A 72,089-nucleotide genomic window follows, 5' to 3' on the forward strand; every position below is an offset into this window, starting at 1 on the left:
TCAAGGCCAGCGTAGGCCTCGCAAAAAGCGTCTGGTCGCACAGACTTTTGGCAACACACCATCCGATGCTACGCTGGAATTTCTGATACTAGGTATGTAGGAGTTGGCTGCACTGCAGACTTCTGGTAACCTCTTTCGGATATCTATGGAGCGAGCATTCGGATGCGCAGAACGAGAACTCTGTTCGCAACATCTCCTGCAACTCAAGTCACGTGATTTTAGGACAGCGCATTTAACCCGTACAGCGCTTAACTTATATAAAGAGTGTTGTTACTTCGCTGCTACAGACAGTCACCTTCGGAAGTACATTGAAACTTTGTTCAAGCGTTTTACAGACATCTTAAAAACTTGATGCCGGAAACGGAAATTGACTTAAACGTGTGAAAAGGAATGGTATTGTGCTTCTTCGCTACAGTATCAGAGCTCAGATTCCACATTATTTACATTTTTCTCAGTAAGGGGATGAGAAGTGACAGCTAATAATATCTTTTTACGTTTTCTGTTGCACTTACGCATATTGTTGAACAGCTGTGTGATTAATTATGTTACAATGACACTGTAGATGACGACGAAGAGACACGGGAAAATGACGCATTTGGTGTTGTGAAATTGTCAGAGCAAATACGGTGAGCGATTTGCACCACGTGTTTCTCCATTATTATTTTAAATTTTTCTTTATATACTAGTCTTATTTTTATAGCCATGTAAAACATCTATTATATTTTCTCGGCATCTCATTAGAAAAGCAAAATCATACACTGCTCATAAAAAATTAAAAAATACATGGTCAGTGCTCGAATGTTGGAGTGATAAAAGAACTGACAGCCAACAATATTTTTTTAGGTTTCCTATAGCACTGATTGATATTATAGAATCCGTTCTAATTAATTACGTTACAGTTACACTGAATTGGAAACTGTCTCATGCAGAAATACTTCGATAACACAATGGTTTGAAAACCTGCATAAAATTCAGTAAATTAATCAAACTGTCATGTATAAATTTTATCTGCATATGAACATAGCATCAATATGTATGTACCAAGTGGCAGTTTACTCAAAGGCGCTTGCAAATTTATCTAGCACTTTTCTGATAAACATATGGCCAAAAAATCGCAGATATCATCTGTGCAATGCTGTGTCTCCATATTTTTCAACATATTAAGTGCTTATTTCAATATGAAATTCATAATTATACATTTTTTGTAGATATCTACGAAAAATAGCTGGTTCTCGTTCCACATACTTCCCCATACACCTGTAGCAACGGAAGCTCTGCACCGTACCAGTTACTAATACTCAGATGTGGAGATATATACATAAAACAGGGCGAATATGTGTGATATTCAAATTCGCTACCGTAAATTGTAGACAAACAGCGTCGTCACAAAATCACGTGACTATCCCGGTTGATGTTGAGAACATGCGCAGTAGACTATGATCACTCCATAAATTATACATATTCCATGGAAGAATGCAGAGAAAGTTGTGTGAATTGCTTAGCTTCACATTGTGTTTGCCTTATTAAGAGCCAGTTTAGTAAGAAGGAAAAAAATCACACAACATAATGCCAGTATTCAGAAACATATTCAATACGAAACTTCGGGTTTTAGATGACAGTCTGTGTATGTTGCACATATGCAACATTGTGTGAATACTGGCACTCAGCACTGATGAGGTTATATTGCCTTGTCACAATACGTGCATAAATATTTCATTTAGTAGTGCGTTTTTTAAGTTGAATGTTATTGTTGAGAGCCGGCCTTTGTGACCGAGCGGTTCTAGGCGCTTCAGTCTGGAACCGCGCTGCTGCTACGGTCGCAGGTTCGAGTCCTGCCTCGGGCATGGATGTGTGTGATGTCTTTAGTTAGGTGTAAGTAGTTCTAAGTCTAGGAACTGATGACCTCAGATGTTAAGTCCCATAGTGCTTAGAGCCATTTGAACATTTTTTTTACTGTTGAGGGTGGTACAGTTCCTATGGTAGCCAATTACTATTTTTTAACATTTAGTTTTAGGTTATGGGTCGATTATTCAATCGCAGTGGTTGTTTGAAGAGACTAAGCTGTTGATGTGAGGCAGCTATTAAGCCGCGTCCACAACGGCCGCGCCGCTCAAAAACCAAGAAAAGATGTGTGAGCACAGTGTGGACGTCAAACCGCGCCATTCTGCGCAACAACGAAATGGTTCCTTGCTGTGTCGGTACGTCAAAGGAAATTGCCAGTTCGTGCGCGGCTCTTTTTGGACGGTGTTTGTCGTCTTGCATATTATTCATGCGGCGGTGCACATTGGAACACTCTGCTCTATTCTGCGCAGTTCTGTGCCGGACGTTGTGCTCTGCACAACACGGAGCGTCCGTCGTGGACTATGCTCACAAGCAATCGCACAAGAATGCAGATACTAAATTCATGAAAGCAACTAAAAAACCCAACCAGTGTACGTGGAAAAGAAAGAATCTCTCTCCCATAGAGAAAAATAAGAAATTTAAAGGAAACAGAATATTATGACGAAATAAAACGATTTGAGACTGTTATACCATTTACTTGATTTATCAAGCAGAAATTCTCGGATCCTGTATAAGGTAGTGCAAATGAAGAACAAACATTCTGAGCAAAACTTGAACCGAGAAGTGTTCTGGGCTGAATTGGTGCAATGTCTTCGTAACATAGGAACATGTGGACAGAAGAGGGCTATAACAAACTAGAAAATTCAGCAGAAACTAGAGCCGAGGAAGAAAAAATTTCACAGGGATGAGACTTCATGGCGGATTAAAACTGTGCTAGACCGACACTCGAACTCGGGACCTTTGCCTTCCGCGGGGAAGTGCTCTGCCATCTGAGCTACCCAAGCGCGACTCACGACCCGTCCCCACAGCTTCAATTCCGCCAGTACCTCGTCTCCTACATTCCAGACTTCACTGAAGCTCTCCCGAAAACCTTGCAGAACTAGCACTCCTGGATGAAAGGAGTGAAAATTTCATTCTGGAAACATCCCCCAGGCTGTGGAAAATCCATGTCTCCGCAATATCCTTTCCTCCAGTGGCGCTAGTTCTGCAACGTTCACAGGAGAGCTTCTGTGAAATTTGGAAGGTAGGATACTGCCGGAACTAAAGCTGTGGGTACGAGTCGTGAGTCTCGCTTTGTTACCTGAGATGGTACTTGCCTGTGAAGCGCAAAAGGTCCCGAGTTCGAGTCTCGGTCCAGCACACAGTTGTACTCTGCCAGGAAATTTCATATTAGCGAACTCTCCGCTGCAGAGTGACAATTTCATTCTGGAAACATCCCCTAGGCTGTGATAAAACCATGTCTCTGCAATATCCTTCTTCCAGTAGTGCTAGTTCTGCAAGATTCGCAGGAGAGCTTCTGTGAAGTTTAGAAGGTAGGCACTAGGTACTGGCGGAATTGAAACTGTGAGGACGGGTCGTGAGTCCCTCTTGTGTAGCTCTGGTAGTAGAGCACTTGCCTGCCAAAGGCATACGTCCGGAGTTCGAGTCTCGATCCAGCACACAATTTTAATCTGCCAGGAAGTGTCATAGCAGCGCACACTCCGCTGCAGAGTGAAAATCTCATTCTGTCATAGAGGTGTTATCCCACCACAAGACGCGCGAACTGATTGTATTGCCGCAAATGGAATGTAAAAAAAATAGATGCAAGTACCCTGGATGTCGTGGATATACATTCGTTTCTTGCATAAAACGTGATGTGTATCTTTGTTTGAACAAAGACAATAACTGCTAAACCAATTTTCAGCAGTAGTTGGTAAATTTCTCTTACTGTTCTAAAGAGCCGATGCTGGTTTGGTGCGATCTATACCACCACTCAGTGCACAAGGAAACCCCTGGAAAGGAAAAGTAAATGTCAAGCCGTTGAACCGAAGCCCTGGCAGATGTGGAGATCCCAGCCATATCGACTGTTAGACATCAGAAGAATAGTTGCAGTCAGTGTATCCAAAATATGTCATTGAGTAAGGGGGCTGACTCTTATTAAGAGAAACAGCAGACTATTCCCTGTACAAAACATTTTATTACATGAGTTACCATACACATTTGGGTTCAAGATGCGGAAATAGCAACTTAGGAAAATCCTGTTCAAACTAGGAAGACCCAATAGAAAAATAAACGTATGAAAAATATTGATTATGACCACTAGCAACTTAATACCGAAAATCTACTTAAAGAATTTCAATTGACGTTGTTATCAGATCCAAAACAGTATACTGTGAAAATATGAACTAAACTACTGTAGTCGGGCAATAATTCCTATCTGCCGGATCACTTCCGTAAATTTGAACCTCAAGATCACATGTGAATTATATGGGTGACATGGAAGCAAGGGAATGCGAATAATTACTCCAATCTGATGCAGAGCTGAAGTAAAAGCTCGCTGGTTACTTCAACATTTAACGCCTGAGTAATGTGTCATTCACCTTTCACAGAATACAGCGATAATCTCGGTGGTGGTTGGCTGTTGCATGTGTCGCCTGTCGTACCTGTCGACCTGACAAAACTATACTACCCCCTGACTGAATTTACAGTCTAAAACTTACCTACGTTTTCGTGAAGCGGCAAACTATGTGCTTCCCTAGCTAAGACAAATGGCTTTGTACACTCGCACGGGCTGTACTACGTCCACAATGTTACCCTCAGAAATCCTTGCAAGAACGTTAACTACACTACTGGCTATTAAAATTGCTACACCAAGAAGAAATGCAGATGATAAACGGGTATTCATTGGACAAATATATTATACTAGAACTGACATGTGATTACGTTTTCACGCAATTTGGGTGCATTGATCCTGAGAAATCAGTACCCAGAACAACCACCTCTGGCAGCCATGGTCTCCGAGCTGATAGTCCATGCTGCTGCAAACGTCGAACTGTTCGTGCAGATGGTTGTTGTCTTGCAAACGTCCCCATCTGTCGACTCAGGAATCGAGACGTGGCTGCACGATCCGTTACAGCCATGCGGATAAGATGCCTGTCATCTCGACTGCTAGTGATACGAGGCCGTTGGGATCCAGCAGGGCGTTTCGTATTACCTTCCTGAACCCACCGATTCCATATTCCGGTAACAGTCATTGGATCTCGACCAACGCGAGCAGCAATGTCATGACACGATAAACCGCAATCGCGATAGGCTACAATCCTACCTTTATCAAAGTCGGAAACGTGATGGTACGCATTTCTCCTCCTTACACGAGGCATCACAACAACGTTTCACCAGGCAACGCCGGTCAACTGCTGTTTGTGTATGAGAAATCGGTTGGAAACTTTGCTCATGTCAGCACGTTGTAGGTGTCGCTACCGGCGCCAAACTTGTGTGAATGCTCTGAAAAGCTAATCATTTGCGTATCACAGCATCTTCTTCCTGTCGGTTAAATTTCGCGTCTGTAGCACGTTATCTTCGTGGTGCAGCAATTTTAATGGCCAGTAGTGTATAACAGCTCTTCTCGTGTCCTACAAGAAATCCAGCAAAACTTCGGTCGATACAGAGCTTCATGAATCAAAGAAGTGTGCACAGAAAAATATCTCTCGGCGTCATCACAGAGCATTAAGTGCTCTGTGCCACACAGGAAAACTCCGGCCTCAATTATCCCTGCGTAATTATCTATATCGTCTATAACTTCCTGCACTGTATCGCAGCTTCGCTTCTTTCCACGACTGATATCGGCCAGCGGGCGTGCTTGTTAGTGTCCATCCTCACTATGAACCTCCGGAACAACGCCAGCGTTCGAGATTCTCTTCGTGCGTTAAAAGTTCCACGAGGCCAGGTGCTCAGCGTGTGCAGCACACGCACTCTCCAAGGCAGCACCACGTGATTTTACCGTCTACGGAAGACCCGTGATGCTGCATTTTGTGCTTTCGTCTCGCAAGGACCGCGTCCATTACCCGCTAACTGGCCTCTCTGGTGCGAGTGTGGCTCTGTTGTGTCTCGCTAAGTGTATTTCACTGTCACACTTCTACGTGGCCAACTGGCAAACATCTTTCATTTCAGTTCCATTTTGCTACCAAAATATTATGTGTTTATCTGCATGCTAATGAGGTAGGAATTGTTAGGACAGTGAACATGCAAGCCACGTATGAGTTTCGATCAGTGCTCTTTTTACACTTCGTTCTATGCAAATTACCTAATTGCATTCAAGCTGTGGCTTGTGACATATCAAACGAATCGGATTACCGAGTAGAATTGACCAAACGAGGAGATTGACATGTTTGGTGAAAAATTATCCTGCCACCTTACATCGTTACTAGAACACTGATCGAAATTCAGACAGAATGTTCCCATAGCAAATTGTGTTATATAGGTCTATATTCAAGAAAATGTCAGAATGACGTTAGGGTAATATATGATTTGATTTTGATAAATGTCTTAGAAAGAAAATTAATGAAGTGATGTTTTCCATACGACATTGTGTGGCTTATTGAATGGCAAACATATGTTTGCATGTGTTGTCACACATACACAACATCTAGAAAACGTGAATAAAAATCTCTCGGTGTACATGCCGCGTCAATTAAGGATAAAACTCCAAGCTTTCGACCACTCCTCCATGGTCGTCGTCAGGGCTAAAACTGACTGTCATAAACTATTTTTTTTCCTTTATTGTATTTCAATTCCCCATCGGGGCAGGCTGGCAGCAGCATATGTGCTGCTCTTCAGCCGAAAGACATAGAACAAACAATTGATGACATTTAAAAATATACAAAGGAGAAAACATGGTAAACATAGATATAAAAAAGGGGTAAAATCATGGAAGACAATAGACAAAAAAGGGGCGTCTGCAAAATGGAGATAAAAACTCTAAAAAAGTAGGGCACACAAAATACCGCACACTGGGACAATTAAAAGAACACAGGGCACAGTATGACCAGAGCATAAAATTATCAGCGGATGCTGTAGCACATAACAAACACTGGGCAGCACACAATTAAAATCACACCTCTCAACACACAGGAGAAACAGCACTCAACACTGACATAACACACTGACAATGATCAAAACGGTGGATCTGCCAGGCGCAAGGAGATGAGGGAGACCAGAAGAAGGGAAGGAGGGGAAGAGAGGGGGGAGATGGGTGGGGGGCGCGCCAAAGAGGGCCAGGTAGGGAGGGATGTGGGAAGAGGCAAGGATGGGGTGCAAGGTCTCGGGGGGGGGGGGAGGAGGAAAATCCGCTCTGGGAGAAGGAGGGGAGAGGAAAAAGGGGCCTTGGGGAGGGGGGGAACAAGGCCAGGTTATAGTTGGAAGGAAGGATATATGTCCCAGCGAAGTTTATCATCTGGGAGGGGAAGGTGCTGGAAATTGCAGAGCACATGGCGTTCGAGGATTTGGAGGGCCTTGTAATAGTGGGTGGGTGTGGAGATCCAGGCAGCGCTGGCATAACAGAGGATAGGACACATGAGGGATTTGTAGGTGTCTAGGATTGTAGAAGGATGCAATCCTCATGTCCGGCCAGACAGGAGTTTCAGGAGGTGGAGGTGGGAATGTGTTTTGTGCTGGATGGTATGGAGGTAAGCGGTCCAGGTGAGGTGATGGTCGAGGGTGAGGCCAAGGTATCTCAGGGTGGGGGTGAGCTGGATGGGACGACCATAAAGGGTGAGATAGAAATCATGGAGACGAAAGGAGCAGGGGGTGCGGCCTATGATAATTGCCTGGGTTTTTGAGGGGTTGAGATGGAGGAACCACTGGTTACACTAAGTGGTGAACTGGTTAAGGTGGGTTTGGAGGGTGCTTTGGGACCGTTGACGGGTAGGAGAGAGAGCCAGGAAGGCGGTGTCATCAGCATACTGGAGAAGGTGGACAGTTGGGGGTGGCTTGGGCACATCAGCCGTACACAAGAGATAAAGGAGAGGGGAGAGGACAGAGCCCTGGGGGACGCCAGCAGTGGGATAAAAGATATGGGAGTTGGTATTATGGAGGGTGATATAGGAAGGGAGGTGCGAGAGGAAGGAAGCGACCAGACGGACAAAATTGATAGGCATGGCGTAGGTTTGGAGTTTAAAGAGGAGACCAGGATGCCATACACGGTCATAGGCATTTTGGAAGTCAAGGGAAAAAAAAATGGCAGAGCGACGGGAGTTCAGCTGGAGGGAGAGAAGGTGAATGAGGTTAAGGAGTTGGTCTTCAGCATAGAAGGAGGGTCGGAAGCCACACTGGGTAAGTGGGAGGAGGTGGTGTTGATTAAGGTGCGGATGGATATGGCGGGAGAGGATAGATTCGAAGACCTTACTGAAGACAGAGGTGAGGCAGATGGGGCGATAGGAAGAGGCAGCAGAAAGGGGTTTGTTGGGTTTGAGGGTAGAGGCCGATAGAGAGGATGGCGTTTATAGAGATGGGCGAGGACAGTCAGGAAGGAATAGGGGCTTTCTCTAAGGTGGCGGTAGGCAACACAGTCGTGACCATGGGCCGTGTTGCGTTTGGACCAGAGGATAAGTTTAATGTCTTGTGCTGTGATGGGAGTGTTCATGTCAGAGGGGGGCAACTGCCCCAAGTACTGGAGACTAGGAGCAACTGGAGCGACCGAGGTATCGGCACGTTCCATGACCGTGGGGAAAAGAGAATAATCAAAGTGGGGATCATCGGGGATGGAGAAGACCTCGGAAAGGTGGGAAGCGAAGTGGTTGGCCTTACTGAGGTTGTCAGGAAGGGTCGATCGTTATGGAGAAGGGGGTAGTGGGGAGTGGAAAGGGAACCAGTAAGGCGATGGAAGGCGGACCAGTACTTGGAAGAGTTGATAGGGAGGGTGGCGTTGAGTCTTGTGCAGGTCTGGCGCCAGTCTCGGCGTTTCGTTGCTGTAATAAGGTTCCATACATGTCACTCTATTTGCCAGTGGCGTTGGAGTGTATCCCTGTCACGAGTGCGCAGGAAGGAGCAATAGAGGCGGCGGGATTCATGGAGGAGGAGGACAGCCCGCGGAGGGAGAGCGGGACGGTGGGGTGGATGGTTTTAGTACGAACATGGGCCTCCACGGCGTCAGTAATTACCTTCTGAAGGATTGTAAACTAGCGAGGCTCCCACTTTTATATGCAAAGGACGGCTTCTGACTGGCTGGAATATGTCATAGCAACAGCGATATGGCGCGTAGTGAAGTGGAACTTCCATAGGTGTAATTTCTATCCCGCGTTGCTTGCAGCGCCATCCCTTGAATCAGGAGGTAAAGTGCGGGAAGTTTTCCTCTGCGACTTTTCATTATCCAGTGCACTCTTCCAGGTGTTGCTAAGTGCATAGCTGTTGTCTCTTTTAAAGTTACTAACGCTATGTCTAATTTCGACTGCTTCCCGGATCACAGAATCCCAGTAATTCGATGTGTGGACTATTACTCTCGTTTCTTCAAATAAAATCTTTTGCTTGTTAAGCAGGCTATGCTCAGCCACCTCTGATTTTTCCAAATACCTTATTTCAGGTGGCGCTGGTGCTCGATGCAACGCTCGTCAACGGTTCTTACAGACTGGCCCACGTAATGCTTGCCGCATTCGCAAGGAATACTATAAATTCCCGGCACCCTTAAGCCGAGACTATATTTGACTGGTCTCAACATTTCCTTAATTTTCCTAGTGGTTGGAAAACTAAATTCCTTGCCTCTTTAGCACTCTTCCTATCTTGCTTGTTGTAGACCGCAAAATGGAAGCTATGTGTTGGTCCTCTTCTTGTTTATGGACGGCATCGTGTCTTACTTTCGACAATACTGATTTAATTTCACCGGCAGGCTAATCATTCCTCTTGAAAACAGTCGTCAAATGGTTAATCTCGGGACCGAGGTGGTCCCTGTCGGAAATAGTCCTGGTTCTGTGTACCAAAGTATTCAGCATAGCTCTCTTCTGAGACAGATGATGGAATCTGTGGCTATGCAGATATAAGTCTGTATGCGTTGGCTTCCTGTACACAGAATGGCCCAGTCGTCCATCCGGGTTTCGCTCCACCAACACATCTAAAAAAGGTAACTTCCCTTCCTTCTCTATCTCCATTGTAAATTTTATGTTTGGATGTACAGCATTCAAATGTTCGACGAACTGCTGCAGCGTGTCACTGCCATGTGGCCAGATTAAAAAAAGTGTCGTCGACGTATCTGTAGAAGCATGATGGGAAGAGGCCAGCACTGATCAACGCTCGTTCTTCAAAATCCTCCATGAAAAAATTCGCTATAGCTGGTGATAGTGGCGAACCCATGGCTGTTCCATCCGTCATTTCATAATAATTTCCACTGTATAAAAAGTAAGTGGTCGTCGTCAAGGTATGCCGGAACAACTTCAAAATTTGTGAGGAAAAATGAGCAGCCAACAGTTGTAATGTGTCATCCACAGGTACTTTGGTGAACAGAGAAAACACGTCGAGGCTGACCATGATATCATTTGGGCCTATCTTCATCTGTTTTTGATGTCAACAAACATTTTTTGAATTCTTAATGTGATGTGGGCAGTGACCAACTATAGGCGCCAATAATTTAGTTAAGTGTTTTGCAAGCCTGTACGTAGGAGAGCCAATAGCGCTAACAATCGGTCTCAACGGGACGTTCTCCTTATGAACCTTTGGCAAACCTTACAATCTGGGTGGCCTAGGTGCTCTCGGCCGTAAGTTCTTCACCAGTTCGTCGGAGAGGCCAGAGATTTTTAGTAGCTCCCTTGTCTTCCTGCTGAGCGCCAATGGGGTGCCATTGGTTACACGTCTCGGTCACCTCTTGTTCGCATTGACGGCACTTTGAACAGTGGACGTTACATTTCAGATGTGTTACGACCCGTGGCTCTACCCTTCATGCGATCCCTGCAAAACCCTACATTTCAGCAGGATAATGCACGACCGCATGTTGCAGGTCCTGTATGGGCCTTTATGGATACAGAAAATGGTCAACTGCTGCCCTGGCCAGCACATTCTCCAGATCTCTCACCAATTGAAAACGTCTGGTCAATGGTGGTCGAGCAACTGGCTCGTCACAGTACTCCAGTCACTAATCTTGATGAACTGTGGTATCGTGTTGAAGCTGCATGGGCAGCTGTACCTGTACACGCCATACAAGCTCTGTTTGACTCAATGCCCACGCATATCAAAGCCGTTATTACGGCCAGAGGTGGTTGTTCTGGGTAGTGATTTCTCAGGATCTCTGCACCCAAATTGCGTGAAAATGTAATCACATGTCAGTTCTAGTATAATATATTTGTCCAATGAATACCTGTTTATCATCTGAATTTCTTCCTGGTGTAGCAATTTCAATGGCCAGTAGTGTAAATAGGACGCTCAGCTTTATCGTCTTTGTGCCAGATCAATCTGTATTCTGAGTCCCAGTACAGTGCTTTCACATTTTCTTGGCTTCTCATCGCCCAAATACTAAATATGGAATTCGAGCTTCTTATATCGTGGTTCTAGCTCCCAATTTTTGCGATCACATGACGCTGTACACTACAGGCCTGAAACTACAAGGTGATTCAAAGAAACGTTTACTAACTTACACGACACATCGGACATACAGCAAAGATCAGTAATCAGATAGAAACCGGGGTCACAAACGACAAGAGAGGGCGCTACGGTCACGAGAGGACGTTGCTATACAAACACGAGTATTGGAACAAGGCCGGTCCCATTCCATTGCCGGTACCATTCCAAAGTACCGATATCCATGATGGCGGCCATGGCGTCAGAGACACACCCCCCAGCCTACATATACGCGCTAGGCATGAAATGTTTTCATAACACCGCCACCATTCCAAAGCACCGTTATTCAACAACAACAAGGTCGCACCCAGTGTATCCACCACGTAGTGCGTGTCTAGTCCCTATTGCCGTGGCGCGGTGCGAGAGAGAGAGAGAGAGAGATAGCTGAAGTGAAAAGAACCGCCAATGAGGCGAAATTAATTGCGCGGAGAGCCAAGAGAATAGCGAGAGAAACGAAGGAGGTCACAGAGAACAAGACCAAGGTCGGCAAAACTGTTATAAATAAGCTTCAGACACGAGTGAAAAAGATTGAAGAAACCGTGTCGAGCAGGAAGGAGGAAGCCGGAGAGGCACCACTGATGGCAGAAATTGCCGAATTTAAACGACAAATCGAGAGCAGGGTAGAGGCACTGTCAGTCGACAGAACTTCTACAAATACAGGACAAACTGGAGCCGATATTCAGACGGTATCCACGGAAGAGGTAACCTTGGAAGTACGGCAACGGGACACAGTATCTGTCACAGGAGTTGTGAACCGACGTGATAATGAAGCATGCATGCTGGAAACCAGACCGTTAGAACGTCAGGGCAGCTATGAACCGCGAGTCACACGTACGGAGGTACCGCGTGTAGTAAGTGATTTGCCGGAGGCGGAGTTCAGTAGCAGATCAACTGGCGCAAGCAATTGCTACCCGCTTAGGCGATCCACCTCGCACTTGCAAGAGCCACAGGATATCCAGGAGGCGCACACGGAGGTAGTTTATGAAAACATCGAAACGCCACCGCAGAAAGATGAAACTAGGCAGTTTCATTATAAACACTTTCTGTCGGTACACAAGTTCCAGCACTGTAAGGATGATAATAATACGTTACATCCAAAAACGTTCATTGGACAGTTTGATCTAACGTTACTACCACAGTGGCCGTTAATGTACAAACTTGACTTTGTGTGTGCGCACTTGGAAGGTGCATCAGCGGAAAGTATGCGTAGTGTTGCTAAAGGTTGCAGAACATACCAAGAGTTCCGCGATGCATTTATGAGCAGATATTGGTCAATGGAGACCCAAAACAGAATTAAACAAGAAATCCTTATGACACGCGACTTCGAGAGCTCAGGTTTCCGAAGTGTTGTGAAATTTTTATAGAACATGCTGAAAAAGAATCAGTATCTGGACGAACCGTGCAGCCCTGGGGAGATTATACGCGTATGCTATATGAAGTTGCCACTTACATATCAGCAGACGCTAGCTGGCAAATGCGGAAATGAAGTAGAAGCATTTAAGGGCATTCTTAGGGAACTGGAGTTTGCCTATAACGAGCAGTAGGTGCGTGAGAAGAAGAAGCAAAGGGAACCGCATGAGGAAGGCCAAGACGCGAATATAGAGAGAAACAGAAACCAGATGAGGAATAACTATGCCGGTAACAGTAACAATAGGGGAAACAACCCACAGTGGCGCGATAATAGAGGACAAAAATTTTCCGCCACAGGAACGTAGGTGGATGCAGGGTAATAATAACTGGAACCCAGCCAATCAAAATGGAAGGGATCAACCAGTGCAGAACTGGAGAGCGAGTGAAGACCGAAATCCAGAATCTGCACAAATAATCGAAATACGTCCGGCGAACCCTGGCCGTACGCAAACTGCGCAAAACAGACAAGAATGACTATGGCGGCACACTTGGCAGCGGAAGAACGCGGCCGGGAACAAAGTAGTGTATAATTCGATTAGATTTTTGTGATTTGTTGGCGATGTTTATTTGTATTAGTATAGGCAGTGTTTTATTTGTGTTATGTGATTATTTGTTTTATGTTGTGTTTATTTATTTTCCTATTTTTCATGTGCTTGTCTTATTTTGGTATGGATTGTATGTATATTATGTGTTTGATGTTAAATTTTGTTGTATGGGGACCACTGGGTCGCTTAGTATAGAAAATTTGCTTCAGCTATGACACAAACAATATTTAGAAGTATTAGATTAATTATAGAAGGGGTTATCTTATGTAGATAACTTCCTATACAAAATTTTATGGCAAGGCTATTGGACAGGAGAACTTTCAGGACAAAATCTGGATCTGTGGTGGATGGATTTGGGGTGTGTTGAGCGTGTTGTGATGTGGTAGGTGGATATTGCGTCCCACCGAATGTGTTGCGTTTCTTGAGACGAGTGCAGGGTATGATGTCCGACGCGGTAGTGTTCAGGACCCACCCGTTGCGTTATCGGCGTATGGCGATTGTGGGTGTTTCGGGTGATAATTATGAGGTGGTCTGTCCGACGCATTAGTGTTCGAGACGCACCTGTTATCTCAATTGTGTTGATAGTGTGAGTACAGTGATCAAAACGATTATCCGGTGGCCAGTCAATCGAAATTAGGCGATAGAGACGCACTAAACATGGATAATTCGTAATTGGTGCGATGAGGATGTTGTGTGAAAAGGCGAGTTTTGAGCCGTCATTGAAAGACGTAAATCAGGTGGCTGGTCGCACGCAATAGCGTGATCGACAGACCTTATTGATGATTTGCGCCGTAAGAGTGTTGTAGAGACGTATTAGCGACGCTAGCCGGTTCTGGGCTTAACTATTTGAGTTAAGCAGAGACGCTAAAACAACACGCCAGTCAGTTTAAAGGATGATAATGTAGGTCACCACAAAAGATAGATGCTCTCAAGTCCAGCCATGAACCTTGACCACTATCACTGATTTTTACTTGCTGTAACATGCAAAACTAACTCTTGTTTTGTTCAACAGATAAGCATGACGTTGAATTGACCCTACCGTTACAGACAGAAGCAGACTAGGAGCGGAAGACCAATGCCATAACCAGTCAAACAAGTACAACATCAAAGGGGTATCGGAGAAATTCGGAGGAACAAATGATTTTAATTGTTCACAGATAATAGCAGCAACTGAGCGACGCCAGGGAAAGGAGTTTACTATAAAAGGTCACGGTATGTAGTAGTAGCATGTTGACGTCAACTGTAGAAAGTAGAAATAGAAAAATTAGCAGTTAGAGACCATGTGGTGATGGGATGACTAAATTAATAAACGTTTATTTTATCCACAGGAACAGACCATCCTGATTGTTTCTATAATTTTGTTTTGAAAATTTTGTTTAAGAAATGTATTTTTGTAAAATAATTGTAATGTATTGTACGTGATGACGTAAGAGGAAGTGGCTTAGGCAATAAGTAATCATGTATAAAATATCGTATCCTTAGTGAGTGCAGTTACACTTTGTGGCGGTGACTGGCCAGCTGACGACGAGCAGACGAGAACCACGAGGGAACTTCGTCCACATGAGCACGTTTGCTGCTGCTGCTGCCACTGGCGGATCGTGAACGCTTCATTTGGCACGTTTACTTACGAAGACGTGACAAGTACTGGACGAACGAAGAATACGAGCAGTGTGAGAGTGAGGTGGACCGTGCACTGATTTATATAGGTCCTGCCTAGCGCGTGTATGTAGGCGCGGGGTTATGACATAAAGAGAAGACGCTATCTCTCTCTCTCTCTCTCGCACCGCGCCACGGCAATAGGGACTAGACACGCACCACATGGTGGATACACTGGGTGCGAACCTGTTGTTGTCGAATTACGGTGCTTTGGAATGGTGGCGGTGTTATGAAAACATTTCATGTCTAGCGCGTATATGTAAGCTGGGGGTGTCTCTGACGCCGCGGCCGCCATCATGGATAACGGTGCTTTGGAATGGTACCGGCAATGGAATGGTACTGGCCTTGTTCCAATACTAACACGGGCGAAGCGCACGGAGACTGGCGCCATGCACGCCGTGGAAGCGTTGGGAATAACACGGCCGGCTACCCGTTGCGTGAAACGGCTGAGATGCACTTGATATAAGGCGCGGCCAACTGCAATGGAAGAGAAGCCGTGCGATTGAATCGTGCGAAATGTCGATATAGAAAGCTGCCGTGGCACACATTACTCGCCATCCTGAATCGCTGATTATGCGAAGCCAGCTCGTTTCGTGAGCACAAGCCTGATGCTGGTCGCCTGCGAGCAACACGGACAGTTGCGGCAGAAGGGGTGCAGCGTACGTGGTCAACAAGTGCGTGAGGTGTACCGCGCGCCACTAATATTCCCAGAAGGACTGCTTCCTTTTCATTTCCAACGCGTCCAAGCATTGCAACAGGGGAACTACAACAAGCGCTTGGGATTTGCGAGGTGGTATCTGCAGGAATCCGCTGCAGACTGAAGCTCCACAGCGAGCGTCCGCTTCACCGATGAGGTTGTGTCCTCACTCGGAGGTGTGATGAACGTTCACAAACTGTATATGTGGACGTAGGTGAACCCACATGCTACACGTGCGCATACCTCACAACGCAAATTTACCTTTAACGTTTGGGCTAGCATCTTCGGAGACTGTTTAATTAGGCCGTATAATCGCCCGGCTCGTCTTGATGGTAGCACGTATTTCGTTTTCCTGCGAGACGTGGTGCCGACATGCTGAATGATGTTCGCCGCATTAGATTTCAGCACAACGGAGCCGCCGCGCATTACAGCAGACTAGTGAGGGCACATCGAGGGAGTTACGTGTCCATCACGATCACCCGATCTGTTCCCAGTCATTTTTTTCCCGTGGTGGTATCTGAAGCGCCTTGTGTATGAAACACCTGTTAACATCGCCGGAGGACATAGTGGGCAGGATTGTTGCGGCAGCAGGATGTCTTCGAGATACACCAGGTATCTTTGAGAGGGTGCGCCGTCCAATGCAGCGTCGATGTCATGCCTACCTCGATGCATCTGGACAAAACTTTTAGCATCTTCTGTAGTGGGCGCCGTTTGTAGCATTACTAAATAACTGAAACGCCATTTAATAGCTCCGGATGGTCATTGTGACTGCTGATACTGATTGTACACCCGATGTGCCATGTCAGTGTGTAACCATTTCTTTGAATCACCTTGTATAGCCGTCATTGTTTATAGCCGTGTTTCATTTCGGTGATGAGTAATTTTAGCGTTGGGTACTCATGTACGTAACCTCTTACATCATTGTATATCCCATGATGGAACACAAGTATTAATTCTTCACTTTACGAAGACTTCCGAAGCAATGGACGACGGGATAGCTGCTTCGATAGAAGTCGAAAGACTGCCTGTGGCTTAAGACTGATGTTCACTTGTTTGCGGCAGATATCTATGTTAGGTATTAATACTGAGTGTAAAGTGTGTCTTTACTGAACGTATCAGTAAATTTAAACCATTTCAAATTCAGTTGTATAAAACATTTCTGTGATCTTTAACGCCGTGTTATACGTCTGCTTTCGTTTGCGAGTACATAGACAGACAGAACACTGCCAGCTAAAGTTAACTAAATGGATTCGCATTTCTTTACGTCAGAATGATTTCCAAAATTTTTCACTCTATTTTTTTCTGTTGTTTCATTTTTTGAGTTGTTTGGGTCCCCCTAACCTCCGGGCCCCAGTGTAATGCTCCAGTTGCCCCATCCTACTTATTCCCTTGGTTTAACAAGCGCTCAACAACTTTCCGTTCTCGTAATGACTATAACAGAGTGACGTCATCAGGACGGATGACCTTCCTTTCTTCGCTGTGATTACTAAAGACTGCGTCACACACTAGTCACAGGACAGTTTCTTTTTGCATGTTATGTGGATCATGTTTGCTACAACGTTCCATGATACAGAACGTATCAGTGGGTTTACAAATAATATGCTCTTCCTCTGTGGAAACATGGCTACGTGCTGACCATTTACATAATCGGGTATTTAAAAAGTCTTCGTGTATAATAAACTACACATACTACCTACACAGATATTCATCAGTGGAGCACGAGTTGTCATGTAGAAATAATGTCAATTTGTTTTTAAAACTTTCCCTACTTCACAAGTGAATTGAATATTTTTATTTCACTTCATCCATCCTGGCGTAAACGCATACACTGGAAAGTACATGATACTAGAAGCAAAAATGTCTCAGTAAACATAGGGTCGAAAATGCATATCTTAAGAGCTACGAGGAAGTTTTCATCTTCGATACTGCGAAGCAAATCTCTTCTACTGCAAATTTTGGCATGTATTAGTATGGACCAAAACAAGAAAAAATGTCCAGTAAGCATTTGCTCTAAAATGCATACCTTAAAATTTATGAGCAATTGTTCATTAGAAGAGTTGTGTTTCCAAGTAGCGAAGATGAGCACCTGCTCATAGCTCTTAAGGTATGCATTTTAGAGCACATGTTTACTGGACATTTTTTTCGTGTTTTGGTCCACATTACCATTTCCCAAAATATGGAAGGCAAAGAGCTTCCAGTAGAAGAGATTTGCTTCACAGTATGAAGATGAAAAATTGCTGGTAGCTCTTAAGGTATGCATTCTCGACCCTATGTTTACTGACACTTTTTTGCCTCTAGTATATTGTACTATCAACTGTGTGCGTTTACGCCATTAATTATGGTACACCCTATATATACAGGGTGAGTCACCTAACGTTACCGCTGGATATATTTCGTAAACCACATCAAATACTGACGAACCGATTCCACAGACCGAACGTGAGGAGAGGGGCCAGTGAAATTGTTTAATACAAACCATAAAAAAAAAATGCACGGAAGTATTTTTTTTAACACAAACCTACGTTTTTTTTAAATGGAACCACGTTAGTTTTGTTAGCACATCTGAACATGTAAACAAATACGTAATCAGTGTCGTTTGTTGCATTGTAAAATGTTAATTACATCCGGAGATATTGTAACCTAAAGTTGACGCTTGAAACCTCCGACATTCAGTTGCGCGTTGTAACAAACACGGGCCACGGCCGGCGAGCAGCATCTGCAGGGACATGTTTACGATAACGACCGTGTTTACGAGTGTAGCTGTAGTGCACTGTTGTGGTTTGGTCTAGCTGTCGCAGTGTCCGCATGTAGCGCTTGCTGCTTTTGTTATTCTGCATTCGTCTCCCCACGCAGACCAACTGTAGTACACCGTATTACCAGACGTCTGTGAAAGGGTAGTGTTGTAGGAACTGTGACCATGGTGTATTCGAACTCTGAAAAGACGGAGATGATACTCATCTATGGCGAGTGTCGACGAAATGCAGCTGAAGCCTGCAGGGTGTATGCAGAACGGTACCCGGACAGAGAGCATCCAAAGTGCCGCACATTGCAAAACATCTACCGCCAACTGTATGCAACAGGTATGGTCGTAGCACGCAAACGGGTCCGTAACAGGCCCGTCACAGGAGAAGCGGGTGCAGTTGGTGTGTTAGCTGCTGTTGCCATGAACCCACACATGAGTACAAGGGACACTGCGAGAGCCGGTGGACTGGGTCAAAGTAGTGTCATGCGCATACTGCATCGTCACCGCTTTCACCCGTTTCATGTGTCGCTACATCAGCAATTACATGGTGATGACTTTAATCATCGAGTGCAATTCTGTCAATGGGCATTAACAGAGAATGCGTTGCAGTTCTACCTGTTTACCGAAGAAGCGGGTTTCACAAACCACGGGGCAGTGAATCTACGGAACATGCATTACTGGTCCGTGGAAAATCCTCGCTGGCTCAGACAGGTAGAACGACAGCGACCGTGGACTGTAAGTGTATGGTGCGGAATCATTGGCGACCACCCCATTGGTCCTCACTTCATTGCAGGGGCCCAAACAGCTGCAACATACATCGCGTTTCTACAGAATGATCGGCCAACGTTGCTCGAAAATGTCCCACTGGAAACGCGTCGACGGATGTGGTATCAGCATGATGGTGCACCTGCACATTCCGCAATTAACACTAGGCTGACCCTTAACAGAATGTTCGACGGGCGTTTCATAGGACGTGGAGGACGCATAAATTGGCCAGCCCGTTCTCCTGATCTTACACCTCTGGACTTCTTTCTGTGGGGTACGTTAAAGGAGAATGTGTACCGTGATGTGCCTACAACCCCAGAGGATATGAAACAACGTATTGTGGCAGGCTGCGGCGACATTACACCAGATGTACTGCGGCGTTTACGACATTCATTACGCCAGAGACTGCAATTGTGAGCAGCAAATGATGGCCACCACATTGAACATCTATTGGCCTGACATGTCGGGACACACTCTATTCCACTCCGTAATTGAAAACGGAAACCACGTGTGTACGTGTACCTCACCCCTCATGGTAATGTACATGTGCGTCTGTGAAAAAGACCAATAAAAAGGTGTTAGCCTGTGGACGTAATGTGCTGTTCAAGTCTCTTCTGTACCTAAGGTCCGCCGGCCGCGGTGGTCTCGCGATTCTAGGCGCGCAGTCCGGAACCGTGCGACTGCTACGGTCGCAGGTTCGAATCCTGCCTCGGGCATGGATGTGTGTGATGTCCTTAGGTTAGTCAGGTTTAAGTAGTTCTCAGTTCTAGGGGACTGATGACCACAGCAGTTGAGTCCCATAGTGCTCAGAGCCATTTGAACCATTTGTACCTAAGGTCCATCACCGTTCCCTTTGGATCCCTACGTAATTCGGTGCTCTCCGATACACACGATCGAACAGCGGAGGAGTGGTACTCAAGCGTCAACTTTAGGTTACAATATCTCCGGATGTAATTAACATTTTACAATGCAACAAACGGCACTGATTACGTATTTTTTTATATGTTCAGATGTGCTAACAAAACTAACGGGGTTCCATTTAAAAAAAACGTAGGTTTGTGTTAAAAAACATACTTCCGTGCATTTTTTATGGTTTGTATTAACCAATTACACTAGCTCCTCTCCTCACGTTCGGTCTGTGGAATCGATTCGTCAGTATTTGATGTGGTTTACGAAATATATCCAGCGGTAATGTTAGGTGACTCACCCTGCATATATACAGAGTGGTCCATTGATCGTGACCGGGCCAAATATCTCACGAAATAATCGTCAAACGAAAAAACTACAAAGAACGAAACTTGTCTAGCTTGAAGGGGGAAACCTAGTATCCGCAACTGTGTATGTAACACGGCTATACACTCGTAAGAATCTGAGCTCTCAGACAATAAAAGCTCAGCCCCTAGGTTACAATAGCCGGCCGGAGTGGCCGAGCGGTTCTAGGCGCTACAGTCTGGAACCGCGCGACTGCTACGGTCGCAGGTTCGAATCCTGCCTCGGGCATGGATGTGTGTGATGTCCTTAGGTTAGTTAGGTTTAAGTAGTTCTGAGTTCTAGGGTACTGATGACTTCAGCAGTTAAGTCCCATAGTGCTCAGAGCCATTTTTTATGTTACAATACAGAGCCTGATCATGACATAATGGAATGCCGAAACCTGTGGCCTCTGGAATAAATCAGAGATGAAAATTCAGCTGTTCGTTTATTTATTTATGGTTATAAATATTTTTATGGATGCATATTTTGTTCCTTTACGCGAAAGCGCAAGGTTAAGCTACTATTACTGGAAGCTTTTTGTGTTCCTAGTGTTATATTTATGAATAGTGTTAGTATTTTTAAACTGTGAGTTATTCTTTAGAGTCAGCTTCATAAGAGAATAAATGTATCGTGGGGCTGTTGTTTCTGTGCCTAATTATTTCAACAAGTACCTATATGACGTTAGTATAATGATATGGAAAATAAGCTAATTTTCTAATGTTTTCATTACCAAAATCCGTAATTACGCCTAAAGTAAATGTTGTTTAACTCATAATTTTCAGAAGATATGTGATTTCTAATTCAAGTTCTGATTCATACGAACATCCAAGAATTTTGAACAGTTAGTTCGTGCATTTTCATTCTAGCGTGCTGTACTGTTAATGATAACGAAAGATTTTGCTTTGTAAAGAAGTGAATGGACTGTGTTTCCTGTAAGTGATAGACCACTGACAGAAAACCAATTAATACTTTTGAATGTTTCATGTATTGCTTCTTGTGTTGTGGCAGCCCTGTTTGACTTGATTATTTTGGGTGTAACATCAACAAAGGAAACTGTTTCTGCTTAACGTTATAAGACAGAAGGTTATCTAGGGGAACCCGTGGCAGGACGGTAACGATAACATTAAAATTGCCACAGTTGAATTAAGGGAAAAAAAGAGAATCTGAGTGGTATTTAATATACAGGATGTAATGAGTATCAGTGCAGATATTTTTATGTGTGGTAGCTTAATATGTACACACGTCAGTACTTTGGTTGTTTTTTTCTCTGCGCCGAACAGTCTCCCCACAAACAAGTGACAAACTTTACGACCTGGTGTTTTCTGCGTGGTCGCATCTGGACCGCGAAGTGAGAGGCACCTGGCAGCATAGACTAACAGTTTTGTGCCCACACTTTGACGCTTCAACGCCTGACCTCCTGTACAGGGGAAAATCTGCATTAATGGCTTGCTTTTGCAGCATACACTTGAAAGTTCTAACCAACCTAAAAATATACTACTCGAAACAGTCAAAATTATCAGTCTGCAAATGACGTAAATACTGATGCAATGTTGTCCAGTACACCGTCCTCACTCACAAACAGAAAAATCTCCACTTATACCCACACACTCTGTATACTTTAAAAAGCGAAAAAAGGTACACAAACACTATCAAAAATTAAAAGAAGGCTGACAGTTGGTCTGTTTAACTCGAGGCCTAGCGCAGAACAGAACCGGTTTCATAACTCTAATGTAGTGAAGCGCTGTTACTAATTTACATTTCCTTCCAAGTTCAACTTCAAAGTCTAATCATATTTCCTAAAAATCTACAACATCACAATAAGCATTGGAGTTTACAAGTGGTAGAATGTTAGTGACTTCAGGCACAAAATTGGCAGATGAATTCAGTTCCATTGTTTTCACAAGAGCGTGTGGCCATTTGTTACACGAAACCCCAAGCCACCGAGACTTCAGTCGATCTTGAACGTAAATCTTTGCAGTAAAGACTCTCATTGTCAGTCCTGTATGCTCCACTTCCGACATTTGTTTTATTCTTACTTGAATTTTTTATGTTCCTTTTCGTTTTCTCAGGAATGAATTTCTGTCTCTTTTTACGCTTTTGATCCTGCTTTTGCTATTTTGTGTTGAAACTTCCAAAAGCTGCCCTGAGTTCATCCTCGTAGGGAGACGAGATGAGACACAGTGCGACCTTTCTTTCTTTTTGTAGCTCTCCTTACCTTCGCATCAACTTCTGGAATGGCAACAACGTGTTGTGAGAAAAACGGGAAAATGTTGTGGAACATGAAGGGGAAGCTGTTTCATCAACTGACTTACTTCTGTCGTCTCCTGATGCAGCCAGTTTCGGCGAATTAGCAGAGACAGGAATTATTGTTGGTTCTTGGACAGTGTTTGACCAAGTTGACAGGCGTGGCGTCTTCGATAGACCAATCAGTAACCGTAAACCCTTTAACTGCAGATCTTATTGTCGCAGCATTTACAAATTCTGAGCCAAAAAGAAATGCTGTTGCTATAGAGTGATAACTTTTACAGGATGCAATTTGAGTCACTTTCGAGTTTCTTGCTCATAATATGAACTATGTGGTTTCATTTGGGACACATCGTTGGCATGCAGCCTGTGAGGACAATGGGTGTGCAAAGGAAGATATAACATAAACAATGCATGTTCTCTCACCAAGTCAATGACATGTAGATCCCTTGCAGCGCTGAGTGGTCATAATGAATCACGAGCACCAATTTTTGTTTGGTTGACCTTGAAAACACTACGAGTTTCTTGAACCACTTGGTAAAAATCTCGTTATTCATAAAAAAAGGTTCAAATGGCTCTGAGCACTATGGTACTTAACATCTGAGGTCATCAGTCCCCTACAACTTAGAACTACTTAAATCTAACTAAACTAAGGCCATCACACACATCCATGCCCGAGGCAGGATTTGAACCTGCTACCGTAGCGGTTGCGTGGTTCCGGACTGAAGCGCCTAGAACCGCTCGGCCACAGCGGCCGGTCCTGTATTCATCCAGCCTGATTCATTTGCACTCTTTCCAACTCTGTCTGTATGACTCGAATTCATTCTGCATCCTTTTCCTTTGGGAGGTCAGCATAGGAGGCACGTAGGCACCGGCAGCTGAAAGGCATATTGCTCCTGTTACAGTTTTTCCCCTCTCTGATAACATAATGACACCACTTCAGGCATTCCTCGGGAAATGCCCCCTTGGATTAACACACATCCCAATCTCGTCGCAATTATAAATGCGATCTGCAGACAGCTTGTATCTGTCAACAACCCTACTAAAAGGTAAAACTCTTGGAAACGCCCGCACGATTGGAGCCCACTGCTCGAATACCAGACATAGCTAAAGGCTTTCTATTAAGTCCCGATGCCTCGAAAGAAACTGAGTCATCCAGTCTTCACGCGCCATTCACATGTTTCATTAAAAGGGTGCTTTGCTTTGTTTTCTCTGCCATCTGGGAAGCTAATAATGTGAACTCCTTCACTGTCAATCCAATCTGCCTCCCATGCCTTTTCAATAACGGGCAAGCTCTAAAAGCTCTAACTCTTGCTCATTCGAAGAAACACGACAAAATTTTCCGTTTGTTTTGTCAATTTCAAAAGTCTTAATTTGAAGTTCATTTTGAATTGCTCTCTGAAGAGTTGTTTTAGGAACGTTTAAATGAATATTAGTTTTCCTAAGTGCCATTTCCTTTTCCACAATAGCTGTCACTGCGTCCTCCATGTTTTCTGCAGACCAACTTTGACAATTAATTATACTTTTGTAGCTTCTAACCTCCTATGAAAAAAGAAGAATTGTCAGTATCAACAATATGAAAAAAATGAAAATATAGTAATGTATCTTAGAATTGTTAGAATAAATATGAATACTAAAAAGCACACAATACGAAAGAATGGTACGTTACCTGGGGTAGAACGGAACGTTGGTCCATTCCACCTCGGTCCGTTCCATCCAGATCTGTGAGGTTGGTACAGATCAAAACTCGCAAAGCGCTTTGGAAACAAAAAAAGAAACCATCGTCTATACACATTAAAGTAAAGGACCTATCATGCTTTCTGAAATTGTTAGAAAGAGAAAAGTAATGGATACAGTAATACGTTTTCGCTTACCTTGCAGGCAAAGAGTAGCTAATGTTGCAACATACACACAAAAACCAAGCACAAACACGTTACTCGTACAACAATCAAAGGAAAACTCTTCTACAATGACTTCTTACCATGCTAGTCGCTTCGATAATACGAGTAGTTGCAGCCAAAATGAACCCCCCCTTCTGCTCTGCCCTGCGGTTCCGTCCCGCCCCGCATATAGCAAGAAAAAGGGTGGTCCCAGAAATGAAATCTGTGGAACGCCGGTAATTTGTCCTCGCTCAGAAGAAGATTCATCAAGAGAGCTTCATGGGTTATCTAACACGTCCCTTACTCGAAATACACTAGTGAGTTCATCATGCCTCGTCCGCTTTCTGCGCATCGATATCCATTACGTTGCTCTACCCGCAGCGAGAACAGAATGGCGAGTCGCACATCGGCTCATGTCCAGCCTTGGACCCCTTCCAAGTTATGTGACACCTCGACATTCGCGGAATTTATTTTATGGCCGTAGAGAGATTTTATCGACCCCCTGATATAGTTACCCACCGCAGTGTTTCAACGCGTCGTTGTGAAAATAAATCCGTGGGACTATTCCAGTATATCTTCTCATATGTATGAGACAGGTAAAAATGTCTATTCGATTAAACTGGCTAGCCCAGAGACATCGTCACATGAGTGGATATATGGCAATGCTTTGTCAGTTCCTGTTGGCCCGTGGAGTGACACGAATATTTCAGGGATATTGCTGCAGTAAATAACAACACTTATCATGCAGAAGAAATAATTTATGTGGCTCATATATATGCTTACATGAATACGTAGTTCCAATGAAAAATGTAAATAAGGATGGCAGGGTCTATGTTTAAGAAGGAAGTATCTTTGTGAGGTGGTTAACACTGGTAATGAGTGAACTGAATAAATCTGTCGGTGCGGTGGACAAAATTAGTCTGCGGAATACCGCACAATAATTCCTTACGTTTTACTGCGGCCATTTGTGCAGCTTAAAACTGCACAGCGCTGCCTCCATGGCATTACGTGGGCGCAATGTGCTAACTTTAGCTGTTGTAGTTGAAGTCCTCCCACGAAACAGTGTAATGGTCATTTTTTATTTGTGAAGTATTCCTGACGTAATGAATGGAGCATATCAAAGCGGCAATCACAACTTATCCTCCAGGTTAATGGGTTGTTTTTGACGACGAGAGTTTTCATTGCCTCATGAAAAGCACACCCGTGAACCGAACTGGAATAGGCCTCTTTTGTACAAAATCAGGCTGGCGGAAGAGGGGCATAAATCTGAATAGGTTGCTACGGCCCCGAGTCCAGCGTAGTTATTTTTCATCCCCGTGCGCTTCTTTTTATGTTAAGCGTCGTCCCAATTTCCGTCGTTTTTTTTTCACTCGAATTAATGTTACTAATCTGAGGGTCAATGGCTGTATCTTAGTTTCGATAAGAACTTTCGCTACCCAGCACTGCAGGCAAAAGTGTTGTACCTGGTGTGGTCGGTGATTCAGTCTAGTCACCGATTTTGGAATTAAATGAAGGAATGAGCACTACGAACCACCATAAGCAGTTTCCGACATTTTCTACTCTTTTTATTATTAAGAGACACGAGATAGTGTTTTTCCTGCGTTTGTAAATATGTACAGTTCTATACATTTAAGTGCTGTGTAATATATAAAAGACATTTGAGGATATGGTTAATTCCTCAATTACAGAGTTCAGTGGCCTATAAGACAGTGTCCTGAAAGTTTGACTCCTCATCGTCCAGCCCAAACCAATAAGCATGGAAACTTGAAGTATGGAGAGGGTGTTGATCTTAGTTTTGTAGACGTCGTTTAAGAGCGGATTTTTCGAAATTACACATGCAAGGGAATGAACTACGGGGTGAAAGGTGTTTTTTTTTTAAATACTTCGCCATTAAGCCAATTTTGAAGTTAGATCTACGAAAACTGCTACTTGATTCCTCGGGCAGGAATAAAGAAATACATGTATCACCATTTTTAGAAATTTAAGTCCTATGGCGTAAAACAGCGGGTGGAATTTTTTAAAATAATAAGTCATTATTAAAGACCTAATAAACTATTTTTAAGCTAAATCTATGAAAACTGGTATTTGAATTCTGCGTTAGAAATAAAAAAAAATAGTGTAAATGATAATTAATTGAAACACTCAGCTGCCGACAGGTGTTGTCGATATACCTCGATGGGGGCAGCTGAAAATGTGCGCCCCGACCGGGATTCGAACCCGTGATCTCTTACTTACATGCCAGACGCTCTAATCATTTTTTTGTTTGTTTTTGTTTTTACCCAGTCCATGAGCAGAGAAAATCTCCGATCCCTCCGGGATTCGAACCCGGGCCCCTTTGGATGGCATTCTCCCATGGTGACCATTCAGCTATCTTTTTTTTTCCTTCTTCTTGTTTTATTCAGAAAATTGTACACTATCACACAATCACACATCGCTCTAATCATATACAGTAGTTGTTCCCTTTTTTTTTTTTTAAGGGAAGGTCAGGGCGTGGTACACGCCGCACTAGCAGTGGGGTCTCTTCACGGCACTGCCAGTGCGTCGAGGCCCAGACCCCTCCTACCCCTTTTTTCATGTCCCCTGTTGGGTCATAGCACTTAGTCTGCAGTAATCGTAACACAAAACTCCCATTCTCCGATGTAACAAAGACAAAGAAACCTCTTCTCTGAGTAGAAACTGAACACTGATAAAACTTAACAATTCTTCTTGAATCACACAAATACTTTGGAAGTCGAACACGAGTAATTCTGAACAAAATGTTTTGAAAAGAAACAAAAAAAAAAACTCTTCGTGTAATATAGAAGTTTCGGAAGCAAGGTAATAGTAAATTATAATAAGAACACAAGTGACTTTTAATTTTCTTCTGTTCGTTCTCGTTCAAGGTGTTGTAGTGGTTCCACATATTTAACCAACACCCATTCTTTCAAAAATCATCTTCAGCATGTTGCCGTAGTGCTTCTTGTGGTTGCGATACTTGCTGATTTTTGCGTATTCACACTTCATGTAAACGCGGAATTCTATCTCGTTGTCCGACCCAAGTTTGTTGATGACATAACTAACATATTTTCCCAGTAACCAGCTAATGGCGTTGGTTTTTAACTTCGGAAAGTATGTCATGTCTGGTCTCAGGAGGAGCGATGGCGTTATATATTCCGTTGAGGATCTGATGAGAAAGGCGATTTGGTGCCTGATCCAGTTCCAGTTGCCGGCCGGTGTGGCCGAGCGGTTCTAGGCGCTTCAGTCTGGAACCGCGTGACCGATACGGTCGCAGGTTCGAATCCTGCCTCGGGCATGGATGTGTATGATGTCCTTAGGTTAGTTAGGTGTAAGTAGTTCTAAGTTCTAGGGGACTGATGACCACAGATGTTAAGTCCCATAGTGCTCAGAGCCATTTGAACCAATTCCAGTTATTCACATTGCCGCCACAGGTGAATCTGTGGATGAGTGTATCCACCAGATTGCATTTTCCACAAAGGTGTGTCTGGTTTAAACCGACCCCATATAGTCTCTCGTTGGTGCTGATGACATTCTTAACTGTTTTGTACCATGCGGAAATAGCGTCTGTAGATAGCCCGGCATAGTTGATGTTCCGCCATACAGCTTTCCAGTCACAATTAGGGAATTTCTTTTCAATTTTGTTTCTGCCCTCATTTAACTTCCTTTCAAGTATGATGTCAAGCGCTGTGATACATGTGTTACTTCTGATTTCGTCAAAAAGATAACTTGCTTCGAGGAAAAAGTTCCTCACATACTGCAGATGGGCATTAATCCTTCGCACATCAATCGGTGCTTGCAGGTTATGGGGTGTCACAGCCTCAAAGAGCTTTGCGGTTATACATTGTGGAAGTTCTCTGAGTATATGGAAAGTCCGTTTGAGGAACAGAGCAGACGCGTTATTTCGAATATCCACCAAACTGAGGCCCCCGTTTCTGACAACCAGTATAACGGTAGTCGCACCAACCCTGAATATGTCTCCTCACCATAAATAATTGGTAACAGTGGACATGATCCCTTTCGCTACTAGTTTGTCGATTGGAAATACCTGCGCAGTGAAATACGCTTTAGACAAAATGCAGGAGTTGACGAATCTGACTTTTTGCACCTAGTCCGATGGATGTTCTCCATTACAGCACCATGAACTTTCCTCCTAGTTTCCGTCCAGTTAAAGGCAGCCACCCTCATCGGACATGCCATTAAGGTTATTCCCTAAGTTTTATGTTTGTTGTCTTGTTTTGCCCATGCCAGTCGGAGGTGATCTAGGCCCCGCAGATTCAATATCTTACTTTTGTTTTCATTTGTTGTCGCTCCCGACGATAGACAGTACCTTTGGATTCCTTTTTCCAGTGTAACTGTCTCCTCCTTATTCCTTATTACGTCATCAGCATAAGCTCGTATGACAGTTTTCTCACCATTCAATGTTATGCCTGTTAATCTTGAGTGGACAGTGCGGAGAAAGGGCTCTAAAGATACGGAAAACAAAAACATAGATAAGGGACTGCCCTGTGGGACCCCTTGCCTTATCTGTATGGGTTTAGATGTTTGGCCATTGACTGCTATTTTCGCATTTATATCTGTTGCAATATTTCTTAGCATGTTGACAGTCTGAGGGTGGAAAGCCATTCTTGATAGCGTCGCAAAGAGGTATCTATGACTAACGCGGTCAAAAGCTTTGTTGAAATCTATGAAGATTAAAACACATTTTATACTTGTCACTGAGGTAATTGCAATGACGTCTCTGTATGCAGATAGACTTTAGAATATCGTTCTCGTTGGAGAACAAGATTGATGATGACTCAATATTTTGTTGGAAAAGGTAGAGAGTCTTTTGTTGATAATACGCGAAATTATTTTGTAATCAGAATTTAGTAGCGAAAGATGCCGAAAATTGTTTAAGTTGGTTTTGCCTTTACTCTTAGGAATCAGTACTATTTTACTTTCCTTAAACTCTGCAGGGACCCGTTTTCCGTTCAGGACCGCATTTGCCATGGAAGTGATCTTGTCCCCAATTATAGACCAGTAGCGGGCATAAAACTCCACAGGGAGGCCATCAAGTCCCGGAGATTTTTTGAGAGGTGAGTTACGCACTGCCTCGTGCACTTCATCTTTAGTAATAGGTGACAGGATGTCAGCGTTTTCTGACCCCGACAATTGTGGACCTAAAATAGTGAGAAAGTCCTCGAGAGCTGCATCGTCCACTGTGGTAGGGGCATATAAGTTGTCATAGTACCTGTGGACTTCGTCCAGTAATTCTTTCTGGCATGTGAGCTTTGTACCAGTATGCGTCTGGACTTCATCAATAAAAGTTTGACGTCTGTTTTTAGCATGCCGCACCAGGTGATACAGAGAAGCTGTTTCATCTGCTACTACTGATGTGGCTTTCGATTTAATTTTTAGTCCCTCCATCTGTTGCCGTTAATGCTTAATAACTTGGTTTTAATAAAACTCCATTGTATTCCTCAACTCCCTGTGCCTCGCTACACTATACTGCATGACAACTTTCCGCAGCCTCGGTTTAGCCCTCCTATTCCACCAGTCAATGACTGTTGAGTGCTTGTCTGCTGTGCGGAGGAACATAGTCCACGCTACTCTTATTTCCTGTTCCAGTTCTTCGTCAGTTAAAACAGAGATATTCAAATTCCGTTGGCCTCTGAATCGACGGGTTGGCTGTAGACTTAAATTAAAAGCAAGTTAAAAGTGTACTGTGATCGCTAAAATACACGGGAACAATTTCAACGTTTAATAAAAAAATTTTGCAAATTTGGTGACACGTAAATTCTATCTAGTCTGCTGCGGGAGTGGGTGGTTATATACGTGAACTCGACTGACGTCGGGTACTGAAGTTCCCACATATCCTTAAATTGTAGATCACTTAATAACTTTTTTAACTGTGGCGAGTACTTGAAATTGGGTTGTTGATCTTTCTGGTTTAAAACACAGTTAAAATCTCCACCTAGTATAAGAGAACACGGATTTTTCCTCAATAAATAAATTAGTTCATCTTGAAAAAACTTCGCACGATCCAATTTATGGGAATTTCCTGATGGGGCGTAAAGGTTAAGCACGGTCACATCGAAAATTTTTATGCCTACGGCTCTTCCTGATTCTAGTCGTTCGATTTCAGTCACTGGAATGCCGTCCCTTATAAGAATGGCTGTACCGATATTGGCTTCCGTAGAAACATTAACAATTTCAAAAAAGCCTGGGATCCGAAATTCCGTTATTGCAACTTCTTGTAGCAACGCGATATCTGTCCCAGACTGGTACAAGAATTCTTTTAGTGCTGCCAATTTCAAGGCTGACTGTATTTTATTAATGTTGATAGTAGTAATGCTATAAGCTTGCATCACAGACATACCAGAAGAAGCTATTTGGGGTGAGGATCGGTATGATTATAGCAGTAACGTGCTTCTCTATAAGTCACGATCTTTACAAGCTGTGTGCCCATTACATGTACTAACTTCCTAGAAAAATTTTTACTGCTTTTAAACAAAGTGCTTGAAAAGAAAATTATCCAGAAATCCTAACAATGCATTGCTGTAAGTCACTGTGGTCTTTCTCTTTCTCCTCGTCAGTGTTGGCCCTGATGACTTCATATTTAATATTCTTTTTCTTGTTGTCTTTCTTCTCTGGTGTGGCTTTCGCTTGATGACGCGTGACAGCAAGCCCTGGTTTGGGTCGCAGCCTCCGACGGTGGCCGTCTGGCGCAACGGCGGTGGCTTGCGAGTCGTCAATATTTGGCTCCGGCGTGTTGTCTGTTGTGTTGTCTTGCTGGCGAGGTGGTGATGCTTGTTTATTTCCTCCTTCGGCGCGGTGTTGCGCCTCGGAGTCAGCAGGTTGTTTTCTTGGTACTTTCTCTTACTGTTCGCACTGTATGGGCTGCGCACTTGATGCGGTTACTGCCGCTGTGACCTCAGGCTCAGGGTCATATTTCTGTGAAAGGTCACCAGCAGTTGCGTCACTATCTTTTCGTGGCGGCATAATTCCTTGTGCGGAAGTGGGAGCCACATCGACCTGTATTTCATCTCCTTTTTCCACTTCCAACAGGTCTTCAGGACTTGGCTTCGGCTTCCTGGCAACGTGTGTTTCACAGGAAGAGTCCTCATCAAATTTTTTTCAGTGTCCTCTAGAGGACGCTTTTTAGTGGGAATCTCGCTGTCACGGGACGGAATTTCAGCAGTTAATGCAGGTTTTAAAGACGGAAATTGATTAACATTGAGTGCAACATTTTCAGAGGCAGTAACAGGATCCACGGCAGCCGCCGGCTCTGTTGTATTACTGGCTGGCAACAAATAGTTGAGTGTTAATTTCCGGCGTTGCGTAAGGTTATTTTTTATCACAAAAACACGGCGAGGGCAGTCCTGACGGAGGTGACCAGACTCGTTACATACATGACATATAGGGGTTTGCCCTGAGTAAATAACATGCGCTTTGTGCCCGTCAACAAAGATGTGGGAGGGAATGTTTGCCTTCACTTCCATCTCCACGGAGCGAATGCCGTTAAAGCACTGCAGCTTGAAATGCGAAGCCCACCTTTCGTTGACTATTTGCCTGACAGCCCTATTCTTTGAGAGGACATCTTTAATTTTCGAGTTGTCTACTTCTATAGGAATATTCAAAACCCTAACATTTCTAATTACAGCCTCGGAATTCCTGAGTTTTACAGTACTTTTAGTACCATCACGGTGTATAAATTCCGTTTCATAACCAAATTTTTCCAGAAAGCGGTCTACACTCACGGGATCGTTAAACTTTACAAAAATGCAGTATTCATCAGAGTCTAGCTGCATGGTATGAACAGATTCAGAATGAAGGCCAATTACCAATCCAGTCGTGTATTTCAAGTGCAGAGGGCTGTACTCGACGGGTGTACTTGTCGAAAGTGAAAATCACGGTGTTTTTTCTCAAGGAGTTTGCCATGGTGTTCTGCAGCGAAGAAATTTCGGACAACGCTGAAATCCCAACGGCACTACGTAGAAAGACGACACGAACGAAGACCAACAGGTCAATTTATAACACTTAATTCACGTGCAAAACGCCAATAAACAATCACGAAACACGAAAACACTGGCGTAAACACCGAACGTTCACGGAGCAAACTTGAGGAGCGTGCGACCGCGGCGACAGCTAAAGCCAGACTGAACTGAGCCACCGAGGACACACATGATTAGCTTGACTGCAGGACGTGAGACGCACATTCCCAACTGCCACAATTCAACATATGCAATGTACCTAATAGATATTTGCCCATCCATGATGGATGAATAGCCCATGAGTGGATGGGCAAGTATCTATTAGGTACATTACGTATGTAGAATTGTCGACAGTTGGGAATGTGCGTCTCACGGGAAGCGTGCAAGGGAGAAGTCCCTGCAGTCGCGCTATTGATCTGTGACCTCGGTGGCTCAGATGCATAGAGCGTCTGCCATGTAAGTGGGACATCCCGGGTTCGACTCCCGGTCGGGGCCCACGTTTTCAGCTGCCCCATTGAGGTATATCAACACCACCTGTCGTTCAGTGATTTTGGAAATTCAACCCCCTATTAAAATTCACTCATGTTCAGAAAAAACAGAACACCTAGAGACAGGACGTGCATATTCACAGGACATGTACATTAGTATGCTCTGCAGAAATGATTAGCACTGAACCATGCCAGATGGCGGTTTCAGGGTCAACATGGATATCGCGGTTCAACACCACCTACCGGTAAAATGTGCTTGCGGCTCTCACTGTCGCCATAAACCGAAGATAGTGGATCAATGTGACTTGAACAGACGTGCAGGATGCCTCGCAGATGTATGCGCGAACTATTGTGTGAAATCAGTGAGTTTGAAAGGGGGTGCGTTATTGGCATGACAGGCTGTGATGCATCCGTCCAAGAAATTGCTGCAAATTTGGGACTAAGTGCTTCGGCAGTGCAACGGGTGTGTGCAGAATGATTTACCGAAGGTCGTAGAACACGACGAGAATGGTCAGGTCGCACCACCGAGATCTACCCCGAGAAGATCGACACCTCATTCGAATGGCATTGCCGGACAGATCTGCGTCCTACACGACTCTGGTGCAGCATTGGAGCAGTGGAACATATCGTACACTGTCAGGGGTGAAAGTCCGACGCCGTTTATTATGGCATGGGTTATGTGCGCGTCATCCACTTCTTCGCCTACCTTTGTTGAATGTGCAGAAAAATGCTAGACAGGAGTCGTGGATGGAACGACGTCACTGGGGACAGCAAAGGCGTCAGGTAGTATTTTCGGACGAGCCAGGTTCTGTTTATTTGAAAATGATGGTCGCGTTTTGGTTTGCGACAGACAGGGAGAGTGGGATCACCCACAAGACATATAGCACCAATTCAAAGCCTTATGATGTGCGGTGCTGTTGGGTACAATCACAAATCACAAATGGTGCGTGTCCAAGGCACTGTGACTGCAGTAACCTACTGAATGACATCCTGTGATCCATAGACATACCCTTTCTGCACAACACCCCAGACGCCTTTTATCAGCAAGACAATGCACGACCACATGTTGCTGCACGAACACGTGCCTTCTTGGTGTCACTGGGTGTCAGATCACCAGACTTGTCGCAAATCGAAATTGTGTGCAGTATGGGTGAAACAACCGGTGCAGCACTGTGACCCAACGCCAGCCACCACAGGTGAACTTTGGAATCAGGTGAATGCATCATGGATAGCTACAGGACAGTATTCGCGCCTTATATGCGTCGATACCATCACGCATGGAACAAGTTATCAGGGCCCATGACGGACCCTGTGCCTACTAGGCAACAGGACACATGCTGAACAGAGGTGACTGAAATGATACTCATTACTGAAGACATGTCCTGTGAATATGACCGTCCTGTCTTTAGTCGTTCAAAGTGTTCAGTTTTTTTCTGAACGTGAGTGCATTTCATTATGAAGTTATTTTTAAAGCTAAATCTATGAAAACTTGAATTTGGCTTCTCGGTTAGAAATAATAAAAACTTGCTCAACTACTTTTGAAAATGCAACTCTTGTGGGGGTTATATAGGGGGATGAGACTTTTTATTTTTTTGAACCTAAATCTATGAAAATATGTGTCACTTCTCGACTAAACACAAAAAAATATGCGTTAGGGAATGAAAGTTTCTAAGGAAATGTCTCCTCAAGGGCGCAAAAGGCAAGTTAATAATGTTCAGTTAAAAGTGTTTTCCCGCCCACCATATAAGATTTCGGCCCTTCTGCGATCAGTGATGGATAATTCATTATTGCGGAAGGCGCGACTTAACAAAATGCCCTGCCAGTGTGGTGTGGCCTATATAGGACAAACAACACGGGCAGTGGGAGAACGTTGCACAGAACATAAACTTTGTACTCGCCTTTTGCAACCAAGCAAGTCTGCAGTTGCGGAGCATTGTGTCTTCAAAGGAGTATGACAAAACATTAATTTTGGCCACAGCAATATCTTTTTGGGACTCCATTGTTAAAGAATCCGTTGGAATATGCATCGTGAAAAATATAATGAACCGTGACAGCGGCTACCAGCTGGATAATTCGTGGAATCCCGTCATCTCCGAGATTTGCTCCTGACGAAGATACCAGAATACTCCGATAACTGGGGCGAGTGGCAACGTCGAAGACAGTTGATCCTTGCCGTTCCACCAGCGAGGGCGCTGCCGCCAGGCGGTGTGGTCCTTCTGCCACCGTGACTCTGACACACGCGCTGCAGTACTATCAGCACGCTATACAAGGCGGAGCGGAGAACGCCTTCGACATCTCGAGGGTTGGATCCCCTCATTCCAAGTCCACAGATTACTCTGCCTCGGATACCCTCAGGGTGCAATCTACGGTTGCGCCTCTTGCTGTTGCCCTCTGTCTGTCTGTCTGCCTGCCTCCTGCCGGCTGGCCGGCCACTGCCGTCCGCCCTGATGTTTACCCCCCATCTACACCTTTCCCCTAGCCTCCACGCCCGGAAAAGCTTCCACTGCTGCCCCTGCCCTCACATACGCCTCTGCTGCCACCTCTGCAGCCACCGCTCATGTGGTCAGCTTACCCTATCTCACCCCCCCCCCCCCATCACTTCATCACCTGCCTCCTTCACCCGCATCACGTCATGCCGGGCCACCACTGCCACCACTGCCACCACTGAGCCAGCCGCATCTCCGAGCACCTCCACTGGGCCTGCAGGAGATACTGTCTGCCACCTCCCTCTCCTCCCTGTCCCTCTCCCCTCCTACCAGCCTATACTCTGAAAACAACCGCAGAAGCATGTCATTGCTGTCTCTGCTCCCACCACTTCTCACAAAAAGTCACCGCCTCCTCCCCCTCCTGCCGTTGTCTCCATGGACAGCACCCCTCTTCCTGTCACCCATACACCAGCCCCCACACTCCACATCTTTGTCCTTTCAAACCTCGACCTGTACCCTCATCATGAAGATATGAAAGCATCTCCATGGTGCTTTGATATCTCAACTGATTCCCCACAGGGACTCAGTCCTAATGAAGTCCCACTCCCCCTTCTTTCATATGGACCTCATCCATAAACTTCCTTGTGTCATGTTTGGCCCCCACGCCTCCCTTACACCCTTCCTCTCCTCTTTTCCTCCTCATCAGCCCCAGCCTCCCTGTCACCCCCCCCCCCGAAATACGCTGCTTTGATTACCAAGCTCACCCTGGTGGTCATGGAGGATGAGTTGTTGGCTGAACTGAACTCCCACCCCAACCTGGAAATCCACTGTGCCCACCGCATCCACAATGCCTCTAGTACCACCTATCTCATGTGGGTCTTTTCAGAGTTCACCCTCTCCATCGACCACCTCCTTACCCAGGGGGTCCTGATTTTCCACCACCACCCTGTTGAATCCTCCAAATCCCCTCCCCAATCCTACACTGCCAGCACTGCCTCATGTGTAATGATCACCTGACCCCCAATTGCAAGAACCCCCCACCTGTCCCCAATGCAAAGCCTCCCATTTTCTCAAAAACTGCCCCAACCTAGCCACTCCTCCTTCTGTAACACCTGCAATGGCCCCCATCCCACCTACTCCCACAACTGTAAAGCTAAGCCTCCTCCTGCCACCCCCAAGCTTAGTGTCCCTGTTCATCCCATCAATCCCCCTATCCACCCCTACAATTCCCTCTGTCTACCTCCCACAGCTGAAGGCATCAACAGTTTCCTCACCATAGTCCTCCAAAACATTCACTCTTTCCAATGCTCCCACACCCTCCAACACATCTCCCTCTCCACCCACTCCGTCTTTCACCTCAACACCTTCGCCACTTACTCCCACAACCAACTCACTTCACCTTCACCCACCTTGACATCGTAGTTTAAGCTTCTTCCCTCCCCACTCTTTACGCCCCCTCTCTTTCCATCATGGCGCAGCATGAGTGCCGCATCCACTTCTAGAACATTCGCTTCTTCTGCACCAACAAATACCTACTCCTGGACACCATCTCCCACCACTGGGTCGACACCTTCCTTCTGAACGAAACCTTTCTCTAGCCCAACCATGCTATCTGCACCTCTCCCTATATCTTCCACTGAACTGATGCTCCTGGTCCCCTAGCGCAGGCTGGACTTGCCATCGCCTTAATCACATCCCCATTCGGCCACAACCCCTCCTCCATGACCACACCAAACACCTTATTCTCAGTGTCTTCCCCTCCATCACCGTCACTGCTCCACTGCTCCATTGACCTCACCTTCTCCATGTGATTGACACTGATATCAACATCCATAGCCACTCCCCTGCCACCTTCTGCGGTGGTATCAGTTCCTCTTCATGATCAAAGGTGATCTTGTTCCCCTTCCCCAGCACACCTGTCCCAAAAGCAACACTACCCCCGATGTTGTCCTTGCCTCTGCCAACCTCCTTGGGCTTATCGCTGTCGACATCTTTGACCCTAGAGGTAGCGACCACCTCCCTATCCTTCTCACCGTTATGTCTGCTCACTGCCCGCCTCCAGCTCCCCACCCTGCACCCCATTCCAAGGTCCAAGTGTATGACTACTGTTGTGCCAACTGAGATGCCTTCTGGGAATTCATCGCCACCCAGGTTGCAAGCCAGCCTATTACTTGACAACATCCTGATCACATCGCCCATGCCTCTTCCTTCCTTCAGAAGGCCATTACTGACGCTGTGGAGACCCATGTTTCCACTGAACCCTCCACCCCCACCATCCCCCTCTCCCTCTAGAGGCTGTCCTCCCCCTCCATAAATCCCGCTGCCTCTATTGCTCCCTCCAGCACACTTGTGACAGGGATACACAGCATTGCACTGGCAAATACTGTGACATGTACGAAACCTTATTACAGCAAAGAAACGCCGGGACTGGCGCCAAACCTGTACACGTCTCAACATCACCCTCCCTATGAACTCCTCCAAGTACTGGTCAGCCTTTCATCACCTTACTGGTTCCCATTCTGCACCCGATTACCTCTTTCTCTATAACGATCGCCCCCTTTCCAACAACCTCAGTAAGGCCAACCACTTCACTTCCCACTTTTCTGAGGTCTTCTCCATCTCTGAAGAACCCCACTTTGTCTATTCGCTTTTCCCCACCGATGTGGAACATGCTGATATCTCAGTTGCTCCACTTGCTCCTAGTCTCCAGTACTTGGGGTAGTTGCCCCCTCTGACATCAACATTCCAATCACGGCACAAGACATTACACTTATCCTCTAGTCAAAAAGCCATACGGCCCCCGGTCACGAGTGTGCCACCTACCGTCATCTCAGAGAATGCCCCTTCTACTTCCTGAGTGTCCTTGCCAATCTCTGCAACATCATCTTCTCTACGGGCTTCTACCCCTACCTGTGGAAGACTTCCCATTTCCTCCTATTCCTCACACCAAACAAACCGCCTTCTATCGCCTCTTCCTTTCGTCCCATCTGCCCCACCTCTGCCTTCAGTAAGGTCCTTGAATCCATCCTCTCCCATCGTATCCATCACCACCTCCAACAACACACCTCCTTCCCCTTACCCAGTGTGGCCTCTGACCCTCCTTCTCCACCAAGGACCAACTCCTTAACCTTGTCCAACTTAACATAAACTCTCATCTCTCTACCTCCAAAGTGCCTATAACCACATATGGCATCCCAGTCTCCTCCTTAAACTCCAAACCTATGCCCTACCTATCAGTTTTGTATGTCTGGTCTCTTCCTTCCTCTCACGCCGTCCTTCATATGTCACCATCCACAACACCTACTCCTGTCTCTTATATCCTCCTACTGGCGGCCCCCAGGGCGCTGTCGTCTCCTGTTTCCTCTATCTCCTGTACACTGCTGATATGCCCAAGCCAGCCCCACCTGGCCACCTCCTACAGTATGCTGATGACACCACATTCCTGGCTCTCTATCCTACCCTTCAACAATCCCAACAGACCACCCAAACTCACACTGACCAGTTCATCACTTGGTGTAACCAGTGGTTCCTTCATATCAACCCCTCCAAAACCAAGGCTATCATCATATGCCGTACCACCCGCTCCTTCCATATCCATGATTTCTACCTCAGCATTTATGGTCGTCCCATCCAGCTCACAACCTGCCCTGAGATACCTTGGGCTCACCTTCGACCATCACTGCACCTGGAGCCTTCATCTCCTGACCATCCAGCAGACAGCCCACTCCCGCCTCCACCTCCTGAAACTCCTGTCTGGCCAGACATGGGGATTGCATCCTTCCACCATCCTCCACACCTACAAATCCCTCATCCGTCCTAGCCTCTGTTATGCGAGCATTGCCTGAATCCCCCCCCCCCACTTTTATAAGGCCCTTCAAATCCTAGAATGCCACATGCTCTGCCTTGTCTTCTGTATCTGCCTTCCTTTCCCCACATGACTCCTGTGTGACCCATCCCCTTCCCCCACCTCATCCTTTTCCTCCAACATCTCCACATCCTTTACACTGTCTGCTGGCTTCATCCCCCTACCCCCTGGTTTCCTCCTTCCTCTCCACCCCCCGCCCATTGCTGTGCTTCTATTGCTGTACCCCTCGCTCTCTCCACCTCCACACACTCCATCTCGTTCATCAGAGCAATTTCCAGCACCTCCCCATCCCGGATGTTGAACTTCGCCATGACATCTACCCTTCCTACCAACTGTGGCCTGACCTTGTTTCCCTTCCCTCCCCAGGCCCCCCTTTTCCACTCCCCTCTTTCTCCCAGAGCGGATTTTCCTCCTTCCCCCTGAGTCCCTGCACCCCTTCCTCAACTGTTTTCCTCTCCCGTCCCTTCCCTCCCCGGCCCCCCTTCGGTGTGTCCTCCCACCTCATCCCACTTTCTTTCCCCTCCTTCTCATCTACTATTCCATTCTCCCTTCACCCCCACCCCTGGCAGATCGTCCCAGTTTTTTATTCATTACCAAGTGTGCTGAGTTAGTATTGTGTTCAGTGCCGTTATGCGGTGTCATCAAGTGATGTGTTTTGTGTGCTCGACATTTATATAGTACATGACTGTTCGTGTGATTTTTTTATACTGTGGCTGACATCCTAACTTTTGTTTGACTCAAGTGATTTTAAGTGTGCAACGAATTGCCAGCTGTGTTCTTTTAACTATATGTCGACTTTTTAACTGTCCCCCTGTACATGTCCCTGTATTAGTGTATCTTTTCAACTCCCATCATCTCCATTTACTGTGTTTTTTATGTCCCCATTTTATCCCTCTTTTTTGTAGGTGTTCCCCCTTTATGCTGCCAGCCCTCCCCTGTCCATATGGGGCAGAGGAATGAAATTACAATACAAAAAAGAAAAATGTCTTCGTCAGTCTTTGATGGCTTACCTAAAGATGACTGGCAGGTGTCCAGCTGAAATACCGTGGAACTAAGTTTACGACCATCGGCTGCAATCTCTTCAAACATCACCATTGTTACCACGCAGTGCAGGCATTGACTGTGTCTTATACTAGTGTACTTCACGTACGACCACAGTCTTCTTGGGTATTCTGCCAGATTTCGAGACAGAGTTTCGTTGTGGAGACTATTAAACCATCTCACATTAAAGTTGGCGCTAAATTTCGAGGTACGGTAAAATTTCTCCAACTTGGTGATTTTGCGTTCTTTTAAATTTGGTAGGCTTTTTTCGTTACTTCCGCTGTTGTGTTATGACATGTTTTGTGTACCAAGGGGGTAGCAGTACCATCTCTTATTAAATTATTTGGTTTGTATCTCTGAATTACCGTCAGTACTGTTTCTTTGAATTTAAACCACATCTGCTCTACGCTTACATAGACTGGAAGGAGTGGGGAGTGTCTCTTAGGAAGGCATGAAACGAATTTTTATCGAGTTTTTTAAATAGAAGTATTTTACTTGGTGAGTTTGGATGTTACGGTATTCAGTGTAGGTACAACAACCTTGTAGTCACTAACCCCTGTATCTGTCAGGATGCCCCATATCTGGTTAGGATTATTTGTTGCTAGGATGACACACTTTGAGTGAGCTGCTGGACTAGTTGTTCAAATTAGAGAAAGCATTCACTATAATTCCGGACGACGTTTTATGCCTACCACCAACTTAAAAGTGTATTTTCGGTGTCATATCGAGATTGGATTGGAATTACTACCAACTATCGTTGTCTGAATGAGGATCTATTTAAAATGACTCAAGTTTTCTTTGAACTGTTCAGCAACTGCATCATCCGAGTCAGGGAGGGGGGGGGGGCGAAGGTTCAGGGGTTGAGTAAAAGAAACCAATTATTAACGTATTCCGGCTATCAAGTATATTCTCTACCCATACTAACGTACAGGAACTATCTATTTCAGTTTCACTAAACGGTAAACTGCTCGTACTTCTGACAGTAATAAACATTCCACCACCAACGGTATTTAATCCGTTCTTTCTGAATGCGGTTAGGCCCTTCGCAAAAACTTCTGCCTAACTTAATTTCGGCTTCAGTCAGCGTTTTGTACCTATAACGACTTGAGATTCAGTGAATTCTATTACTGCTTGGAGCTCTGGTTCTTTTCCAACACATCTACACCAGTTTACAACTACAATATTGACTGTTCTCTTTTCTACCCTTTTTTTGCATTCTACCTGCGCCCTTTTATACTGAAGCCCTTGCTACACTTTCCCGAGACTTTTAACCTAAAAAACCGTCCATCCCCTCCACGCAGTCCCCGCAAGCCGTGTAGCCGCTTCCTACTGCATGTCGTGGACTCTTGGTCTATTTAACGGAACATGGAAACCCAGTACCCAAATCTGAAGCTGGTAATTTTCCTTAAAAGATGATACTCTTAATTTAAATTCGTGATATCCAAAAGTGAGATGTTTATGACGTTTTTTGCTATCTGCCTCTCAGTGATCCCTGACCCACCTTAATTGTATGTGTTGCCCAGGCATGTCTTTTTCTTCTGTCTTTCTAGAGATCCACGATATGTATACGAGAATTTGTCATCATAACGAGCGACTTTAAAGCTTGAAGGATATTCAAGCTGTCTGATACAATTACAAGCGCCTTACAGAAGACATTTAGACTGTACGTAATTTCTTCTCGAATGATACCTATTTCCCCTAAAATCAAAGAATGATATTTCTTTAGCGGTGGAAAATTGTACATGGTCCCAAATTTAGTGTAAGTCGTGGTGTTTTTCAAAACACAACATCTCTCATTTGTTATTCTTATATGGATATGGTGTCTGTTCTTTCGGATATGTCTGAAAGAACAGACACCAATGATGACCTGCAGCCGTCTAGAACGAAATTAGAATTTTATTAATACCTTCAGCTACTGACGGGCGTTGATTATATCAACGTGGAAAGGTGAAAATGTGTGCCCATCCCGGGACTCGAACCCGGGATCTCCTACTTCCATGGCAGACGCTCTATCCACCCGAGCCACCGAGGGCAGGCTGCAGGGACTATCTTGCGCACGACTCACGCGAGACCCACATTCTCACCTTGTATGTCCACACACTACATTCGTAGTGTCCCACCGCAACACACTCATTACTCGTGGAAGACATTCTTATCAAGTCCCGTAAGAGTTCGGGGAATATGTGTGCATCCCCACAGAAGAAGAAGGTCATGGCCGGTATAGCCAGAACTATATACTTATATGGATATGGTGTCTGTTCTTCCGGACATGTTTGAAAGAACAGACGCCACTGATGACCTGCAGCCGTCTAGAACGAATTGGTTAGGGTCACTACGAATGTAGTGTGTGGACACACAAGGTGAGAATGTGAGTCTCGCGGGAGGCGTGCTCGAGATAGTCCCTGCAGGGGCACTGCTCTCTGTGCCTTCGGTGGCTCAGCCGGATAGAACGTCTGTCTTGTAAGCAGGAGATCCCGGCTTTGAGTCCCGGTCAGGGCACACATTTTCACCTGTCCCTGTTGATATATATCAACGCCCGTCATCAGCTGAAGGTATTAATATAATTCCAGTTTCGTTCTAAATTCTCTCATTTGCAGTTCTGCATGGCTGCTACTGTGTATTTTTCATAGACAATCACTGGTAAGCCGCAGTTAATGCTGTCTACTGTTAACAGTAATTTCAAGTAAGTTGTGTACGTTATAAGAGGTGGTTCAAAATTCCTATTAAGATTGGTTGGTTGTTTTTGGGGAAGGAGACCAGACAGCGTGGTCATCGGTCTCATCGAATTAGGGAAGGATGGGGAAGGAAGTCGGCCGTGCCCTTTCAGAGGAACCATCCCGGCATTTGCCTGGACTGATTTAGGGAAATCACGGAAAACCTAAATCAGGATGGCCGGACGCGGGATTGAACCGTCGTCCTCCCGAATGCGAGTCCAGTGTCTAACCACTGCGCCACCTCGCTCGGTTCCTATTAAGGCTTCTAGGGGTTTTAGAGCGAACTTAGTTCATGAAGTTCCCACCCATGTTCGGAAACGTATCGTTTGGATGTAAAACAAGCTTGAAGATCGGACCACTCGCAAATCTGCCGCTTCACGGTAAGCACACAGCGGAGACAGCAATCCCTGGCCTGTGAGGTCTATAGGAGCCCCCGCTACGGGAAATATTTCAAGTACTCGTCGTCGAGTCGTCTTATACGTGACAGAGATCTTCTTATTCAAAGTTGAGAGTGTGGCGCATCCGTGGAGCACCGCAGGCCACTCTCCTAATTGCGAACTTACCAGTTCTCGGAGCCGTTGTTGAAGTGGGACGAAAATGGCAAGTCATATCATAATTACAACAGGGACTGGCGACTACGCTCTCTGCTCTGTTTGCGTGCGTACTTTGAAGCGAAAGTTTTTAAAACTGATCCGTTATTCAAACTTGTTTTATATCCAAACGATAAGATTCCTGAATTGAGTTCTTTGTCAATAGTTTATCTGCTAAGTCCCCTTCACAAGCCCGAAAAGCCTGTAATAGGAAATGTGAAACACTGTGTAATAGCGATGCATAATGTAACATTGGAAGGTAAAGGAGAAGTCGGTATCACGTATCACCTGAAAAGCTTTCGACTTTCTGGAGCAATGGCTGCATTTTACAACTAGCTATATTAAGAAAAAGTTTATCTGTTAAGAAGAGCCTTCCATCTATGGCTTTGCTACCACTCTTAATAGCTAAGGCGTTTTTTTAAAAACATAATTGCACTGGAGCATATACGAAGACCTTTAAACTGGACGCTAAGTTTTTCAGTATACGTTTTCGCCTCAGTGGCAGATCATATGCAGCCACAATCGATCCTAGACCGTACTAGCACTCCACAAAGGAGTAAAAGTATGTGGGGACCATCTTCCTATCGTGTCCGTGTCGGACCTGTGGAGATCAATTTGTTTAATCAGATGACTTATGCCAGGAGTTCTTTCAGAATATCTACACATACAGTCTACAAAACATCTCATGGTGTTTGGAGGAGAGTACTTCGTGTATTTCTACCATTTCCCTCTTTTCTGTTGCATCTACGAATGGTGGAAGAGTAATTATCGGTTGGTGTCTGCACCTGCTCGAATTTCTTTGATTTTTGTGCCGTGATCGTCTCGAAAAATGTATGTCGGAGGAAGTAAATACATTGTTGGTGTTTTCTTCGAACATACACTCTCGTAATTTTGGCAATAAATCACTTCGTGGTGCGGAAAGCCCGTCTTGTAGAATCTGCTATTGTATTTTGATGAACATCCCATTCATGCTTTTGTGCTTACGAAACGATCCCATGATGGAGCCCTCTGCTTTTCCTTGAATTTTCCCCTGTCTCCTCAACCCCGAAAAACTGCTGTTATTGAAGAATCGGTCGAGGGAATGTGTTTATTAATTAGTACCAGCTTCGTGCGTGAATTGTATTTTCTTTGGATTCTTTCAGTGATGCTTTGTTTGGAAACTGACTTTCTTGTAACTACTTTTGTGTTTCTCTTCCATTCTGAATTAACGTTTTTCCCTGTTTCTAGTGATTAGTTGCCAAATCTGGAATTGGACAATAACGGATTTTTTCCATCCGTTTATGTGAAATGCGCCGTATTTTCTTGAGTTGAGATTCCACTGCCAGTTCCTGCATGAAGTATCTAGCCGCTGCCGGCCTTCCTGCACGTCGCTATAATTTTCTGGCGTTGTGACTTCCTGTTAACAGCCGTATGAGAGCAGCTTCATTCAGCGACGTGATTCAGCGGTACTCTTTGGCTATGTCCAAAAACACAATACTCTTTGAAACCTTCATTTCCCCAGTACCGCTTCAGTCTTTGATGGGAAAAGTCCTTTACAGTTGTGCTTTTCTTCCGATTAACGTCGCATTGTACTGTCGGCAGTGTATTGTCTGCCTCATGAATACAGAAATCATCGGTAAATTGACCTATCTACGTAAGTCAAGGAAAGACCATTTTATGGTCCATCGTGTGAATCTTTAAAAACAATTGACTCCTGAGTGATATCAAAATTGCTCTTCAGGAACCTGTAACTGAATTTGGATAGCGAACTTTAATCGATCTGGGAGATCGAAAACTACTAATTTCATAAGATATGAAGTTGCGAACGAATGCCATAAAATTACGACCAACTGAACCACAGAGACCATCCCAATACCTTTTTGCATTCCCTATGCTTCTGGTGACACCGACTGTGGAAAGTGGGACTGTCTTCACGAGACCGTGAAAAAGTTGGAAACTCATATTCCTCCATGATCGTTCAGTAGACACCATCTACTCACAGACTATGGTGAGAGTATGGTTCAAGAAACGAACACATCGCTAGACAACGTCACGGATATTTGGAACAGGACTGAGGTCATTGAAGCAGGAGTCAACCGGGGGCGGAAAGCTAGTGTTCTCATCCTGCCGACTCATAGGCTAATCCCATCTCTGGTCGTAGTCGCAGTAGTGATGAAAAGACCATCAACTGTTGTCTGAAAATGCTCAAGAATAACAAAAATGACTTGAATACCACAATTCTTTTCAGTATTGCGAATTGGGTTGAAACACAACGCTGTACCTCTGCGTCTGGATTTAATGTCCGTCAGCACCGGAACAGCAGGTACCCTCGTTCCTGCTCCATTGTCAGCCAAATCGTGGTATCTCACTTCTCTAGATATTATTTCGGCTTACTTGAAATGTGTGATGTATCAAATGCCAGTAAAAACTAAAAGGCCTTGGTTCTTGTAGAAGCCAAGTTGCCGGCTTTATTCTACAACAGACACCAATGATGTTTGCAAGAGAGCAACAAAACGTTATGTGTGTTGTGTCTAGACAAGACATCCTAGACACAATGAGAGGAAGCCGAAAGACACGCGCTTAAACTCACGCAGGCTGGCGTGAGGTCTGAAACAGGATACGTAATGAATGCTATAAAGAAAAGTACGTAGCTTCTGGAATACTTAACTTTAATCCACATTTGTAGAACATCGCTCTTGATGATACATTAATAGAATCTCAATATCAATTGAATACGGCGCCTTGCTAGGTCGTAGCAAATGTAGCTGAAGGCTATGCTAACTATCGTCTCGGCAAATGAGAGCGTATTAGTCAGTGAACCATTGCTATGAACGTCGGCTGTACAACTGGGGGAGTGCCAGGACGTCTCTCTAGACCTGCCGTGTGGTGGCGCTCGGTCTGCAATTACTGACAGTGACGACACGCGGGTCCGACGTATACTAATGGACCGCGGCCGATTTAAAAGCTACCACCTAGCAAGTGTGGTGTCTGGCGGTGACACCACAATGTGCCATTGCAATGCAGGCGCCAAAAGTGTCAGTCGCAAGTCAGAAATGCTGCTGTGAGGTTAAGTCGTACCTGCAAGATGTAATATATGCCAGTACACAACCAGATAACCATTTTCGACCACTAGTTATTCATCTCGAAGTAAGGAGGTGAGGATGCTCCATCATCTGTATAATTTTCAACGTGGTACCATCTCGGTGAATGTTAGGCAGAAGTCGAAATTTACAAGTAGAGTGCTGTTTGCTGCTGGCCCTGAGTGCAGTAGCCTCCAGCTCATCTGCACACACACACACACACACACACAGCAGAAGGTCCGGCTCCCGCAGAAAGGGTTCCATTGCGACGACCAGTTTCTGCCACACCACTGACCGCGCCCAATTCCCGTAATGGGCGGCGACTGCCTGCGGCCCCTGCCGTACTCACTGTTCGCGCTGAGTGGACGTCGCGAGCGCCAGCAGACACAGCTAGCTCCTCCACTGGCACGCAAGGTGAGAGTGTGGCAGCACTGCGGATATCCAGTACCACACGCTATACTATATCAGTAACGATACCAGTACCTAAAACTGTGTAGATACCCCAATAATATCGAAAAAAAAATCAATACAGACTGTATCATAAGGTCCAGAATGAGACTTTCACTCTGCAGCGGAGTGTGCGCTGATATGAAACTTCCTGGCAGATTAAAACTGTGTGCCCGACCGAGACTCGAACTCGGGACCTTTGCCTTTCGCGGGCAAGTGCTCTACCACTGAGCTACCGAAGCACGACTCACGACCGGTACTCACAGCTTTACTTCTGCCAGTATCATAAGGTACTGATCGTTTTTACGGTTCCGTACCTCAGTCGATAAAAATAGAACCCTTATAGGGTAACCTTGTTGTCCATATGTCTGTATGTCTGTCTCTCTGCCCGACTGCTCAAAATCATTTTTCTCAGGAACGCGTAAACTTATCAAATTGAAATTTATGTCATATATTAAGGTCCACGATCCCTTGGCGTCGTATAAAAGTGAAGTTTCCAAGTCAATACAGTAAAAAGATACAGCCATTTATGAAAGACGTTTTGATGCTCGCAAACTCGCTAATTAAAATTTATGAGATACTTTCCTTTGATGGCACCCGTGGTGGCCGAGCGGTTCTAGGCGCTACAGTCTTGTACCGCGCGACCGCTACGGTCGCAGGTTCGAATCCTGCCTCGGGCATGGATGTGTGTGATGTCCTTAGGTTAGTTAGGTTTAAGTAGTTCTATGTTCTAGGGGACAGATGACCTCAGATGTTAAGTCCCATAGTGCTCAGAGCCATTTTTTTTCTTTTGATGTAGAACCATGAAATTTGACAAGAAGAAAGGCTTCACAGTACAAGTAAGCGAAAAGAATCAGATAATTGTTAATTTGTAATTATATCACACGATAAAAAATATTTTTGTCAGTTTTATCCGACTTCAAACTTGAAATTAAAACATTCACGAAAGTCTCAGAATTTGTGGGACCGATATATTGTCAGTATCAGAAACGATAACGGGTGAAAATCGTCGAGGACCTCAATTCCCGGAACGGATGAAGTGCCATAGAACATAATAAAGTTTGTACGGAACCCTCACTGCGCGGCTCCTACTCGCACGTGGCCAATTTTTATGTCTTTTTAAGCTTTTTTTAAACACAGAACTTACACAAAATTTTAAAGGTAAGTTTGGGGATGTCGTACCGTGATTATGTTTGTGGATTCCAAGACGCGTGGAACCAGTGGACTGAGATATGCCAGGATCATAACAGATCTATATAGGCCATACGAAACTGCAACAGAAATATTCGGTGAACTTAAATGGGATCCTTGCAGGAAAGACTGCTTAGTTCTCGCGAATCCTGTTGTGAAAATTTAGACAACCTTCATTTGAAGAAGACTGTGCGATCATCATACTATCACCGTTGTACAAATACCGTAGTGGTCATGATAGTATGACATGAGACATTAGGGCATGTACAGAGAGATATAAACATTAGACAGTAGAATCATAAGAAAAAAGAGGAATTGCCAATCACTGGTTCTGATACATTACTGAAAACCGAGTAAAGATTGTAGACTTCAAGTAAACTAAAATTTTTAGTGAAACATGTATCAAATCCCAAGTATATTAACATGAGGGTCCCTCAGGGCAGTATCTTAGAGCCAATACATTTTTTGACATACATCAACGGCTTTCCAGACGACACGGGGAGAAAGTTCTTTTAGCTGAGGACAGCAACATTGTAAAAACAGGTAAAACAGCAGAACTCCTAGTAGGGAAAACAAATGAAACCCGAAGAGATGTTTATACCTGGTCATACTGCAGTAAACTTACAGTGAACATAAATAACACAAACAGCATGAATTTTTACTTAAAGGAGAAAAGCAAGTCTAAAAAACTGAATGTCGATGAAAATTTCATAGAATGTAAGGTAAATATAAAAATTTTTGGAGTTAATACCAACTGACATCTGAAGTGAAATGAAAACACACAAACAAAGAAAAGCCCATGAGCATGCTATGCCCTTGGAGCCCTCTCATCAGCGCGTAACTTTGTTACACAAGATTCCTACATGCATTCGAACTTTAACTATGGAACCATTTTTAGGGTTCCACACGCATAACATGGACACAGTCTTCAGACTACAGAAAATAAATATTTGAATAGTAGTTAATACAGTAACAGAGCTCCCTGTAAAGATCTCTTGAAACATCTGGGCATTAAAGCTGCATCATGCGCGTACATCTATGAGAATCAAGGAGAACATCAACAGTTATTTCAGAAACAACACAATCATAATCACAAAACTAGTACCAGATTAAATTTACATTTATCAACAATAAGAAAACAAAAAACAGGAACAGTATTTTCTATAATGATGTAAAATTATACAGTAACTTGCAAAAACTGGTTAAAGATACAACTAAAATACAATTATTTAAGAACTCAGTTAAATCATACCTCTTAAATAATTCATAATATTATTCAAAGATTATTTAGATAACAGAAAGAAAACTTGGCATTATTTAATAATAAATAACTGCAATTCTACAGTAAATTGTCGTAGTTTAATTATTAACCTCCTTCTATTTTCTTGAGCTCGATATTTCATTCAGAATGATGACATAGTGACTCATCTTTTCTACCTGCACCGTGAGGACAACTCGAATGATTCAACAGAATAGTGGAAGTATTCTAAAGACGACGCAATTGGTTTCTCTCACCATCTTTACATCTTGGGCCTGTTGCCCTTCCGTTCGTTAAAACTACGAAATTCTTGGGGCTCATGCTCTTGGTTTTTACCTAGCAGCCCTCTATACGCTGTTCCTCAGTGGGTACGTGTCCTCAATGGTTCTTCCTAGGGTGCTGATCGAACCACCCTCCTCCGTTTAAACTGGCTCCTTGTCTGTTCGAAGCTCGACTATGGGTGCTTAGCTTACGCGTCTGCACGTCCATCCCTCTTACGCCGTGTCAACTCTGTTCACCATCGTGGCATCCGTTTGGACAAGGGCGCCTTTTACACTAGCCTGGCTAAGAGTGTGTGTGCTGAAGAGGCTCAACTAACACTGTCCTACTGTCTTGACAGAAGGTATGCATGCCGTTTGTCTGCCATGCATGGCTACCCATCCTATGCCTTCTTCTCTAATGATCGCCAGAATGGGGCGCTTCCCTCTTCTCTGTTACCTCCTGCAGTCCGCATTCGGCACTTGCTACGGTGGCTTAACTTCACACTACCTGCAGCTATCCCGGTGGGTGTGAACCCTTCACCACCTTGTCTTCGTGAAGCAGCCCATGTTAACCTTGGCATTCATTCGCTTTTTAAGAACACTACTCCAGTATCGGTTTATCGCCTTCTGTTTCACGACCTTCACATGGAGCTTCGCGATAGTACCTTTGTATACATACATTGATGGCTCTCGGCTGACCGTAGGGTCGGGTGTGCCTTCGTCATTGGCACCCGTGTCTTTCGAAATCGACTGCTCAGTATTTACAGCTGAGATCTTTGCCCTGTATCAGGCCACGGAGTACATCTGGCGACACAGCCTTTTCAATTGTGTCCTCTGCTCATACTCACTCAGTGCCCTTCAAAGTCTATGTGCGCCGTACACCGCCCATCCCTTAGTGCATCGGGTTCAGGAAAACTGTCACTTGCTCACTCTTGGTGGAGCTAATGTGATATTTCTGTGGGTTCCTGGTCATGTCGGTCTGCCGGGAAAAGAGGCTGCTGCCGCTGCTGCCAAGGCTGCAGTCCTCGTACCTCAGCCCGCGAGTTCCTATACTCCCTCCGATGATCTCTGTGTTGCCGTCTGTCAGGAGGTGGTGTTCCTTTGCCATCGCCAATGGTCCTCCTTTCACAGGAATAAGCTCCGGCTTACTAAGCCTCTCCCAGCGGCATGGAGGACCCCTCGCGGCCCTCCCGCCAGGAGGTCATTTTAACTAGGCTGCGTTTTGAGCACTGCCTTTTTGGCCATCGTCTTTTAAATAAGTGGCGCTATCCCACCTCTTTGTACACATTGCGCCTAAGTTTTAACTGTCCGCCACTTCCTGTTGGAATGCTCATTTTTTAACCGATTACATTCCCGCTTGATTTTGCAAATGGTTCAAAAATGGCTCTGAGCACTATGGGACTCAACTGCTGTGGTTATCAGTCCCCTAGAACTTAGAACTACTTAAACCTAACTAACCTAAGGACATCACACACACCCATGCCCGAGGCAGGATTCGAACCGGCGACCGTAGCAGTCCCACGGTTCCGGACTGCGCGCCTAGAACCGCGAGACCACCGCGGCCGGCTTGATTTTGCAGTCTGAGTTATCGGACGTTTTCGCAAATTTCGACCACGTTTTTCCTTTTATCCGCCAAATCAATATGGCGAAGGCCATTTAATTTTGAGTTTCAGACCTCCGTTTCTCTATGGTGTTTTAGCCCTTTTACCACGTGCCTGTTTCTGGCTGTCTTCTACTATGTCAGTTGGGACTGACGTATAGTCGCTTTTTAACTCCTCTCTGTCTTCTTGTTCTACAGTTTTGACTTGGGCGCGTTTCATCCCAGTTGTTTTTTGCGCCCCAAAGCAAAACAAAACCAAACCAATCCTATTAAATATACATGTTTGGTACACTGGAGCAGACGACTTGTTATCGAAGCCACTGCCACGGACCTGTGCAAAGTTTTGCAGCCTGTACTGGCAGAAGACAACATCCACTATCACTCACAAGGAGAGGGTATCTGTGTTGTTGTTTCATAAGCAGTTTGATACATTATCCTTTGCTGTTAAAACGCCAATGCAGTGTATGACTACAGTTGTGTACACTGCCGTACATTTTGTTTTTTACCATGACTTCGAGGTCTGTCTCACGTGCTGAACCAACATCAACACGTTTCGATCCATTGGCTCTCACAGGAAGCTGGACATCACATGGTGTAAGCTATGCTGCTCCCACAACATACAGGATGGTTGATATAAAAGACACAGGTGGTGTTTCACATTGAGGAATGTATGGAAGATATTGCAACGTAAGGAAACTGGAAGAGTTTGCAGCACTGTGGAGCGTTTCCAAACAGCAGTATAAAGGTGACGGCCTCTAGATTTAATCTCATCTTTCACAGTTATGGGATAGTAGATGTCTTGGTGTTCCATTTAGAAGAGTTGCAGAGCATTGATTCCCTATATTGTAGCCATCTATGTAATCACGGTTTCGGTACTGGGGATCGTCGGAAGGTGTTGCTCTCACCAAGACTCTCTCCATCTCATACAAGTGGTGTCAGTCAGTCATTATGCGGTAATCAACAGTGTACCAGTGGACAATATGGAAAAGACACCACTGATATGGGACGATGTAGTGTAATAAGCAATACAGTTGCGAGTGTGATCAATTTTAGTAGTTTTACCAGTTTTCCGTAATTTCAACGCCAACCAATGACGCGGCAGCATACTTCCCAACTTCTGTATCACACAACCACCCCTCCACTACAGCGTGAGTACCATATACTAGATTGCGAATGTGGACAGATGATTGTACAGTGCGTCCATTCATGGTAAATTCTCAGTCATATAACCAAAGTATACCAGACAGCGTCCTATACTGATGCAGTTAGGTTATCAACGTATTTCTAGCACTTCGATCATAGTGCAGGATTAACGTTTACGATTGGCCCTCTCTCCCTATGTGGATGGGAGTAAAGGATTCTCGCATTCATAGCGTTAACTTGGAGCTTGAAAGTTCTCCTAGTATTCTCTTCCACCAACCCTCCCTGCAACACTATCAACAATTTAATTTGCAACTGAGCAGAAGTTGGAAAGTACTATACATGATACATTCCACGTCTACTGAAAGAAAAGAGCGAGCTGACTCTGTAACTACTGTCTAGAGAAGACCATGCCACACCACTTTTACACACGGAACCCATCCTAGCGCACAAGATATTTCCAGATGTGTGCCTGTCGAGGAGGTTAGGATTCCTTATTGGTGTATAGTAGTTAAGAGAGTATTGTCATGACACAACAGACGTTTAAGAAGAAATGTGTGGTTTATATACGATGGAGTTCTAGACAGACGGAGTTTGAAGCATTTTACGTAAGTCAACTGTGATATAAATTGTTAAATATTGTTCTAGTGTCTGAGGTCAGAACCAAGAAGGTATTGGCAAGAGAGAAATGATCATACAACATAAACATGTGCCCTCCTAAGGCTACACATTTCTGCGCTTAAACACACTATAATGTAAAAGCCATATGATTTCCGAAATATTAGCCATGTGCAGTGCAGTCTTCTTAATACTCTAACGCAGAACATTGCATGGGGGCTTAATTAAAATATAATGAAAATAATTTTAATTTTTTGTTTTTAGTAGCTGTTTGTCCGATTACGAAGTCTCGTAAACGGTTGGCCCTGACTAGTATTATTACGCAATCTGACTGCTTAGAACAATAACAAAGAATGAAATGGAAATTTTCATTAACACAATTAATTAATTAATTAAGTCCCCAGCAACTATAAAACCTACGAAACCAAAGCACAAGTGTAACTGTTCTGTGTGTGGGAGTATGACTCAACGTACGCATCTGGCACGGTTCTTCTTCAACAACAGAAGAAATTTTAAATATCATTTATACTGAATTAATTAAAGGAAATAGAAATACCATAATTACTCAAGAAAACCAGAATTACACTCTAATCCCAGAACACAAGCCAGATGCTTTGTTGACTGAACCTGTAATGACGCATTATTTAAAACATGGAAATAATGAAAAATAAATCAAGTTTCGTTACCTTCATATATTGACCAAAATCACTCTAATCATTACAATATATCTCCACACCGACTCGCTATTACCACATCTCAACAAGAACTTTTCAGTATCGCATCTCAGAAAGCACTCCCTACTAGCACATCTGAACACGAACTGACTACTACGAGTCCTGGACAAGCACTCCCACTACGACATCTCAATAATCACCGCCAGTGGAGGCGGCGGAACAATGCTCTCTAGCGATCTCTGGCGCTGTGGCTCAGTGTAGCCACCTTTCATATGCCCTTCCTCCACGGCTAGAATTTGATGGTATTTCTGCCAGCATTGGTGGTGAAAATACCACCAAATTCGTCAAAAAAAAAAATACAGACAAAAATAAAAGATAATATTAATACGTAAATATCATATAACTCGATAAAATTTTGGCTTTGCACTGACCTTTCAATAACCTATTATATAGAATACAGTAAGCAATACAAATTCTTTCATACATGTGACTTTACATAATAGTTTACACAAGTATTATGTGGTTAAACAATTCAATCAATAGCGTCAGCAATGACGAATATGTGCAGGTAAGAATCTCATAACTTTTCTCAACCAGTAATACACAAAAAATCAGTTTATACAAATATTCACATAAACGCTTTCCATAGCTCAAGAATAAGCAGTTGACAGTTCCAGCAGTAGCACCCAGCAATGGTCAACAGGTGCAAAAACCAACAAGTAACATTTTTTCAATAGAAACAGTCCATCAGTGGCACCCAGTAATGTTGAATAGGTGCAGACACCAACAAGTAACACCATTTCAGTATAAGCAGTTCCAATAGTGGCACCAGCAATGTTGAGCAGGTGCACACAGCAACAGGTGACATCTTTTCAGTAGAAGCAGTCCATCAGTGGCACCCAGCAATGTTGAGCAGGTGCAGACACCAACAAGTAACACCATTTCAGTATAAGCAGTTCCATTAGTGGCACCAGCAATGTTGAGCAGATGCACACAGCAACAGGTGACATCTTTTCAGTAGAAGCAGTCCATCAGTGGCACCCAGCAATGTTGAGCAGGTGCCGACACCAACAAGTAACACCATTTCAGTATACGCAGTTCCATTAGTGGCACCAGCAATGTTGAGCAGGTGCAGACATCAACAGGTGACATCTTTTCAGTAGAAGCAGTCCATCAGTGGTACCCAGCAATGTTGAGCAGGTACACACAGCAACAAGTCACATTTCTCAGCAGAAGCAGTTCCATAAAATTCAGTATCACTGATCACACTGTTCATCAGAGTTTATAAGCAGAAATTAAACATGTCCTAGTGGCACCAATCATGTAGAAAAGGTACAAGTAACAATCCATAATTTTTAACAATCACCGATCACACAGTTCATCAGCAGAAATTAAACATGACTAAATGTCACGCATCATGTTGAAAAGTGCAGCACCATCACTAATCAGACAGTTCAGGCATGAACAATAGTTTGAATACACATACAATGCTTTTACACTAAACATACAAATCATAACAAACACACAAATGATATCAGATAATTGTCCTATTAACTATTACTATACACAAATGCCAGTAAACCTATAACATTTATGGGTGTCAGTGCAAGCCACTACCAACAAATAAAATAATATTTAGGAGATAGGTGGGTAGGATTAGGAAAGGAAAACACACACAACACACTCACTCATCTTTCATCCACATTAAGTACTACTGTGTAATTGAATAGTGTTAACTGTGTAAATGTAACTCTGTCCAAGATTTGATGTTCATCATGTGTACCAAGTAGTAGTGGCAGCAATGTATAACAGTCAATAATAGTTAAGTCAACGTCATAGTCATCATGTCAAGACCAATGTTTGTCAAGCCAGATCAAAATGTACGGTTGCTGAACAACTGTCAGTGAGCCAAGATATGCAAATGCTTCCTCTCTCAAAAAAAAGTATATACTGCTTTGTGATTTGACAAAGTGTGTGTGTAGACAATCTTCCTTCTACTTGAGTGTTCTAGTCTGCCATCTTCATCCTCCTTGTTCCATATGGACCAACAAAAAAAATATGCTCCTCACTTACTTTACCTCTTATCCACCAAAACTCCAATAATCATCAGCATAATCTCAATAATTCACTAATACCTCTTCAATACGTCGATACATATAAACCTTATCATCAATATCATTTACCTTACCTCTTGTCCACGAAAACTCCAATAATCATCACTTAATCTTAATACTTCAATAATACCTCTTCACTACGTCGATATATATATAAACCTCAGCACCAATATCATTTCACTTCCATAACAACTCTTTCCTCTAGTCAGTCTCCTCGAACAAGTACAGACAAAATCCTAGTGCAACTTCAATTCATCATCCCATACAATCCGAAGACACAGTGTCTACACACAACCTCTGTGTAATCCATCTGACCCAAATTTTCTACTCATTATAAATTGTAAGATACATTTTGGTTCCTTGTCCATCATTAAATAAAAGAAATGCATACATGACCTCTAACAGACTTAGTTCGAATAACTCTCAGTAATTAAGTACGATTACGGAGTGTGAATGATCATAATATTACACAGTGTGTACCCACTTCAAGAATCATAGCTGAAGCAAACATGTGGAGTATTTTTTGTGTCAAGTGTCACTTCCTATTTCAATTGCTCACGAAAAATGCAGTGTAATACTGTCAATGGTCTAAACCTAGTTGTGGTATGTCATGTCGTTAGCTTCCTTCCTATTAGCATAAATTTATACAGCTTCCATAAAACCTCAGCTCATGTGACTTCTATGACTTTCTTGTACTAATGTCGTTCGTCTAATTATAGCAGTTCATTTTCTTATCTTAAAAATATAAGGCACTGAGTATAAGCAAAACATGCAATAGCGAGTAAATATACCAGTAGAGAACAGAATGTCAACAAGTGGATGCAGCACAGTTCTTACAACGAGGCTCTGCCAAGCGAACAATCTATAATTAATACCACAGTGTAACCTAAACTCTATGTTCGTACACTGTACATCATCATTGCTATATTCTAAATTGAAGAGTAGTTATGACAACAAAACAGAAATGTGTAAATATGCAATCCATACAAAAAGCAGCAAACATATATCTTACGTAATAAACAAGTCATTAGCATCATATCAGCATAAGCAAATAAATGTTCGTATGTAATCTTAATAAGTAAACATGAAGGCGCAAGCAGAGAAATCACAAAGTGTAACCTACATACATAACCATATCAGCACAATTAATCAGGTGACAATTACAATTTAAATAAATAAGCACAGCAGGCACATAATTAAAAAATATGACATCAGTGAAAAAGCAGTGCAGCCAAGCAATGCATAATATATACAAATAACAACCCTGTTCATTAGTCAATCATTGTCAAAATCAGTTAATGTGCGCAAGCACGTTGCTTCACTAGTAAATTCATAGAACATGAAATTTAGCACAAAGTATGAGTCACGTAATCGCAAGCAGCAAATTACGTCTAAAGTACGTACCTAAGTGGAAATATGTTACCTGAAAAATAAACTCAATTAATAGTTACCCTTTTTAGTTTATTAGTTTCTTCTTCGAAATTACATTCTTCCTGAAATTTTCTCCATAGCAAGTCGTCTTAACGTCGGACACGCACAGAATTTACCTAAAGGTCTTAAATATTTTACACAACCGTATCCTGAAAAATACTGAACGTTAATAACATAATTTATAAAGTCACCATAGCATTATACAGAATTTAGTCGGAAAAATTAGACTGTGTATTTATTTACGGCTGTCAGTGCATTCACACTGTGCGCTCGATCAGCTGTAGGCGCGTGATGTATGAAGTAATTGTTTACGGTCAGCGACTGCCTTTTGCGGCGCGCAGACTTCACTGTTGCTTTGAGTATCTGCCGCCACCGGAACACGGCGCGGTATCCTTGCATTCTCCACCTGTTTACGTATAACTGTTGGTTTCTCAAAAGTATGTCATTCCACAAAAATTTTTGCGTTCGATATATGATGTATTCCCTTAGAGCGTCGAGATTTAAGAGTTTCTACTTCGACAGTGTTATCATGAATAATTTTGCGAACTCTATAAGGACCGTTATAAAGCAGAATAAATTTGCGACACAAGCCTTTTCCTTTGTGAGACAAACGATGAGACTTAATTAATACCTTCTGACCAACTGACAAAGTTTTTAAACGACCAGGACGTTTAGCTGATTTCTCTCTTCTAGCAGCCGCAGATGCAATATTTCGTAGAGCCAGGCTGACAACTTCAGAATGCCGCAGTTTCCGTGAAGGCGGAAAAGGAACGATTTCAGAAATGCGATTTGTTGGTACTTTATTTTTTAATATCAATAGAGGCGGTAAAGAAGTTGAGTCATTAGGAAGTTCATTCAGAATGTTTTGAAAAATATGAAGATACTGATCCCAAGTTCTGTGATTCTGATGACAATAAACACGGCACAATTTATTGATTTCCTTCATCCATCTTTCTGAAGCGTTAGATTGAGGGTGAAAAAGTGAAATGAAGATTGGTTTAATTTTACGACGCCGTAGAGTACGAAGCCAAATTTTAGAGCGAAACTGTGATCCATTATCTGATATAACCTTATCAACATGACCCACTTCTTTAAGAAAATGTTTGATGAAAGCATTAGATACTGAACGAGCTGTTGCTTTGCGTAACGGTGTGAAACACACATATTTTGATGTCAATTCCACTGCTACAAAAATGTACGCAAAACCATTAGTAGATCGAACCACTGGACCGAACAAATCAACTGCAGCCATCTCCTTTAATTTCGCTGGAATGATAGGAAACAACGGTGCTCTGTGAGAAATTGTTGGCGGCTTAGCCTTTTTACATAATTTGCATTTGGCAAGAACAGATCGAATACGTTTTTCCATATTACTGAAGTAGCAATTTTCTCGTAATTTATGAAAGCATTTTCTGGGACCAAAGTGCGCATAACTAAAATGTGTGTACCAAATCAATTTATTGACCCACTCATCAGGAATACAAACTAACCAAACAGAGTTGTCGACCGATTTTCGTTTGAAAAGAATATCATTGCGAACTAAATAATACTGTCTGATCGCTACGCTTTCCTTTCTCCTCCACTTCTCCTTAATGTCCTTCCAGATTGGATCCTTATTTTGCTCCTTAGCGATGTCCTGGAGCGAAGATGAAATAAAGTTCTCAAACGCAACACCTTGAATGTACATCAAACAATAATGGTTTTCTTTGCAGTCCTCTTCAGCACTTTGCTTCAAACCCATAGGTGCACGTGATAAATCATCAGCAACAATATTTGAAGATCCCTGTATGTAAACAATACTAAAATCAAATTCCTGTAGATACAGCGCCCATCGTGACAATCTGCCATGAGTTAATTTTGTCGACATGAGAAATTCCAAAGCTCGATGATCAGTGTAAACCTTAGTATGTCTACCAAACAAAAATGTGCGAAATTTTGTGAAAGCCCAAACAACAGCCAAAGCTTCAAGTTCCGTAATCGAATAATTCTTTTCGGATTTAGAGAGAACACGACTTCCAAATGCAATAGTCTTCTGTACTACAACGCCGTTTTCTTCTATCTCTTGAAATAAATGTGCACCTAGGCCTTTGTATGATGAGTCCGTCGCCAAACAAAAATCTTTAGATAAATCCGGATGTGAAAGAAGTGGAGCAGCAACTAAAGCATCACGAAGTTGTTCAAATTCTGACTGAGCTTCCTCATCCCAACACCAATTAGAATTATTTCCAGATAGTTCACATAAACGAGGTGTAGCCAAATTGTCCAATCTAACAAAGCGTCTAAGAAAATTACAGACACCATGAAACTACGAACATCACGTTTTGTGGTAGGAACAGCATAATTACGAATAGCGTCTAGTTTCTCTGGATCAGGGAGAATACCTTCTGTAGAAATAATGTGACCTAGAAATTTCACCTGAGAACGACCAAATTCAGATTTTTCCAAGTTCACTGTCATGCCAACTCGTGCAAAAATACATAATAATGAATCCAAAATTTTGTTGTGCTCACTCCAAGAACGTTTAGCAATAAGAATATCGTCAACATATGAAGTAATATTGTCACGAAGATAAACAGGTAAAATTTCATTTAAGCTACGAATGAATAAGATACAGTAAGTCCAAACGGTAATTTCCGAAACTGGTAACAGTTACCAAAGGCTAAAAAGGCAGTATATCTTCTACAATCAGGGTGGAGTTCTATTTGCCAAAAACTTGCGCGCATATCAATCGTGGATAAAACTTTAATTCCATGGAAATGTTGAAGAAGTTCATCTAAATTTTGTGGGCGGTCAGTTTCAGGAATGATGATATTATTTATCTGTCTGGAATCCAGAACCAAACGAATTGACCCATCCTTTTTAAGAACAACGTATAGTGGGCTGGTATAAGGACTGACAGCTGGCTCAATAATGCCCTGATCTAACATGTATTGAAGTTCATTCTTAACCTTGTCTCTGTAAGCCAAAGGAATAGCGTACGTTTTCCCGCGAAATGGTATGTGTTCTTTTACCTTAAATAAATATTGTAAGCCTTGTATAGTTCCTGTGTGATGACTAAACACTGTAGCATGTGAAGTCAAAATATGGTGCAGCTCTTCTTTTGCAACGTCATCTGGCACTTCAGCTTTTTCAACCTTTTCATTAATTAATTCTTCGCTACTAATTATATCCTCCATCGCGTCTCTGTATCTATTGTCATTGTCATGAATAAACACACTGTCGTCATAATGCTCAACGAAAACATCAGAAGTAAGAAACCTTAAACATTTTGTATCTGATTCAGATCTTGCTAAACACTCGAAAAATTTCAAACATTTCGGCATTCCGGCAACAGTCAAATTCACACTTCCTTCTATAAAGTTCAAAATTGCCTTATGTGTGTTAAGAAACTCCATACCTAATATAATCTGTGTACTGAGTAATGGAACAATAATAAAATTAGCAGACAATTCGTATCCTTGACAAATGAAATTTAGGTTGGTCTGTTGTTTAACTTCCACACCTTTTCCAGAAATCGCTCCTCGAATTGTAGTTTTAGAAATAGGTAACACAGGACAGGCAATAGTTCTTTCACATATACGAAAAACTGATTCACTAATGACGTTCAATGGGCTCCCAGAATCTAAAACTGCAGTGAACTTATTCTTACCCACACATACTTCAATAACAGGATGTAAAAATGCGTCTACATTATTTTCCTTTTCATCTAGCAAAATGTCTCTCATGTCTTCCAGGCGTACGTAGTGTAAAGCTGTAGTGTCATTACTTTCTGAACCGTCTATATTGCTGCCAGAAGCCGAAGCTGCTAGTCATTGTCGATTGTTTGCGTCACGTCTTTGATTATTCCCGACATTTCGCGGATCAATTTCTACTATTTCCACTTGTCTCTCTGAATTTCTGTCACGCGGAGGATGCCAATTAGGTCCTTCCTGTCTGTTAGATGCAAATTCTTGGTTGTGTCTGTTATTAAAATTTCTGTTTTCCTGTCTGTCTGCATAACTACTTCTTGTATAATTTCGACTGTCACTTCTGAAATTATTGTTAGACCTACTACCCTGGTTATTTCTGTAGTAAGAATTTCTATTACTGTATGGATAATTTCTGTCTTGATGATACCGATTACTGTTTCCGTATGAATGATCATTCCGGTACGAATTACCGTTATTATAATTGTCTGTGTAATTTCTGTTATTGTCATAGGGCTGGTATCTATTGTCCTGTCTGTTACGTCTGTCATTCTCAAAATTACCCATATAACGCCCGTTCCGATCACTATCCCTTTTCTCTGAAAATCTATCTTAATTACTGCTACTGAAAAAGAAGTCCCGTCGTCGATGTCATACTCAAGTTCTTGTAACAAAGTCTTAAAAGTCTCAATGTCGTCTTTACATCTTCCAGCTAAAGCAATTTGTCTTATGGATTGTGGCAGCTTAGTTAAACAAATGCGAATTAATTCAGTCGGACTATAAGGGTTGGACAGGAACTGATTCTTTCGAATCATGTCTTCAAAATATTCCGCTGGCGTGCGGAACTCAGACTGTTTAAAATTACGCTGCATAATCAGACTATGTTTGACTCTGTCTTGTGTGTTTTCGGACCAATATGCCGATAGAAATGCATGATAAAAATCATTCAGATTATTACAATCTCTAATGAGTGTGCGCATCCGCGTCGCCGGTTCGTTTTCTAAATATCCACACATAAATTCCAGTTTGTGACTTAGTGGCCAATTTGGTGGGAGTGCATACATAAATTGATCTAGCCATGCACATGGATGTATGTCATTCTTAGAATTGCGGAAGATCTTAAATTTCCGAACAGTCAAAAAGTGTTTATAGTCAAAGTTTTCGCCTCGTGGCGACAAAGACCTACCGCGTCTGTCCCAGTCCTAGTGTTGATTATTGTCAAATTCGCGCGTCTGGCGCTCTCTTGTTGCATCCCGTAAATGAAACAAATTACTTTCTTCAAACCCCCCTGGTATCTGTGATTCTAAATTTCTTTTGCTGTCTTTTCCTACGATTTCGCCTTCAATTTGTTTGACTTGCATTCGTAATGCCTCAACTTCCCTTTTAAGGCGTTCATTAAATTTTCCCTGATTTTCAACATGTTTATTTATGTTCTGGTACTCTTCGGTTTCTGCAAATGGCAATGGAGCTGTATCATCCGATTCTCTGTCCCCATTTAAACTAAGACTTGTCAATTTATCTGAAATCTCCTCAACTCTCTCCGATAAGTCACCTAATTACTCTTTCTGTTTATTTACGTCTTCCGTAAGTGTCGCGACTCGGGTTTCAGTATTGTCACATTTAGTAGTTAACTGTTCACACTGTTGCGTTAAGTTATTTATTCTGTCATTTGGTACGGATTCCTCGATTCTCTCAAATATTTCTTCCTTATCGTGTGCACGTTGTAAATTTAACTCTGAAAATTTTTGTACTATCACGCAATCTGTTTCTTCCTGTTCTGTATCTTGTTCTCTTTGTCTAATCTCTACTGCAATTAATCTATTATTGTGAGAATTCAAAATCGGTTGTACTTCTTCTCTGATTTCTTTCTTTAACTCATCTTTCATATTTTTGAAACATGTCCCTATTCGTGAGTCTAACCGTGTTTCCATTATTTCCATCTCTGTTTCTAAACGTGTTGCCACTGTTTTTAATTCAGATCCTAACCGTGTTTCCATTGTCCCCATCTGTGTTTTTAATTCAGATCTAAACTGTGTTTCCATTGTTCCCATATCCTTTTTTAATTCAGATCCCAAAGTTTCCATTCGTGTTTCCATTGTTCCTATTCGTGAGTCTAACCGTGTTTCCATTGTTCCCATCTGTGTTACCATTGTTCCCATTTGTGATCCCAGATTTAATATTGCACCCATCAACTGCTCCATAATAGCCGGTTCGAAATTCTTTTCGCCCCTAACATTTCCCGCAAAACTAACTTCCTTCTGCATGGCTGTAAAGCTATCTGTGTTCGATACTGTTTCAGAATCTTCTATCGTTAATCTCGTATTCTGTGAATTTTCTGATTGAGAATAATTTTGAAATGGTTCCGGACTATTTTCCCGACTTATTACATTGTTTTCCACTTCATTATTCATCACACTGTTTTCCTCTGTTGGCGAGTTCGCCATGTTAACAATTTCGTCATTCTCACTATTCATCATTTTTGCCTTTTTCATTGATCGCGTAATCATTTACAGAATATACAAAACTCGTCACTATATGAAAATTGCACACAATGACACCTTATCTCCAACAATACCATTTACACGAAATGTTTCCTTCAAACACGATTAACGAACAATTGAAATAATTGCACTAAATCGTCAAACGCGTATACAAGACAACAAATCAAATTCAGAGAAAAAATACCATTATAAGAATGACAATTACCAAATCTACACATGCAAAATAGACTATAATTACTGAACTACAAATTACTACAACAATGCTACTGTCTACTATTTATACAATCAGAAGATTCCAAGGGACGATCCGAAGCAGCGGTCGCCACGTGCATGGGGGCTTAATTAAAATAAAATGCAAATACTTTTTTAATTTTTTGCTTTAGTAGCTGTCTGTTCGGTTACGAAGTCTCGTAAACGGTTGGCCCTGACTAGTATTATTACGCAATCTGACTGCTTAGAACAATAACAAAGAATGAAATGGAAATTTTCATTAACACAATTAATTAATTAATTAAGTCCCCAGCAACTATAAAACCTACGAAACCAAAGCACAAGTGTAACTGTTCTGTGTGTGGTAGTATGACTCAACGTACGCATCTGGCACGGTTCTTCTTCAACAACACAAGAAATTTTAAATATCATTTATACTGAATTAATTAAAGGAAATAGAAATACCATAATTACTCAAGAAAACCAGAATTACACTCTAATCCCAGAACACAAGCCAGATGCTTTGTTGACTGAACCTGTAATGACGCATTATTTAAAACATGGAAATAATGAAAAATAAATCAAGTTTCGTTACCTTCATATATTGACCAAAATCACTCTAATCATTACAATATATCTCCACACCGACTCGCTATTACCACATCTCAACAAGAACTTTTCAGTATCACATCTCAGCAAGCACTCCCTACTAGCACATCTGAACACGAACTGACTACTACGAGTCCTGGACAAGCACTCCCACTACGACATCTCAATAATCACCGCCAGTGGAGGCGGCGGAACAATGCTCTCTAGCGATCTCTGGCGCTGTGGCTCAGTGTAGCCACCTTTCAACATATATGTCCAACATCTGCAATATGTACATAGACCCTGCATATTTTCTACACTAAAGAGCCAAATAAATTGGTAGACCTCCCTAATATCGTGTACGGCCCCCGTGAGCACGCATGGACTCGAATAATGTATGAAGTAATGCTAGGGGGAATTGACACCATGAATCCTGCAGCGCTGTCCATAAATCCGTAAGAATGCGAGGGAGTGGAGATCTCTTCTGAACAGTAAGTTGCAAGGCATCTCAGATATGCTCAATAATGTTCATGTCTTGGGAGTTTGGTGGCCAGCGGAAGTCTTGAAACTCAGAAGAGTGTTCCTGGAGTCACTCTGTAGCAATTCTGGAGGTGTGGGGTGTCGCATTGTCCTGCTGGAATTGCCCATGTCCTTCGGAATGCACAATGGACATGAATGGATGCAGGTGATCAGACAGGATGCTTACGTACATGTCACCTGTGAGAGACGTATCTAGAGGTATCAGGGGTCCCATATCACTCCAACTGCACACGCCCCACACCATTACAGAGCCTCCACCAGCTTAAACAGCTCCCCTCTGACATGTAGGGTCCATGTATTCATGAGGTTGTCTCCATACTCGTACACGTTCATCCACTCGATACAATTTGATGTGAGACTCGTCCGACCAGGCAAAATGTTTTCAGTAATCAACAGTCCAGTGTTGATGCGAGGCGTAAAGCTTTGTGTCATGCAGTGATCAAGGGTACACGAGTGGGCCTTTGTCTCTGAAAGCCCATATCGATGATGTTTCGTTGAATGGTTCGCACGCTGACACTTTTTGACGGCGCAGCATTGAAATCTTCAGCAATTTGCAGAAGGGTTGAACTTCTGACACACTGAACAATTCTCGTCACTCGTCGTTGGTCCCCTTCTTGTAGGAACTTTTTCCGGACGCAGCGGATGTGGGAGACTAGATGTTTTAACATATTCCTGGTATTGTCAGTACACTTACGAAATGGTCGTGTGGGAAAATCCCTATGTCATTGCTTTGTCAGAGATGCTGTGTCCCATCGCTCGTGTGCCGACCATAACGACACTTTCAAATTAACTTAAATCTTTATAACCTGCCATTGTAGCATTAGTAGCTGATCTAACAACTGCGCCAGACACTTGTTTTGTTATACAGGCGTTGCCGGTTGCAGTGCCGTATGCTGCTTGTTTACGTATCTCTGTATTTGAATACGCATGCCTATACCAGTTTCTTTCGCGCTTCAGTGTATATCATTCACTATGGTGACAAACTCCAAGGTGTTATAACTACTTCTTTCTAGAAAAATATAGATTCTCTGTGATACATGCAAAATATAGCTTTCTGAACGTGTGTGCTCACATCCGGTGATGGTTCAGAAATTATACAACATCATAAAGCAACTGTTTGCACACCAAATAAAACATCAATTCTTTGTAACACCAACACTACATATGTTTCTGCGGGTGTATGACGCCTGCTGTTTATGAAGTTCAAGTCCGATTATGGTTCGCAAATTATGATATATTCATAACTGAGCCGTGGCGCCATTGAATTAGTAGACTGTTCTGTCTGGCGCCACTGGCACAGGTGTAGTATCGACTATCCCTCTTGCGGTCCGATTGCCAATATCTGTGAGGAAGAGTTGATATCTGTGGGTTGTGTCCTTAGAAGGTCTTTGATTACCGATATATATACGGGGTTCGCTAGCCATAGAAGACGAAGATGAAGTAAATATTCCCGAATTCCAATCAAAAACAACTGCGAAGATGAGAAACATAGTAGTAGATATCCTCGGTGCAGCAAAGCAGCTTAAATCACTTAATAAAGGCGAGGCTTCCGGTCCAGATGGTATACCAGCCAAGTTCCTTTCAGAGTATGCAGATGCAATAGCTCCATATTTAGCAATTATATACAACCGCTTGCTTACAGAAAGTTCCGTGCCTAAAGACTGGAAAGTCCCTAAAATCACATCAGTACCCAAAAAGGGAAGTAAGACTAATCCGCTGAATTACAGGCCCATACCACAAACGTCCATTAACAGTAGGGTTTTGGAACATATACTGTCTTCGAACATTATGAAGTACCTCGAAGAAAACGATATACTGACACTTAGTCAGCACGGATTCAGAAATCATCTCCTCTTTATACTCATGAAGTAACGAGGGCTATCGACAAGGGATGTCAAATTGATTCATATTTTTAGATTTTCAGAAGGCTTTCGACACCGTTCCTCACAAGGTTCTTCTAACCAAACTGTGTGCCTATGGAATATCGCCTCAGTTGTGCGACTGGATTCGTGATTTCCTGTCAGAAAAGTCACAGTTCGTAGTAATAGACGGAAAGTCATCGAGTAAAACAGAAGTAATATCCGGCGTGCCCCAAGGAAGTGTTGTAGGCCCTCTGTTGTTCCTCATCTATATTAACGACGTAGGAGACAATCTGAGTACCCCTCTTAGATTATTTGCAGATGATGCTGTCATTTACTGTCTTGTAAAGTCATCAGATGACCAAAACGAATTGTAAATGATTTAGATAAGATATCTGTGTGGTGCGAAAAGTGGCAATTGACCCTGAATAAAGAAAAGTGTGAAGTTATTCACATGAGTACTAAAAGAAATCCGCTAAATTTCGATTACGCTAAAAGTCACACAAATCTGAAGGCTGTAAATTCAACTAAATACTTAGGAATTACAATAACAAATAACCTAAATTGGACGATCACATAGATAATGTTGTGGGTTGAGCAAACCAAAGACTGCGATTCATTGGCAGAACACTTAGAAGGTGTAACAGATCTACTAAAGAGACTGCATACAAGTTCAGTCACAAATGTAGAGAAAATATCATGACAGTAAAGAACGTGATAATACAGATAACATTTGTAATAGTAATGTCTTTACAACAGTTATAGAAATAAGCATGTACATGAGTATTACAGGAATTATGATGTAAGTATATAAATAAAAATGAGAATATTCTTAGAAACATTAACTTGACATATGAGCGTTAAAAGAAAACAGAACAGAATAAATAATATCTGAACATCTTTTCAAAGTAAAAAGCAGCATACAAGGATGAAAATTCCACCAAATTTATCTTGACAGGTAAATACACAGAGACTGGAAGAACACAAACACACAAGGGTACACACAAGCACATAGCGGAATAACACAAAAGGAAAGGACAGGGTTTGTTTCCAGTGTAACATTTAGTACTGCAGTACTTGTGGTACTTCATTTCCAACCAAAAATTCATTTTTTCTTGGAGATCTCCCTTAGTTCAACATTCTTCCCCAAAAAATCCTATCTATCTGTATTTATACTTTCATATATTTCTTACCTCATCATTTGTTTCCAAGAAAATCCCACCTAAACCTTTTATCACTGTACGCTACATATCTGTTCATTTTGTTTTCTAAAATAATTGTTCAACCTTTTTCTTACAACTTCTCAATGCATTTCTTCCCAACCCATCACAACTCATTGTCTTATACAACATACCCCCTCTTAAACTAACTTAAATCTACTGAGCTCAGATATATAAATTACGAGGCAATGCAGTAGCACAAAACAATTAACACAAACCAAACAACAAAAAATGCAAATTGGCAAAGCAAGCAGCAGTATATCTAAATTAGCAAAGAAAATGGAGCATTACAACTAATATTAAGCAATATGTAGCTAACAAGAAAAGTAAATCAGTGGTACAACTGGCTTATCAGAGTAATACAAAGTAAAATTCAGTAGGACAATGGCTGACAAATACCAGCAGCAAATGCAATAACTTATACCTAAACGTGAGAAAGCACAAGCTGAAAATATGTTACAGTAAAGGCAGCAATGCAGACAAGGGAAATGTCTATTTACATCTTAATATCTATGTATCATCTTAACGCTAGAGTGGTGCACCACAACAACTTATTCTACCAAAAAATTACCATGTACTTGAAAGTGAAATTATATATGCAATTCCTGTTACTAGTCCCTTCTCCTTTTTATGCTTGTTTCCTTCCCTAGTGCTCCTTTTTTTAAGAATCTGGATCATAAACTTTTTATATAATGGATCTGTTAACATAAAGTATTTACATTAGCATATGTATCAAATTTTTTTATTTTGCAAAACCAATGCTACAGCGCAGATAGAAGCCAGATATCAAATAAAATAAGCAAATATGTACAAAGAAAAGCATAAAAACATCATTCACTAGCCATATGGCATTTTATAAGCCAGTAAAAATTCTCTCAACTCTCGTTGAAAGACACTTATGATAATCACGTGTGTAGACGTAAGAATATTTCTCATCAGTTCATAAGGATTTCAGGAAGTAGCACATAGTACCAGCTCCAAAGTGTAATCATATGTTTTCAAGTAATAGTGTGTCGTGTGTGTGGTGCGCTCTGCAAAGAAATGTCAATAGCGAGGCCAACGGCCTCTCTTTTCTGCAACTATGCGAGCGCTTAAAGGAGTGCGGCGAATTTCAATGTGACTAAAGCGGCACAAGTAAAGTTGAAAGTCTACACAACATTGGTTATATTTCAATGTGGCTAGCGCGCAACTGGGCGCAGCATTATGTGAAGGTCACATATACTCTTTACGAAAATATTTACGACAACAGTTTCAGCTACAATGACTGTTTCATAAAAATAAAAAAAATTTCACAGGCTGAAAATTTACATTGGAAGTGTATAGAAACGAAATCTCATAAATAACAGTGTCCAAAAATTTCTGTCAGCATTCCGGTATTCACATTCACATATGTACTCACTTTTCATGATGATCATAACCATATCTCGACGTCATAATATACATCGTCATCATAAAAAATATCGTCATAACACATCAGTCAAATATCAAAATCGTAGCTTCCTTCAATAATTTAAAAATTCTAAAAAGTGCTCTCCTGCTCGTTTCAGTAGTGTCATCTACCTCAAACGTACTTCAAAAATCATGATCCCATACAAACTATATCTCTCAAAGCCCTCACAGAATCACAATTGTTTCTAAAGTAAATTTGAACAGTTCCCAAAATGCTGACAAAGTTCAGTTTCATAAGTGCAAAGTAATCCAACTGCATAATTACGTAGACATGTGTCACTGACGTAAAAATAAGGTTCATTTAATTATACCTCAGATGGTACAGATTAAAACTGAAGAATGAAACGTATTGCCGAAAGCCTTCTCTGTATAAAAATGTTCCAAGTACAAAACATAATCACTCAAATGCGTGTCATGTAGCGCTAAACTATGCTTCTTCTTCTAAGAAAATTTCTGTCGTTGCATAACGGTAAAAATGTGCCAAGTGTCGTAGTTATCGTCATCCATAAGCCCAGTTCCCCAAAAAATCGTGATACTTACCTTGTCATATACAAAAGTAAAGTGCTATGCGTATAAATGTCACAGTTATTACATTCATTGCCACGACCTTGAAAGTACCATACTGTAACGTATTGTTGTGTTACGAAAAATACCTGTCTCACTGTAGCTATGCCACGAAAGTCATTACCAAAACATGTTTTACTTTCCAGAAGAATTTTACAAAAACTGTGCAGACATAAAGCAGATACAGCGCAAAAGACATAATGAAAGTTGTGTCATTCATAAGTAGCGTCGTCGTACAGTGGTGTAGCTGTCAAACAAACCAAACACTGTCTCTTCTGTAACCTGTCAGAAAGTAATTTAAATACAAATGTCTTTTCAAGTGAACCAAAATGTTGCAGTAAAACCTCACTATATGTTCCACGAATGTGAGCATTATAGTCGTGACGTAATAGTGCAACAAACAAGCAAGATGTACACTCAATGAGACTGTGTCATCTGTTCCCTATAAAAATGAACACGTAAAATTACTGTATTAATTGATAGGTGCGTTTTGTGGCTATCAACGATGTGAGTCATTGTCTATTATCTCTTCGTTGTCACGCATCGGTACTAGGATTTGGAGGTCTAATTTCTACAATGTCAGCTTGACGAGAGGGCCCTGCTCTATTTGAATCACGCCAGTTCTGATTAAATTAAGATCTGTCGTCATGTCGGTAATTTCTTTCTTGTCGATTACCTGACGGAGATTTTTCTCAGAATCGTATTTACGAGGTGGACCGTTGCATCTGAAGCTATTTTGTCTCCCTTGATAATAATTATTCTGGTTCCCATATTGTCTACTTTTACAGTTCTCTCTATCATATCCATTACTACGAAAATGTGATCTTTCTCTGTAACTATTATTCTTCTGCCAATGGTGGTCATTCGGGTGGTGTCTGTTTTGATCACGTTTTGCGTCATAAGAGTAGCCTTCTAGCGTCGGGTTATTATTTCTGTCATCACAAAACTGAGATGGATGTGACCTGTAATTGCTGTTGTTTTCCTGTTTTCGCATCATGCTATTGTCTGTGTCAATTTCCAGTTCTTGCAGCAGTTCCTGAAAAGCTTCGATGTCATCTTTACAACGTCCTGCCAAAAAAATATGTCTTAAATGTTCAGGCAATGTAATTAAGCAAGTGCGGACGAGTTCCGAGGGGCTGTACGGGTTTGACAAATACTGATTTTTGTGCAACATAACTTCAAAATATTTTACAGGGCTGGAAAATTCAGACTGTTCGAAATGTTTCATCATCATGATACTGTGTTTTACTCGGTCTTGAGTAGCCTGAGACCAGTATGCAGAAAGGAAGACGTGATAAAAATCTCCTTCAGTGTGACAGTCATGAATAACCTATCTCATTCTAACAGCTGGTTCATTCTCTAGATAACCACACATAAATTCTAATCTATCCTCTAATGACCAGAAGGGAGGAAAACAATGAGCAAATTGACGAAGCCAAGATCATGAATGAATGTCATTACCAGAATTCTTGAATGTTTTAAATTTACGCGTAGTGATGAAGAGCTTATAGTCGAAGTCATAGTGACTCCGAGTCGCAAATCTGTCATCCTTGCGTCGTGTCGGCGGTTCCATCTCAAGGTTCGATGCACCCTGCCGATTCCTTTCAAAATCTCCGAAATACCCTGTGTTATTACTTACTCCTCTGTGTCAGTAAGGGCCAACGATCTTGTATCATTCAAAACCTTTGTAGACGAATTTGTTAACTGATCCGAAAGTTCGGCTACTTTTTCCGATAATGTGCATCTACTGCGTCCTTTAAGTTTTCCTGATTTTTTGCAAGTTGCGTATCCGTATCGGTAGATGCAACTGAGTCAGTTTTGGCCTGCAAAGTGTCATGATCTTCGTGAACCAAGATCTGTAGTTCTTTTATGGCTGCTTCATGATTCTGTAATGCGTTTTCACGTCACGAAAAAAAGACTGAAAATGCTCACAAATTTGTGTTTTTACATCTTTACAAATTTTTTGACATTTCCATT

This window comes from Schistocerca nitens, chromosome 5, assembly GCF_023898315.1.
Source record: "Schistocerca nitens isolate TAMUIC-IGC-003100 chromosome 5, iqSchNite1.1, whole genome shotgun sequence".
NCBI classification, from domain to species: Eukaryota; Metazoa; Arthropoda; class Insecta; order Orthoptera; family Acrididae; genus Schistocerca; species Schistocerca nitens.